The following is a 50,687-nucleotide window of genomic DNA, read 5'->3' on the forward strand; positions in this document are numbered from 1 at the left end:
CATTAACAATTCATTTAATAAGTGCATGAAAGAGCGAAGTCTTGACAGTTTCTATGCATAATTTTCACTTATGAACCTGTCTCTAGACTCTTTCTCATCCCCATTAAAGTCTTACCTGCCTTAAACATAATATCCCCTACCATAACCAGGAAGAATATATGGAGTTCATCTTTCATATCAGCAGATTTGAGCCACACACCTGACCCTGCAGGGCAGGAATGTACATTATATTCTGAATCTGCCTGATGCCATTATGATACTCTCACTGAGGTATTAATATATATAAACATTCCATTTGATGGACAAAATGCTAAACAGAAATAAGCAAATGAATGAGTTTAAAAATGGTATGAGTTAGAGAGTGAAAAAGAAAGAAGACTGGGAACAGAAAAAGAGAGTGAGAGAAAGAGCTTTTCCAAAAAAGAAATCATCAAGGCTTATGCCAGATATGTTGGGGATAATTACTTCAGCTATGTCCTTCTCTCAGCTTCTGAAGCCCTGCCATTGTCCACAATTTGTGACTTGGTCCTGTATTATTCTTGATCAACTTGTCAGTCTGTCGGTTAGAATTTGTCATCAAACTAAACTTTTACCAGCTGCTACCCTTATGCCCATTGGACTTAAACCAGCCACTCTTTCCCACATTTTATACTCTGAACTAAATTGTGTGTGAAAATTACCTTTTATTGACTTTAGTGAGAGCCTTATACAAACAACTGAGGGCAGATTTCAACTGCCCACTGCCAAAATAGCCCTCTGTCCCATCTGTTGGATGCACATATCATTAAGACTTTTATTAGCCTCGGAAATGGAGAACTCATTTTATGGTGTTAGTTAGCTAAAAATCTACAAAAGTCCTTGAAAAGCAGTTCTTACTGGTCCTGGTAACCACTGCATCTGAGCAAACGTTGTTAAAGAGCCAGACTGGGAACAGATATTGAAAGATAAGAATGCCTCTAAATGATAGCACCAAACTGTAATTTCATGTCTATAAATTCATACTTTACATTAAACTGCTCAGGGAAGATGTACCTATTGTCCTTCCAAAATGGAGACTTTTTAAAATTTAAGTTTTGAAAGAAAATAAGAAAAATTCCTCAGAAACATTTGGGAAAACATAATTTCTTAAAGAAACCACTGTGAAGGAAAGACACGGCATAAGAGTCACCATCAGAAGAAATCAAGAACTTTCTTGGAAAAGTTATAAAAGGCTTAATCATTAGGGGCCCAGGGAGAAGTAATGATCTTTTACCAGAAGAAGAGAATAAAATCATGGAAGCCTAATATGGCTTTTTACAGCTCTGCTTACAATTACACATTAAACAATTTACCCCTTGTGGATGAGTTCCTGAAGCCTGCTGAGATGTGGCACTCAGAGAAACGAGTACATGCTGCTTTTCTTCTGTTGAGGTTTATTTTTATTAAAACAAGAAACTTACAACAACTAAAAAAAATTCATTTTTGCTGAATTTTACTCTTCCTAAGAAGACCGACAGCATGGATGAATATTTATCCAATGTTTGTAGTAAGTCCAACAATAAAAGACAATGGCTTATACATTCATGCCCAGTCAATGTCCTATGGGCTGGAATTCATAAAATAAAGGCAGCAGATGGCATTCCTAAATTTAATTTGCTATTTGACTCATCCTTGTGTTCCCACTCTGAAATGCAGACACTGAATGTTTATCTAACACTGTTAGAAAACACAAGACCATGCTTTGAGCAAGTTTATCATGTAATCTGATGCTGGACCATCAATCCTGAGAATGAAAACAGTAGCCCATCCACAGAGGCACTCTCTTCAGATTAAGAGGGACCAATATTAAGAGTAATTAAGAGTATTATCAACAGCCAATACTCCATGTATCAGGGATGGCATTTCATACAGTTTGGAATCACTTCTCATGACAGTAAAGCAATACCAGAGACCATCAAAAAGAAGAATGTGCTTTGATTCTGTTGTTCTAATTTGAAATTAAAGAGGATATTTTTGTGTGTTTCGACCTTACCTCCCAGTGTTCCATTAATGTGATCGCTTTTCCTTATGGGTTCTTCTCTTGAATACTGTGCTACTGTCTTTGATTGTCCATTAGTATGTATACATCAGACCAATATTCTAGACCACCACACTCTAAAATGAATACTTTTTGAGACTTACATTACTGCTTCTGGCAGCTGTCAAAATAATTCCTGCTGACATCATGTTTAACAGACTTGCCTCCCAGTCAGATCAATGTTGGGAAGCAGCATGCAGTGCTACAAAATTAGGTCAATAATTGTGAAGCAAGCTCACCCCTGCTTGCATTTGGAGACCAAAAAACTCTGAAGTTAAAAAAAAAAAAACTGAACAATCAAAGATTCTGGAATCTTCTTTTAAATCTCAATAAAGGTGTCAATTTAGCTATTTAATTCTCAGAGTTCTTCAGAAGAATTTTATTATTTAAAAGTATGGTGATATAATACCTAGTCCTCCAAAGGGATCTGAAAACATTCCAACATTAAAACATACACCACTCCTAAAGGGTGAAAATCCAAGTGCTAACACCCATTGTACTGACCATCTTTCTGAGCACTCAAATGTTAACTTTTTCAAATGACTACAGAAGAATCTGTTGTTAACCTGTTACTCTCAAGTGTCAACCTGAGTGATCATCATAGTATTTGCCTATAAAATTACCTCATAATAATATAAAAGAAACACAAGAGTCTCAATGACTTAGAACCTGGGAAGAGAAAAAACCAATCTGGTAGTTAGAACCAGACTGCCAAATGACAGCACCAGCTGCATTATCTGTGTGCCTGGAGGCTTCCCTTCCAAACTAATTTTAAGAATAAATTGAAATTGAACTGGAGCCATGCAAAGTAGAACACAGACCTTTTTGAAGATTCGTATCAGGTAAAGAGTAAACAGGTTGTCAGAGAATATTGACATTTTCTTTTTAGAATTGATTTTATGCTTTTATTTTTCTACCCATATGGCATTTTATATTATTAACATTTATTTATTAAAACCCTGCCCTTTCCTCAAAAGGTTTTAAGGAGTTTGAATGTTCTGTTACAGCATTTTAAGATAAAAACAGCTCCCCATTATCTTACAAACTAGAATAAAACAAATATTTCTATCTGAATTAAAGGTGGAAATGTACACCTTCTTACAAGTTTGTTTCCAAAGCTGTTAAGATGGAAATACAAAAAAGGTCATTTATTAATTTAAAAATTCAAAATACCTGGAATCTTTCCCTAAAATCTATCATCTAATATGCAAATCAAAGATCAAAATATTAAGATGGTCTATAAGAATTAACAAAGATAAATCTTTTGTAGATCCAAAACCAGGTTGATTTATTTGGCATCATTCCAATTTACCTCCCCACTCTTCTGTCCTGATTAATTGCCCTCAGCAAGGAGCTGCAACCTAGTTATTCTGTTTTCTTAATTCCTATTGATGGGGTGTTGATAGAAGGATAAAACAAGAACCAACTGCCTTTTAACTAACCCATTCTTCATGAGTTAATCAATCATAACTTGTCCATTTTAATTATCTCCCAAATTCCTAATAGAGATATGCTTGCAGTTTCCAAATATTTGCATGATTAAAGATGTTTTCCTTGTTTCAATAAGGAACCTCAAATTGATGAGTCAGGTGGCAAGATTTATGGGGTGAAGTTGTCCTGTTTATCTCCCAGCTTTCAAAAATACTGGTCTGCAATTCAGTAACAAAACAACATTCCCACCAGAGATATGCAGACTATGCCGATTAATGATAATGTACATGTTTAAAAAAATATATGTACCAACAGCAGTAGATGCCAGAGAGAAAAGCCTCCAAGAAAATGTTTACTAGCCTCCCTCTTCAGATCCATAAAAAGGCAGTCTATTTGAATATTAAATATAATTACACAAAGCTAACAGGCCATTGGTACACCTGGATAACATTTTCAGGTCGTTTTTGCCCTCCTTGGAGCCATACCATAGATTGTGTCATCAATCAGTTATACCACTCAAATTACAGGGAAATTCTGGCTGCTTCACAAACTACTGGACAGTTCAGTTATGATAAAAACGTGAGCAGAATTTTCATTGCATTGACTGACAATCAGTTATTTTGATTGGATGCAAACAGAAACAGAAGCTAACTTTTTTCAAAAATAACTTCCCATTTAGGAACTACCCTCTTCTATCACTGAAAATCCTACCATGTTTTAAACATCAGAATTGAAGCAATAATGTTCCTCTCTCATAGTAAATGGTCTAGCAACTGATGATAGAATATGATGGTGATGACGACAACAATGATGATGATACCGGGTTTCTGAGAGAATAATTTTTATATAAAATTTTTCCTATTCAATATCCAATAGACACAAATATATGTACAAAGTAACTGAACTCCTCCAAGTCATTAGAACTGTTTTCTCTGATTTAACAGAAATTGCACATTCCCTGATTTATCTCTCTTCCCTTGAATCATCTGGTCCTTTAACAGTAAAGAAGAGCCTTCTATTTACTTCTCACCCATCAGTTCTAGGTAGCACTCAAGTTGAGAGAATGGTTTGCCCAGAATCATCAATTGACCCAATTGTTAAATCTACACGCTACAAAAAAGAAGAAAGATGTCAAGAAAACTACTTCCTTAAAATTTGTGTCTAACCACTAATATGCCTGGCACAGCAGGGCTTGAAGAGCAGAAATCAAGCCCTTTTCATCTCTGAATACTCAGAGTCACTTTGAGTCACTCCTCGCAGGAGGGGTGATCATTACTTGCCCCTCCTGAGAGGAGTGACTTATCTGCCTGGTGAAACTTGGGAGAGCCTGACATCCATGACAACATCATCCTGGAGGCAGGGTACTGTTTAGAAACATAGAGAGTGCAGGTCCATCTCTCCTTCTCTTGCACCTGTCTATCCTTCGGTGAAGCTTTTTTTATACAGCTCCAAAAGCAAGTTATACTCCAATATCATAAATCATATAATTAAATGTAATCAAATGTGACTATATATACATTTGTATATATTCACTGAACTTCCATCTAAACAGTATAACTTATAATCCAAGGTGGGTGTCCAAAACATGCCTGTAAACATTCTTCTGAATATATTCTTAGTATTTTACAATCACACCGATAGCACTTAGCCCACTGACCTTAACACTGAAGTCACAATAAACTTTTTGGCCTTGAACAAAACAGACCAAGAATCCACAAGTTAATGTGATTCCCTTTGTTAACTCAGTCTAGAGTTTCCCAAAATGTGTTCCCAAAATCACTGGTCCTAAGTGATGCTTTTGAGGAAAATGTTCCACAGCCAAACACAATGGTCTAGCAATAGTCCTAAACCTTCTAATTTAGCTGGACTTAACCAACCTGGCACTCTACTGTGAGATAAGTTTGGGAAATGCTGTATCAGAGTCCCTTTCTGATAATTTACAATACATATTAACAGCTCTAAAAAGCCCTACACTAAATGAGTTGGTTTATTTTAGTTTAAAGCAAACACATTTGACCTTAGAACCCTTTCCTATTTAACACCATGGAATATGCTTGGGGAAGTGCTCTTCCAGAAAGTTAGACATCACATAGGATGAATCATAACTCCATGGGGCAGTTTACAGCCTCTCCAAAATCTCATGCTGTTACATGAAACACAAACAGATACAAAGGTGCCTCTTGGCTTATTAATCACCAAAGCTGCGCATAAAAAAGAAGAATTTAAATATATAAACATGAGATGGGAAGCAGCAATTTTAATATCTATGAAAAATTATTGCAACTAACAAAAACAAACGTTAATTACTGAACATCCTAATTGCCTTCCACTTGGATTCACAAAGTACCAATTGAAATAAATTCTCTAGCATGTTTACCATCCCAAGTACAATACCACAAGTCATCCACAAATGATTATGTCATTCTTTTTTTTAGCCATCCAGATCCGAACCCCTACTCTAAGCTGTTACACATGACGGAGTTGCTCTAGACTCCCTTCTTTCAGGCGATGGTGGAGTTTATACAATAGCTAATATTTCCTGTTGTAACTGTACTGTTGTCTCAGTGGAACAGTCAATACTGAAATTTAAGAAGAAAGCTACCTGACTGTCTAAAGCAGACACTGATGTTTTATGGAATTTCTTCAGCCGGTTAGATCTGGTACCCTAGGGAGGCATGGCTGAGGTCAATACTACAGATTGGTTTCCTCATACTGTTGGGAGTCCTGTTGATATTAACCTTAATTAAATGCCATATTAGGCAAATTGAATGGATTTGGTCCCAGTCCCTGTCAGTCAGATTAGTAAGAGTGACCAACAGAGTAGCACACTCATGGAAAAATTCACCAGAAGTCAAGAGTGTATAGAAAGAGGTAGGAACTGTTGAGAGACAAGTCTTCATGGATCCCTTTGTTTCTGCATGTCTTGGGACAGCTTTTATTTTGGACTATCTTTTCAAAGATGTTTGTACAGCAAACAACTTGAAAGACAGAAATGACATCTCCCTCTAGGGCAAAGGAAAGTTCTGTTTGCCATTCAGGATATTAAAGCTAATGTCTCCTCTGGGGTAAAAGTTGGGCAGATTTGCTAGCAGCTCCCTTATAAGATTGAGAGGTTCCTAAACTTGGTATACCTCAACTGTGACACAAACCTTTGCACCCAGCATCTACCTGGGCCCACCTCCACATCATCCCCATAGGACTGGGGAGTAAAAGGACTGAAACAAACATAAAGCTTACGCTGTCTGCTGTGCTTGCATGATAAAGTCCTTGAATTTTGATCCAGGAGTTTTGTCTTCTGCCAGCATCTATGAAACTGTGGCTGGATAACCTTTTATCTTGTACGTAGGATAGTATCTCAGACCCTTCACACTTTTTGACAAAGACCCAGATTAATGTACAGAGATAACATGCTTATAAGTTGGAAGACTCAAAAGTATAACTATATCAATTCTCCCCAAATTGATCTATAAATCAGTGCAACACCAATCAAAATTCCAGCAGGATTTTTCTATTTTCATAGAAATTGACAAGTTGACACTGAAATATATATGAAAATGTAAAGTACTTAGAGTAGCCAAAGCAATCTTGGAAAAGAACTAAGCTGGAGGATTTATATACACTCTGACCTTAAGATTTACTATATAGTAATTAAGACATTGTGATCGTTGTATGAAATTAGAGAAATAGATCAATGGAACACAATATGAAATCCAGAAATTACCCCTCACATATACGGCCAAATGAATTTGACAGAGACACCGACTGTAATTCAATGGGGAAAGAAAAGCCTTCTCAACAAATAGTACTGGATCTACTGGATACCCATGTTTTTTTAAACGTGTTGATCCATAACTTACATTGTGCATAATGACCTAAACTACAAAGCTCCCATAAGAAAACATAGGCAAATATGTTTGAGGCCTTGGGATAGTCAAAGACTTCTTGGGAAAAAATGTAAAAGACCCAAATCATAAAAGAAAAACAATAATAAAAAGGCAAACAAGGGCTTCCCTGGTGGCGCAGTGGTTGAGAATCTGCCTGCCAATGCAGGGGACACGGGTTCGAGCCCTGGTCTGGGAAGATCCTACATGCCGCGGAGCAGCTAGGCCCGTGAGCCACAACTACTGAGCCTGCGCGTCTGGAGCCTGTGCTCCGCAACAAGAGAGGCCGCGATAGTGAGAGGCCCACGCACTGCGATGAAGAGTGGCCCCTGCTTGCCGCAACTGGAGAAAGCCCTCGCACAGAAACGAAGACCCAATACAGCCAAAAATAAATAATTAAATTAAAAAAGAAAAAAAAAAGGCAAACAATTAATTTCTTTTAAAAGGCAAAAGAGGGCTTCCCTGGTGGCGCAGCGGTTGAGAATCTGCCTGCCAATGCAGGGGACACGGGTTCGAGCCCTGGTCTGGGAAGATCCCACATGCCGTGGAGCAACTAGGCCTGTAAGCCACAACTACTGAGCCTGACCACCTGGAGCCTGTGCTCCGCAACAAGAGAGGCCGTGATAGTGAGAGGCCCACGCACCGCGATGAAGAGTGGCCCCCGCTCGCCGCAACTAGAGAAAGCCCTCGCACAGAAACGAAGACCCAACACAGCCAAAAATAAATAAATTAAAAAAAAAAAAATGTTAAAAAAAAAAAAAAAAGGCAAAAGACTTCAATAGATGCTTCACAAAAGAGGACTTACAAATGGCCAAAAAATTCATGACAAGATGTTCAATGTCATTGGCATCAGGGAAATATGAATTAAAACTACAATTAGATACCACTGCACACTCACTAAAATTACCAAAATTAAAGACTATAACACCAAAATGTTAGAGAGAATGCAGAGCAACTGGATACTGGGGGAAGCTTAAAATGATACAACCACTGTGGAAAAATGTTTGGCAGAATCTTAATAGTGTGAAGCCCTCCCTACATTATTATTTAGCAATTCCATTCTTATATTTACCTCCCTCCAAAAAGAAAACATACATCTACAAAAGGTCTTGTATACAAGGTTTATTGCAGCTTTATTCACGATAACACAAAATTGGAAACAATACAAATATCCACCAACAGGAAAATAAACTGTGGTATACAATAAAATACCACTCGTTAATAAAAAGGAACAAACCAATAATACAAACAAAACACTAATAAATCTCAAAAATGTTATCTCGAATGAAAGAAGCCAGGCACAAAGAAATATATACCATATGACCTCATTTATATAAAGTTTTAGCACAGACAAAATTAACACATGAAGCTAGAAATGGGAATAGTGGTTGCCTGAGGGGAGTACAGAAATAGACTGAAAAGATGCTCAAAGGAACTTCTTAGGCTGATGAAAATGTTCTACACCTTGACTGGGATGTCAAATTCTATAGAATCTGTTCTATATAATTCTCAAGTCAAAAAAATGTTAAAGGCTATAAAATAGATTTTATTTAAAACTCCTTTACCTCCAGACTATTCTAGGTCTGACATCCAAATCAGACAGGCTGAACTTCAGATTATTTGCTCTGTTTCCACAGGTGTTAAGAGAGATATACTCGCAGACCTTACACAGCTACCAGGGCAACAATGCCAGGAAAACCTTTAATCAAGATTTGATAGTGCCTATTTGCAATCAGGAGAAGAAAACAAAGAACACCCCGGATTATAAAAGCAGGTGAAACCCACCAAAAGACCTAATCAGGCACTATGCTGGCGTTCTTGATTCTCGTGACTGTGACCCTAGCATCTGCTCACCATTCTGGTGAGCACTTTGAAGGGTAAGTGACTGACACCTTAAATGAGCAAGCCCTTCCTTGTTAGCCAAAAAATTTGAACACATTACCCAATTGTAAATTTTCTCTCTTTCTTCTGTATCTCACCATTCAGTGAGAAGGTGTTCCGTGTCAGTGTTGAAGATGAAAATGACATCAACTTACTCCGTGAGTTGGCCAACATCAGTCAGGTAAATAACAATTCTATGCTATAGGGTTTCCTTCACACTTATTTTAAAATCTTAGATTATACTATGATTCCATCAAAGGAAGAATGACATGAAATATTAACTATAGCACTTTTGTAGCAAGAAATAAAAACTTGAAAAACATTTAGTGCCCCCATGCCTTCTTTTTCTGCCTAAATTAGATTGCCATAAGCCCTATAGTATTATAAATCCAGGGTAACTTTTTAAAGAGCTGCCAGAGCATGACAACTGAATGAGCTGAAACTGCTGCAAAGGTCATAGAACATCTAATGTACAGTAACTTCCCTTCTAAGGCAAAAGAGAAAAATGATCAGCTTGAATATTACAGAAAAACTGGGCTTTTGTCCAACTTGATATTCATTGCCACATCCCATGTATCATCTGTTCTCTTTGATTTTCTTTCATTCCAAATCAAACAGCTTGAGTTTTCATGACCTTGATTCAGGCCCTCTTAATGATATGGCATGAAGGGGGTAAAGAAGGTAAAAAGCCAGGAGTGATTTTCAAACTTTTACTTTCAAGAAACCAAAATCTCTAGGCTACTTTATTTTTAAAAATCCACTGTATATGGGATGAAAACTGACAGTTTTAATTATATATATATATATATATATATATATATATATATATATATATATATATATATATATATATATATATATATATATAGTGTGTCAGGAAGCTATTGCTGACCACAATAGTTGACTTGATCCAATGCTGTCTTTTCATGAATATAGAAACCAAAATATTCTACTAGCTCCTAAGTATCTATCTATCCATCCATCCATCTATCTTTCTATAGTTATCTTTTTAGCTTTTAAGGTGTGGAGGAAAAAAGAAGGTAAAGAGTGTCATAATCTGAAACAGATTCAGAAGGTTAGAATTGAAAGAGAAAATAAAGTCATCTATTGCAGCCTTCCACTCAAATTTGAACTTCCTCACTGGAAACAGCCTCCCTGGTTACTAGCCCTGATAAAAACTGTTTATTTCCAAGGATAGTAGGAATACTGCTTCTTCAAGGTAGCAAATTTGCCTTACAAATCATTTTAATCGTCATACTGAGCTGAAAGCTACCTTCTCTATCTTTGACCCACTGGACCTAGCTAAGTCAAATACTGTCTCACTTCTAAGATTTATCTTTTCCAGGCCTTTCATCATTTCTCTTAGCACTGGTTTACAGACACTTGATCATTCTGGTCACCTCTGAATAGAGCTCAATCTTTCTGTCTATGTTTCTTTTTTAAAATGTAGCTCTCAGAATTGACAATGGACTTCCAGGTGTGCTCTGATTAATACATACTGTAGAACCATTGCCTGCTTTCATTTGTAAAGCAGACACTTATTAATGGGGCCTAAGATTCTTTTTAGCATCTCGAACAGTTAGAATGCTCTTAGCTTATAGTAAACCTATTGCCAATCAAAACTATTAGGCTATTTTTTTCTCACATGAATCACCCTCAAGCAAGGTATTCTTCCTTCTGTACTTGCGTAATTAATTTTTTAACCTAAATGCAGGATTTTAGATTTACTCTGTTAAAAATTATCTTGATAGCATATTGAGACAGTTTTAAAAATTAATTCACTCATCCAAATAATTCTTCGCCCTAACTTTGTATCACCAGCAAGTTTGATAAACATGCCTTTTTGACTTTTATCTTTGTCACTGATAAAGAAAAAACATTAAGGAAGTCAGGGGTCAGCACAGAATTAGAGGCACCCTTCGTGGTTCATTCACTTAATACCTATTTATCATGAGGCTCCAATATGCCAGACACAGTGTTAAGTAAGCACTGAAAGTGGTTCATTAACCAACTCTCCTTGGATGAGTTTGCTCTACTACCCAAGTTACTGTGGTGTTACCTACAGCTAACACTGTGCTTTCCAGCTTGTAAAGAAGAATATAAATGCAGAGACTTGGTCAAACGCTTTGCTAAGATCCAGATTCAGCATTCTATCAGGCTAGTGGTCTCTTTCAGTAATAACGTGAAGTTAATTGGGCTTGACTTATTCTTTATTTTTTTGGCTTGACTTATTCTTGCTTTAAACCATGCTGGCTCCCAAGGATCAAGGCTTCCTTTTCTGAATATTCGTAGTCCATCTGCTTCCAGTTCACTTTGCCAGTATCCATGCCAGGCCCCTGGAGCTCCCACTTCTGGGATTCACGTGTCTTCCTGTTCACGAAATCCAAGACGTGCCCCCTCCACTCCTCAGTGATCCCTTCAAGCTCTGATTCCTCCAAGATTGCTGGGAAAGTTCTGCAATCACATCCTCAGTATTTTTTTAGTTACCTAAAATTCAGCATTTTCTGGTGGTCAAGAGCAGAGAATCTGGACTCAGACTTCCTGGGTTCGATTCCTGGCTCCACCACTTGCTAGCTGGACCTTGGATGCCTCTCTGGGTCTCAACTTTCTCATTTGTCAAATAAGGAGAATAAGAGCATTTACCTTACAGGATTGTTGTGAGATTTAAAAGAATTAATATAAGTAAAGCACTTAGAAAGAACTTATATAGTAAAAACTATGTAAGCATTTGTTATTATTACTGTCATTAGATCCAGGATTTTGAATGCAATGTGCATTACCAGACTAATCCCCTCTCTCCTTATCTATCCTGGGCCTCAATGTTCTCTTTCCAAAGAAGGTTTTTCTGCAAAAATCATAATATTTGAAAATTTCTTTACTTATGGTAATTTCATCTCTCAGTAGAAGTAGAATAAACAAGAGACAGTATAACTCCTTAGAAAAGACAAAAGCCAAACAAGAGTTCAATCTGGCTACTTCCTCTCTTCCAGCTGCAAACATTATACTTTAGCTCCAAGCAGTGAGACTGCGTGTTTCTTCTTTATTCATTTTATTTCCAACATGATTGAAAAAGAGATTTTTAATCAACAGATGAATGGATAAAGAAGGTGTGGCACATATATACAATGGAATATTACTCAGCCATAAAAAGAAACGAAATTGAGTTATTTGTAGTGAGGTGGATGGACCTAGAGTTTGTCATACAGAGTGAACTAAGTCAGAAAGAAACAAATACCATATGCTAACACATATATATGGAATCTAAAAAAAAAATAATGGTTGTGAAGAACCTAGGGGCGGGACAGGAATAAAGATGCAGAGGTAGAGAATGGACTTGAGGACATGGGGAGGGGGAAGGGTAAGTTGGGACGAAGTGAGAGAGTGGCATGGACTAATATATACTACCAAATGTAAAACAGATAGATAGTGGGAAGCAGCCGCATAGCACAGGGAGATCAGCTTGGTGCTTTGTGATCACCTAGAGGGCTGGGATAGGGAGGGTGGGAGGGAAATGCAAGAGGGAGGACATATGGGGATATATATATATGTATAGCTGATTCACTTTGTTATAAAGCAGAAACTAACACACCATTGTAAAGCAATTATACTCCAATAAAGATGTTAAAAAAAAAAGAGATTTTTACTCTCCTTAGCAATCTTGCAAGTGCAGCATATTCTGGACTGTAGCCTTCCTGATAAGATCATTACAAGGGCATCTAGTCTTTGTATTCATCCTTGGCCATGTGTCCTTCCTCCCTGCTTTTGAACATGTCCTTTTAAAAGTTGAATGTATTGGAGAGACCTGTGACCACAATGGACTCTAGCAGCCTCCCTCTTTCCATATGTAATTGTATAGTAAGGGTTTTATTTTATCTCCTTGCTCCTTTATTGGAGATATTCACCACAAAACCTATTCTTTTTTCTCAGTACTTTCTTGAACTCTGTTTCTGTAGTTTCAGGTGCATGCCCAAGATAACTTGGTTACAGTCTTCCAATGTTCCCATCACTTCCATTATGATTGTAAGCTTCTCCCTGCTGTCTGGAACTAGGCCTAGAGTAGAAGTCATTTCCTCTTCCAACAAGAAAGGAAAATTCCATCAAGATAAATGAAGAGTCTATAATATGCTCAACTCATAGTCAAACGTAACGTGAAGAAACAAATTTGTGTAAATATGTGAAGAACCAAAATTCCCCAACACAAATATTTATTCTTTTATGAATCCTTCTTATTCCCAAAAGAATTTAAGGTGAATACACTACTTGCTTTTGTGCTGGTTTTGTAATATATTTTAGGAAGGACTCTTTAAGTATTAGCCAGCTGGCTGATTAAGTTGACATTCCCACAGTGGTATCACTTAAAGATATTCCTTTATCTTCCAACAAATGGTTCTTTGTCACTCAGGTTCCTGGATTTATAATTTTATAACCTCAGTTTTATAACTCCTTTACATATAATAATTCAATTCCCCATATCTCATATCACATATTTTACTCCACTTCCATATTTTAAACATAGATCTCATTCACAAAGTGTTGGTAATTACCGAAATTTATATTTATCTCCCTGTACCAATATTTTAAGTTTATTATTTGTAACCATACTTAATGCATTGTAAACATCTATAAGCCTATAATGTTGCTCCTGATTTTTGGCTCCGTTTCTCCTAAGAACTGGGGACTAACTCCAGGTTACTAAGTCTGCATCATATTTGCAGGACTCCATAGTGTTGGATGTTGGTATGTTTGCTGACCAATTTTCTCCTTGTCAAACTGGAGTTTTTACAGGACCTCAGGTTAGGTCTGCAAGTCTTCTGTCAAACATGCTTATGAGATTTCTCTACCCCATTTAAAAATACATACATATTTTCTTAAATGGGGTTCAGAAATTTTATATATATATATATATATATATATATATTTCTCCCAATATTTGGCAGAGCTGGGACAAACGTTTGCACAAGAGGTTAGAAGATTAGGGAAGGCAACTTTCAACTTAATATCAGAAGGAAAACCATCCAAAAGGCAATTAGGCTGTTCTGAAGTAGTACTAGATATACTCAAGATTGTATTAGAACCAACACCAAGGATATTGTTCAGGTATTTGTTACTCTAAGTGGGAAGCTAGCATCTTAATGTAGGTTCTTCCAGAGCAGACCCTTAGACAAAGATTCAAGGGCAAAGATTTCATTTGGAAAGTATAGGGAGCCTGGGTAGACAAGTGAGGAGTGATACAGAGAAGGGAGGGCAGCAAACCAAAGGGGCACTATGAAGCCAGCTGCCACAGAGGATGACTAGAGCTTAATCCTACAGAGAAATTCCAGGAAAGGGTGCAAACCACATGCATCAAAATTATCCCACCTGAGAAATGACAGAATTGGAATATTTAGACATCAACTTGCTAGGGTCATTGGTTAAGCACTTCTCTGGAAAGAGTTATTTCTTTGGCACCTCCTGCCTGCTGCGAGCTGTTAGGCTTTTTCCAGTTTGGGGGAGTTTTCAAGCACAGAGATGCAGATCTTGCCAGTGGGGAGTCTCCAGAGCACGCTAAAAGGCCCCAGTGTTAGGTATGAGTGGGGCGCCGTCAAGTTGCCTACAGATGCTTGGAGGACTTTATGTGCTTTACCAATTCTAAACCTCTGTGTCTATAATAAAGATACACCTCCCTCTCCCATCCCACCATGGAATGACAGGCATTTATTAAGAACACAAATTCAGAGTTAACTTTTAAAAATATGCTTTCTCCTATAATGTGCTTGTCTTCATGGCCCTTCTCTTTACAATGCTGGCTAACTAGAATTCATCACCCGCCCTTGCTTTCTCTGTCTTTATCATGTTAAGCCTTTATACTTCCTCCACTACCTTTTTTTTTTTTTTTAATATTTATCTATTTATTTATTTGGCCGTGTTGCGTCTTAGTTGTGGCATGCAGGATCTTTGTTGCGCTCACGGGCTCTTTACTGCAGCGCGCGGGCTTCTCTCTAGCTGAGGCGTGCGGGCTTCTAGAGCACGCGGGCTTAGTTGCCCATTGGCATGTGGGATCTTAGTTCCCCGACCAGGGATCGAACCCGTGTGCCCTGCATTGGCAGGCGGATTCTTAACCACCGGACCACCAGGGAAGTCCCCCACCACTATCTTTTAACCTCTCACCTTTATCCTCTCATCTTTGACTCAATAGATCACATTCTGCAGCCAATCCTTGTCAAACTATCAGTACTCTCTCTTTTCAATACCTTAGTGACAACCAAGCTCACACTATTTCTTCTGGAATCCCGCCTCTGTGTAATCCTAATGTCCCTGCCTCCCATTCCCCTGACCTTCCCTATGACCCTGACTCATGATTCAGTACCCTCTAGACATCTACAGAGGTTTGAAGATTACCAGGACAGGATATAGGCACCTAGATTCTCCACAGGTATATCTAAAATTGAGTCATCTTATTATCTTACATCATCAGTTTCTATTTAACAACCTCTAAGTCTGCCCAAACTCCCTTCTAAGTTCCAAAGCAATGGTCCTAAATACCACCACCTGTCACATCTCCATCCTGAGACTAGCTCATAAATATCTAAACAGGTATTGAGTGAGACACAGGGCAGAGAAAGATCCAATGTCAGGGTCACCTCAGGTTTCTAGGCCTTTACTCAGCTCAAGCAAAGAACAGAAAAACAGAGACCTGTGAGAGGCAGAATGTCATTGGTTAATATTTTCCCAAGGAGAAAGGAGATCTGAAACCACACATCCACAAAGAAAAACATTAGAATTATCAAATATGTCATCCTACTTTTGTGCACAATTTCCTCTAAAATCTCCCCATGTTTGATTTGCTCACTAGTGTATTCCTGGTCTCAGGCACAGAGCCTAGCACATAGTAGGTCCTCAGTAATAGCTGATGAATAATTGAACAAATGAAAATGTCAGCACATCATTGGATCCTCAAGAATATTTTCTTTCTGGCCATGGTGCCAACATGACCACTGTGGAAAGATACATTTTTCCTCCCTGATGGATCCTCCACAGGTCAGGGATGTTCTTGGTTCCACACATTACTGTGACTTGTATAGCACTGAGTTCCAAGATAAACTCATAAAATGAGTCCATTAAAAAGTAAGAGAAAGCTCAATTTCTCACTTTTAAATGTTGTGGCTCCAGTTAATTCAGCATCATTCATTCAGCACATACATCCATTACCACAAACATTGCTATCACAATAAGCAACTGTTCTAGAAAATCAATAAATAGAAGAGAGCAGTTATAGAATACTGCAATTAACTAGCATTATGGGAGATAATTATATGCTCTTCATGCTTGCTCATAATCAATTAATGCTATGTATGTATGTGTAAACACTTTTAGTGACATCTAACTGCTTGGTCCCAACTCTTATTCATTCAAAGGAGAGATTTTTAAGAGATTTCATGGATAATTTGAGTCTGAAAATAACTCATTGGAGTACAGCAATAGTGTGCTTGCTGGTGATAATTCATCCACTGAATTACAGGTGTCCAGTACAATATACATCTTATTCCTTATTCAGATTGACTTCTGGAAACCAGATTCTGTCACACAAATCAAACCTCACAGTACAGTTGACTTCCGTGTTAAAGCAGAAGATATTTTCACTGTGGAAGACTTTCTGAAGCAGAATGAACTACAATATGAGTAAGTTTATGTTTTATAGTTATGAAAATTCTCTCTCATGTATGCTCTCATCCTGGTCTCCAAAAAAACCTGGGAAGATAAAAATAAGACCAAGACAATGGCTTCCCCAGGGCCCCACAAATAGGTCACGGCAGAGCTGGCCCTGAATTCCAAGTCTTAAGATGTCAAGTCTGGTAGATTTTGTGTTTAGTTATTGCTCTAATAAAAACAAGTTTGACTCTTGAATCCCAACTCTTTAGCCAGATATTTGAACTGCTACTGGTTTACAAGTGATATATAGACTAAAGGCCAAACCAGTGGATATTCTATTATCAGTCCGACACAGTTTTAGTCCCAAATCATATCAAGTCTTCTTGCCAGATAATCACCAGACCTATTGTGAGCCATGAGGGTTCTTCATGCTCCTTTAGATTAAGGACCAGACTAGAGTCAGACTGAGTGGTCCTTCTGTCCTTTTTCCTCCCAAAGTCCCCAACTATCTCTAATGATAGGAGAAGGCATGGAGAGAAGGACTGAAAGAAAGGAAAGTGGTTCCCCAAAGGCCTAGAGTAGAGTTGGCTAAGCTGATCACTCCATGAATCTTCCCCAAATACCACACTGATCCATCTAAGCCTTTTAAGATGAGAATGTCCTCCAAGTGGAGACAGCTGTCCATCTGTTGATCCAACAAATAGATAGTGAGCATCTACATATAACGAATGCTGAAAAAACAGATAGGGCCCATCCCCTTCAGAGGAAAATGAACAAAGAATTGCAATATGTGTAACAGATGTCAAGAAGAGTAAAGAGCTGGAATTGCAGGGGAATAGATCAAGTCTAGGGATCACGGAGGGCCACACTAGGAAAGGAGGCTTCAGCTGAGAACTAAAAGACGAGGAGTTAGCCAAACAAAGACAATGAAAAATCATACTCTAGGTAGAGAACAGACTATATGTTAAGGCTTAGAACTTCCCTCAATCTGCATTTGAGGGAAGGAGGAAATGAGGTCTTTAGTCTAAAGCAGAGTTTTTCCTCCAGAGAGTGGATCAGCAAGGAGCAAAGAGACAGTCTCACACTCCAGTCTTGAACATTCAAATGTTTATCCAACAGTCCTCTACCACAAGCTCAAGTCTCCATTATATTTTGAGAAACTGTGACCTACATAATTTTAACAGAAATTTTCTCTTATTTTTCACATCCTAAAACTATAGAATAGTATTTATGCTAGTAAAGATATCAGAATTTTCACCTATAAAATCTGCATCTCCATTAGGAGAAGTGGTACAGCATAATGCAACAAGCAAATGCCTTGGGAAAAAACAGACAAGGCTTAAATCCTGACTCTGCAACTTCCTGGCTGTCTGACCTTGGATAATTTGCTTAACCTTTCTGAGCTTCAGTTCCCTTGTCTTTATAAGGAAAGGATCCTTCTAACCGTATCTTCATAAAGTGAAGATATATATAATGCCACTCTCAAAGGGCTGTTGTGAAGATGAAATAAAACAATATGTAAATAAATTGCAACTGATAGTTTTATTGCTGTGAACGCTGCTATAGTTGACTCTTGCACAAAGAGGTAGATTATACATCTTTTAAAGGTCAACAGAAACTTGTTTAACCCCATTATCATGCTTCACACAGCTTAGCTATCTGCTTCTGCCTGAGGGAAGTGTCAAAATGTGACCTTAAGAATTGACTGTCTTTTTAAAACAAAGATATAATACAGTAAGTTTCAAAATGTGATTAAGATTCACGTCTGTGATATTTTGCTCTTTTTATTACACTAGGAAGGACTTCTAAAATCCTAGCCTATAGGAGCCCTTAATAATATTCAAAAAGATGAGTTTCCTTATAATTCTTTAAGAAAAACAGGAGGAAGATCAGTGACCATAAGCTAACCCTAGCCACCTGAATTGACATCCTAATTCTACTCAGATCACAAAGTAGTAAAACGGCTTCTAATCAGGTAACAATCTCCTTTTACCAGGAGGAAAATTCATGTCTCTTTTTAATGGGTAAACTTTTAGGGAACTGTGTATGAATGCTGTCTCACGTAGAATATAGGATGCTCCCTGAAGGCTAAGATCTTGTTAATTTTTGCTTAGCACATTTGTGGCATATACTTTTCTAAATATTAAGTAATACTAACTCCCTAGAAATCCTGGAGCAGCACACCAGCAATATCCTTGCCGGGGCTGCAAGCAGTCCCTGTGCATCCCATTATTACCTCATGTGGTAACTAATATGTATTTAGATGGTTTCCTGCTGGCAAGAATTTGCAGTTGTTTTTCTATGTAACAGGAACCATCTACTGTACAAGTTCTACCAAAATAGCTTTTCAGATTTTTCAGTGGTTCCAACCCTCTTCACTAAGACTTTCATCATTCGGTAGTTTTAATCAGATTCTGAATTACCATGGAAAAAAATTAAAAATGTGTGCAACAAGAAAAATAACTATTTTTTAGTAGATCTTTATTGGAGTGTAACTGCTTCACAATACTTTGTTAGTTTCTGTTGTACAACAAAGTGAATCAGCCAGATGCATAAATATATCTCCATATCCCCTCCCTCTTGAGCCTCCCTCCCACCCTCCCTATCCCACCCCTCTAGGTGGTCACAAAGCACCGAGCTGATCTCCCTGTGCTATGCAGCTGCTTCCCACTAGCTATCCATTTTACATTTGGTAGTGTATGTATGTCCATGCCACTCAAACTTCGCCCCAGCTTCCCCCGCCACCCCACGTCCACAAGTCCATTATCTAAGTCTATGTCTTTATTCTGCCCTGCCACTAGGTTCATCAGTACCTTTTTTTTTTTTTTTTTTAGATTCCATATACATGTGTTAGCATACGGTATTTGTTTTTCTCTTTCTGACTTACTTCACTCTGTATGACAGACTCTAGGTCTATCCACCTCACTACAAATAACTCAGTTTCATTTCTTTTTATGGCTGAGTAATATTCCATTGTATATATGTGCCACATCTTCTTTAACCATTCATCTGTCGATGGATACTTAGGTTGCTTCCATGCCCTGGCTATTGTAAAGAGTGCTGCAATGAACATTAGGGTCCATGTGTCTTTTTGAATTATGGTTTTCTCTGTGTATATGCCCAGTAGTGGGATTGCTGGGTCATATGGTAATTCTATTTTTAGTTTTTTAAGGAACCTCCATACGGTTCTCCATAGTGGCTGTATCAATTTACATTCCCACCAACAGTGCAAGAGGGTTCCCTTTTCACCACACCCTTTCCACCATTTATTGTTTCTAGATTTTTTTATAATGGCCATTCTGACTGGTGTGAGGTGATACCTCACTGTAGTTTTGATTTGCATTTCTCTAGTAATTAGTGATGTTGAGCATCTTTTCATGTGCTTCTTGGCCATCTGTATGTCTTCTTCGGTGAAATGTCTATTTAGGTCTTCCACCCATTTTTTAATTGGATTGTTTGTTTTTTTGATATTGAGCTCCATGAGCTGTTTGTATATTTTGGAGATTAATCCCTTGTCTGTTGTTTCATTTGCAAGTATTTTCTCCCGTTCTGAGGGTTGTCTTTTCATCTTGTTTATGGTTTCCTTTGCTGTGCAAAAGCTTTGAAGTTTCATTAGGTCCCATTTGTTTATTTTTGTTTTTATTTCCATTACTCTAGGAGGTGAGTCAAAAAAGATCTTGCTGTGGTTTATGTCAAAGAGTGTTCTACCTATGTTTTCCTCTAAGAGTTTTATAGTGTCTGGTCTTATATTTATGTCTTTAATCCGTTTTGAGTTTATTTTTGTGTATGGTGTTAGGGAGTGTTCTAATTTCATTCTTTTACATGTAGCTGTCCAGTTTTCTCAGCACCACTTATTAAAGAGGCTGTATTTTCTCCATTGTATATTCTTGCCTCCTTTGTCATAAATTAGGTGACCATACGTGCGTGGGTTTATCTCTGGGCTTTCTATCCTGTTCCATTACTCTATATTTCTGTTTTTGTGCCAGTACCATACTGTCTTGATTACTGTAGCTTTGTAGTATAGTTTGAAGTCGGGGAGACTGATTCCTCCAGCTCTGTTTTTATCCCTCAACACTGCTTTGGTTATTCGGGGTCATTTATGTTTCCATACAAATTGTAAAAATTTTTGTTCTAATTCTGTGAAGAATGCCTTTGGTAGTTTGATAGGGAATGCATTGAATCTGTAGATTTCTTTGGGTACTATAGTCATTTTCACAATGTTGATTCTTCCTATCCCAGAACATGGTATATTTCTCCATCTGTTTATGTCATCTTTAATTTCTTTCATCAGTGTTTTATAGTTTTCTGAGTAAAAGTCTTTCACCTCCTTAGGTAGGTTTATTCCTAGGTATTTTATTCTTTTTGTTGCAATGGTAAATGGGATTGTTTCCCTAATTTCTCTGATTTTTTTGTTGTTAGTGTATAGGAAGGCCAGAGATTTCTGTGCATTAATTTTGTATCTTGCAACCTTACCAAATTCACTGTTAGTTCTAGTAGCTTTCTGGTGTCATCTTTAGGATTTTCTATGTATAGTATCATGTCGTCTGCAAACAGTGACAGTTTTACTTCTTCCTTTCCAATTTGTATCCCTTTTATTTCTTCTTTCTTCTCTGATTGCCATGACTAGGACTTCCAAAACTATGTTAAATAAGAGCAAGAGTGAACAACCTGTCTTCTTCCTGATCTTAGTGGAAATGCTTTCAGTTTTTCACCACTGAGTATGATATTTGCTGTGGGTTTGTCATATATGGCCTTTATTATATTGAGGTAGGTTCCCTCTATGACCATTTTCTGAAGAGTTTTTAAGATAAATGGGTGTTGAATTTTGTCAAAAGCTTTTTCTGCATCTATTGAGATGATCATATGGTTTTTATCCTTCAATTTGTTAATATGGTATATCACATTGATTGATTTGCATATATTGAAGAATCCCTGCATCCCTGGGATAAATCCCACTTGATCGTGGTGTATGATCTTTTTAATGTGTTGTTGGATTCTGTTTGCTAGTATTTTGTTGAGGATTTTTGCATCTATGTTTATCAGTGATATTGTTCTATAGTTTTCTTTTTTTGTGATACCTTTCTGATTTTGGTATCAGGGTGATGGTGGCTTCATAGAATGAATTTGAGAGTGTTCCTCCTTCTACAATCTTTTTGGAAGAGTTTGAGAAGGATGGGTGTTAGCTCTTCTCTAAATGTTTGATAGAATTTGCTTGTGAAGCCATCTGGCCCTGGACTTTTGTTTGTTGGAAGATTTTTAATTACACTTTCAATTTCATTACTTGTGATAGGTGTGTTTATATTTTCTAGTTCTTCCTGGTTCAGTCTTGGAAAACTGTACCTTTCCAAGAATTTGTCCATTTCTTCGTGGTTGTCCATTTTATTGGCATATCGTTGTTTGTAGTAGTCTCTTATAATCCTTTGTATTTCTGTGGTGTCAGTTGTGATTTGTCCTTTCTCATTTCTAATTTTATTGATTTGCATCCTCTCCCTTTTTTTCTTGATGAGTCTGGCTAAGGGTTTATCAATTTTGTTTTTCTTCTCAAAGAACCAACTTTTAGTTTTATTGATCTTTGCTATTGTTTCCTTCATTTCTATTTCATTTATTTCTGCTCCGATCTTTATGATTTCTTTCCTTCTACTGACATTGGTTTTCTTTGTTCTTCTTTCTCTAGCTGCTTTAGGTGTAGGGTTAGATTGTTTATTTGAGATTTTTCTTGTTTCTTGAGGTGAGATTGAATTGCTATAAACTTCCCTCTTAGAACTGCTTTTGCTGCATCCCATAGGTTTTGGGTCATTGTGTTTTTGTCGTCATTTGTTTCTATGTATTTTTTTTTCTTCTTTGATTTCTTCAGTGATCTTTTGGTTATTTAGTAGTGCACTGTTCAGCCTCCATGTACTTGTGGTTTTTACAGGTTTTTTCCTGTAATTGATTTCCAGTCTCATAGCATTGTGGTCAGAAAAGATGCTTGATATGATTTCAATTTTCTTAAGTTTTCTGAGGCTTGATTTGTGACCTAAGATGCGATCTATCCTGGAGAATGTTCCGTGCGCACTTGAGAGGAAACTGGATTCTGCCACTTTCAGGTGGAATGTTCTATAAATATCCATTAAATCTATCTGGTCTACTGTGTCATTTAAAGCTTGTGTTTCCTTATTTATTTTCTATTTGGATGATCTGTCAATTGGTGTAAGTGGGGTGTTAAAGTCCCCTACTTTTATTGTGTTACTGTCGATTTCTCATTTCATGGTTGTTAGCATTTGCCTTATGTATTGAGATGTTCCTATGTTGGATGCATAAACATTTATAATTGTTATATCTTCTTCTTGGATTGAGCCCTTGATCATTATGTAGTGTCCTTCTTTGTCTCTTGTAATAGTCTTTATTTTAAAGTCTATTTTGTCTGATATGAGTATTGCTACTCCAGCTTTCTTTTGATTTCCATCTGCATGGAATATCTTTTTCCATCCCTTCACTTTCAGTCTGTATGTGTCCCTAGGTCTGAAGTGGGTCTCTTGTAGACAGCATATATATGGGTCTTGTTTCTGTATCATTCAGCCAGTCTGTGTCTTTTGGTTGGGGCATTTAATCCATTTACATTCAAGGTTATTATTATTACTTTGTTCTTTTCACACACACACACTGTACTTTATTTTTACAAGAGATAAACTGACACCAAGCATTGTAAATGGATGACCACAACAAAAGCAACAATGATTGCAATTACCAAACACGAAACACACTCATACTATGTCATAATATTGACATTCAGTCCAGTACTCCTCCACTGTAACAGCTCCTTTAGTTTGCAGTGAAAACTGATTTGTATATTTTTTTGCCTCTGAGTCCTTGTGGGATTTTTTTTTTTTTTTGTATTCAAACAGAAAGTCACAAAAATTATAATCATCCTCATCAGTTCACTGAGTCCCATGTAATTAATTCTTTTCTTATCTTGATCTTTTGTTAGCACTTTTATGAATTCATCAGTTTTCCATTAGAGTTCTGAAAATGCTTATTCATTCAGTTCAGCAGTATAGTCAGTTACCAGCGACCTGTACTTGTCAGAGTCTTTTCCTTGAATTCCTTGAAGATGAAACCCTTTTACAGGAACATTTTTGCAAAAGCATCAGAGTACACCCAGAACTGTCTGTAAATGACAAAAGACTTAAAAATGACCACGGTTAAAGATTTGATGAAAGTTCCTAATGATGCAATTGACAAGGAAATGTAGTTATTTCTGAGATATACATTTTAAAGTAATAACTAGAATTATGGCTTATAACATTATACCAGAACATATAAGATTTTTAGAAATTTCATGTAACGTCTGAAACATTTATATTAACATATTTCCATACAAATACCCCAAAGAAAGTTTAGTATTACTTGTTTTTTTGTTTGTTTGTTTATACTGCAGGTTCTTATTAGTCATCAATTTTATACACATCAGTGTATACATGTCAATCCCAATTGCCCAATTCAGCACACCACCATCCCCCCACCCCCGCGGCTTTCCCCCCTTGGTGTCCATACGTTTGTTCTCTACATCTGTGTCTCAACTTCTGCCCTGCAAACTGGTTCATCTGTATCGAGGTTATTATTGATATGTATGTTCCTATTACCATTTTCTTAATTGTTTTGGGTTTGTTTTTGTGGGTCTTTCCTTCTCTTGTGTTTCCCGCCTAGAGAAGTTTCTTTAGCATTTGTTGTAAAGCTGGTTTGGTGGTGCTGAATTCTCTTAGCTTTTGCTTGTCTGAAAAGCTTTTGATTTCTCTGGTGAATCTGAATGAGATCCTTGCCGAGTAGAGCAATCTTGGCTGTAGGTTCTTCTCTTTCATCACTTTAAGTATATCCTGCTACTCCCTTCTGGCCTGCAGAGTTTCTGCTGAAAAGTCAGCTGATAACCTTATGGGGAGTCCTTTGTATGTTATTTTTTGCTTTCCCTTGCTTCTTTTAATATTTTTTCTTTGAATTTAATTTTTGTTAGTTTGATTAATATGTGTCTTGGTGTGTTTCTCCTAGGGTTTATCCTGTATGGGACGCTCTGTGCTTCCTGGACTTGAGTGACTATTTCCTTTCCCATGTTAGGGAAGTTTTCCACTATAATCTCTTCTAACGTTCTCTCAGACCCTTTCTTTTTCTCTTCTTCTGGGACCCCTATAATTTGAATGTTGGTGAGTTTAGTGTTGTCCCAGAGGTCTCTGAGATTGTCTTCAACTCTTTTCATTCTTTTTTCTTTGTTCTGTTCCTCAGCAGTTATTTCCACCATTTTGTCTTCCCGCTCACTTATTCGTTCTTCTGCCTCAGTTATTCTGTTATTGATTCCTTCTAGTGTATTTTCCATTTCAGTTATTGTGTTTTTCATCTCTGTTTGTTTGTTCTTTAGTACTTCTAGATCTCTGTTAAACATTTCTTGTATTTTCTCAATCCATGCCTCTATTCTATTTCAGAGATTCTGGATCATCTTTACTATCATTACTCTGAATTCTTTTTCAGGTAGATTGCCTACTTCCTCTTCATTTATTTGGTCTTGTAGATTTTTACCTTGCTCCTTCATCTGTGACATTTTTATTTTGCCGTCTCATTTTTTTTTTTTCCTTTTTTTTTAATAAGTGGGATTGTGTTCCTGTCTTACTGGTTGTTTGACCTGAGGCTTCCAACACTGGAGTTTGTAGGCTGTTGGGTAGAGCTGGGTCTTGGTGCTGAGATGAGGACCTCCAGGAGACCTCACTCCAATGAATATTCCCTGGGGTCTGAGGCTCTGTTATTCCAGTGGTTCGGACTCAGAGCTCCCACCACAGGAGCTTCGGTCCAACCCCTGGCTCATGAACCAAGATCCCGCAAGTCGTGCGGGGTGGCAAAAAAAAAAAAAAAAGGAGAACAATAGCAAAGTAAAAAATAAAATTAGACTTAGAAAGTAACAGCTATGTTAAAAAACATATAAAATTAAAATTCTGATGAAACAACAACTGGAAGGTAAAACAGAACCACAATAGTAAAAAAAGAGGTGGAAAAAAAAATAGGTGGAAAAGGCCTTGGCTGTGGAGGGCGGGGCCTAAGCAGGGGTGAGGTTTGGGCAGTGGGCGGGGCCTATGCTTAGGACCCACAGGGCTGGAAAAGGCCGGGGGTGGGGGGGCCTTAGGCTCAACAGAAGGGACCCAGGCGTGACTCCCGCCTCTGGTCTCAGAGGGCAGGGGACCCCACCTGGGAGCCCAGCAGGCTTCCTCCACTCCTCTCCTGCTCCTCCTGGAGGTCCCCTCCCACCTGCCTCTCCTGATCTCCCTCCTATGCCCCCCCGGCCCACGTGGCCTGGAGGGGACTTTGGAGTGCAGGGGACTGGCCTGGGAGCTCAGCAGGCTCCCCCAGCCTGAGTGGGTGGGGCAAACGCCCTCTGCTCCTTTCCACTCCTCTGGTCCTGGAGGGCCCCTCCCACCTGCCTCTCCTGTTCTCTCCTGGGCTCCCTCCTATGCCCCCAGGACCAACCCAGCCTGGAGGGGACCTCTGAGGGTGTAGGACCTGGCCCAGAGAGCCGGGCAGACTTCCCTGGCCGATTGGGCAGGGGAAACGCCGGGCCCACTCCCCCCTGATCTGAGTCTCCAAGGGTCCCTCCAGGGTGGGAACCCCTCCCCCATCTCAGCCACCCCTCAGGGGCGCCGGTCCTGTCCGGCCTCTGTACTCCCACGTCCTACCAGTTCGTTTGGGGGTTCTTCCCGTCTCCTTGGGCATCGGTGTCCCCCACCAGCATCCGGCAGGCACCCTAGTTGTGGGGAGACACGAACTCTGCGTCTTCCCACACTGCCATCTTGACTTCACCCCCCAGTAACTGTATTTTTAAATGCTTATGTCACACCCTAGATACAGAAAGACTAGGAATTGGATGGTGTAAATCTCCCACTTACGGTTCTGAAGCCAAGTTGACAGAATCTTTCGGTGGGTGGGCCTTCGCAGAATTCCTTCTTACAAATTTCAGGAAGGTGGTCTATGCCCTATCCAATGCAGGAAGAGAGTGATTGTTGCTATCTGCCTATAACATTTTTCTGCATATTTCAGATTCGATCAGGAAGGTGTCCTTGGATAACAATGTGTACATAGTAATGTTCTTCAGTAGCAATGGGTGTGTAGTCTGGGGACTGACCTAATACTCCTTTTTCAGGAATCTGAAAGGGGGAGAAAACTAAGTCATGTCTCTCCTCCTCAGACATTGTGGTTCTTGCTTTGTTGGGAGTCCCGTTATCTAATTTGCCTGCATGCTAAAAAAAAAAAAAAAGACAAAGAAGTGGGATAGCACTATAAAAGGAACATATAAAAGTATAAAACAGTGTACATGCCTCTGTATTTTGGAACTGTAATGCAGTCCCTATTACCTTATGAGTCATTATTTTAATCTCCTAGAATAGGAGCTCATTATTTAGTAATAATATTTTGTTATGTAGCTAAAGTAGTACTTTGTCCTAAATCTAATAAAATCAAATTATCATAGGGCTGGAAAGGATCATTTAAGGTCATTTTCCCACCTTCAGGCAAAAGCATCACATTTCAACCTCATTCTGATACTCTTTTGCAAGTTACTAGAGGACACTTATACTCTTGGGTGTCATCTTAAATCTAACTGGTTTTATTATGCTTCTTTGTCCTGATTATTGATGAAAATGTTTAAATATTAACATAATAATAACTCTAACAGAATGTCTCTTCTTAGTACCAAACAAAACACTAACCTCCACATAGTCACTTATTCTCCCAAATAATCTGAATTTGAGGATTGTATGCAAAAGAAGGATATTGCAATATGCTGTGGAAGCCCTATTTCCCCCCTCTACTCAGAGCTGGTTCCTGGTAGGTCAGAGATCACTATGGTTATGGTCTTAGGGACAAATGTCTACTGAATGTCCTGAGGCTGTAGAATGCCTGGGAGCAATTAAGTGATGATTTCTTTTCTCTGGGCAGCCACTAAGAAGCCACGTGACCTAGATGATTATTTTACTTGCTGTCAATGGAAAATCTTGTTAAAGGGAAAGTAGATGTCATTTACCATTTCCTCTTGGATTTTTAGTTTTGCCATTCTGTCAGAGAAGTTCATCCTTGTTAGGCAGGGTTTGTTCTTTCAAACTGATAATCTTGGAATACAGTTGTTTTCTTAAAGGTTTCTGCCTGTTGGTTTTTAGCTTTCAAGGTTTTTGTTTTATTTGTTTGGTTTTGTTTTTAGTTTTTAGTTATATTTGAAAATCATTTACCTAAACTATCTTTATTCTAGATGTTTCCCTAGAGTTTATGAAGGTGGCAACTGGCAACTTTACTGTAGTTTAATTTTTTTTCTTCATAAACCTTGGAAGACATCTATGTAAATGACCAAGGCCTAGGGATTTGAGTCAAGTCATTGCATTTTAGAACTGAAAAGGACATTGAATACCAGCTAATAAATATCCCATTATACAAATTATGAAATTAAGGCCCAGAGATTAAATGACTTTGCTGAAACCAATTTACATGTTAGGCGAAACTATGACCCTGATCTTTTGATTTCTAATTCTAGATTCTTTCTAATTCCACCCTATTCCCTAACAATCCAATTTGGGTGTTGAATATAATTAATTATAGCACTTACTATAATCATTGTTCTTAACTGTAGCAGGCAGAATGACTGTCCCTCCAAAATGTCTACATCCCAACCCCTAGAATATCTGAATATATGCTAATGGCAAAGAGAAGTTAGGATTGTAGATGGAATTAAGGTTGCTAAGCAGCTGAACTTAAAATAGGTAGGTTATCCTAAATTGTCCAGAGAAGTCCAAAGTAACCACAGGGTTCTTACAAATGGAAGAGGGAGGCAGAAGAGGAAGTCAGAGTGATGAAACATGAGAAGGACTTGAGCTGCTATTGCTGGCTTTGAAGATGGAGAAGGGCAAAGAGCCAAGGAATGTGGGCAGCCTTTAAAGGGCAAGGAATCAGACTCTCCCCTAGAGCTTCCAGAAAGCACTTCACTGTTAACACGTTGATCTTAGCCCAGTGAGACCTGTGTTGGACTTCTAAGCTGTAAAATAATAAATTCGTGTTGTTTTAAGTCACTTAGTTTGTGGTAACTTATAGCAGACTTAGTTTGTGGTAACTTATAGCAGCCATAGAAATGAAAGCACTAACAAAGTACTGATGGCTGCTTAATGGGAAATTTTCTTTCCACAGAATAAATATTAAACTCTTCTCCTTTTCCTTTTTTTTTTTTTTTTTTAAATACTACCTTAAGATAGTTAAGCCCTTAAGACAGTATTTGCCTCTTGCTAGGAAACAAATATCATTTAGTATTAATTTATTGCATTTTCCATAAACAGACACAAGTTCATGCACAGTTAACCAAAAGGAGAGACCCGGAGGGAGGTTCAGAGGATGTCCCTGACATACTTCATCAGAATGCCCTTGGGGCAGCCGGAGGAGAAGTAGACTTTTGATATGCGGCTACAATTCTCTGTGTGTCAGATAAAAACATTTCAAGGCTTGACTGTGGATAATAGAAGTTTCTGTAAACTAACTACTGCCCATGATATTTACAGTCTATGATCAAGGACATTAGTGCTCATAAAATTTTGTCCCTTCAGAACACACTTTCCACTCAAAAGTAGCAAAGAGAAACAAAGTCATATATACCCATACCTTCACACCTGCCTCTTATAATAAGACCTTTCACCTGAATAATCATTTTTAGAAATAAGCAAGCCTCAAAGTTTCTGTCACCAAATTTTCATTACCTTGCTACAGAACCATTCTTACATTACTTTAAACCAGCCAAAAGAAAGGCAAGCAGAAACGAGTACTTTAAACTCAGTATTCTTTGGTCTAAAAAAATCTTTAGCTTGTCAATATTTCTGAATTTCCACCCATCAAGATATTTTTCTCAAAACCTAGAGAAAGGCCTCAGGTGACCGGCTGTCCCAATCTACCTGGGATTGAGTAGGTTCCTGGGACATGGGACTTTCAGTGCTAAAACGAGGAAAATCTTGAGGAAGAAAGACCATAGATAGGGCTGGAGGGCATGCTTCTGTGTTGCAGCCCAAGGCCCTGATGCAGAATGCCCCAGGTACCAGGGAAATCATTTTCCAAGTTTAAGGTCCAAGGACCCCCAAACAGGTGAAGTTTGGGCCAAAGAAGAGCCTGCCCTGCTCACAGTCTCCAGTATCCTTCTCAATGATTTACTTACTTTGTGTGATGAGCAGCTCAAGTTGAAAAGCATAATCAGAGGACAGATCTGATTTCATGGAGAATGTACTGTACCATTGGCTAAAGCATAAACTCCAGGTTTTTGCTGACTGGGAAACATGCTTATGTTCACAGGAGTACCCCCTTTGATTTATTACAGGGTATTAATAAGCAACCTCAGATCTGTGCTGGAGGCTCAGTTTGATAGCAGGGTCCGCGCAACTGGACACAGTTACGAGAAGTACAACAACTGGGAAACGGTATGACGTGCACCATGTGATTTAGACAGACATTGCTTTGGGAATTGAACCAAGAATGTCACACATTAATCCACAAATGGTTCCATTTGGTAGATAGAGGCTTGGACTCAACAAGTCGCCAGCGAAAATCCAGACCTCATCTCTCGCAGTGCCATCGGAACGACATTTTTAGGAAACACTATATACCTCCTCAAGGTAATCCTTTTTAACCATAACCTTCCCATGTCTGAGGGCTTTAAATCAATGACTTCTAACACATTAACATCTGTTTTACAGACATATTCATCCCAAACAATGTTATAACTCTTTCCCTGACTCAAACAGATTCCCCAGATTGTTTTATCATATGTGAATTTTTAAATCATTATTTTGATTTACTCAAAAGGAAAAATGCAATAAAATAAGAGCAGTCCTATAAATTTAACCACATCCCTGTAAGCAATGTAAATGATCACCTACCTTGATGCAACTGTCCTCTCCCAGATGTTGTTTGCAAATCCATTTGCTAAAGAGGTTCATAAACTTCATATCTATCAGACAACGGTACACAACGTATCAACAATTTGTTTCTGTCGTCCTCTAATGCCATTTTTGTCATGCAATTCTAATGAAGAAAATAAAAAGACGTGGAATAAATGGGAGAGAAGGAAAACTTCTTACAAGATTAGCAACAATCATGATTACTTCTAATTACTCATCCAGTTGTCTTGGTCACGTCCCCTAACAGTAGCAGCAGAAAATAACCTCCATGTGAGTACAATTAAGCAGGGTAATCAAGCATCTTCTGAAAAATATGAGCTTGTCAAGCTTAATAAAAATAATAAACAGCCATGTAAGCCTTCAGCTCAAATATTGTGAGTGTCTAGAGGCAAGAACATACCGTGCTAGTATTATGTTTTAATTTAATCGTGGAATGTACCTCTTGCTGCTGTCAGCTTTCACCTTTCGAGTCCAAAGCCCAGATGGGTAGTGAATGTTAACCCCTGAATATGATGAATCACAGTTTCCCTTTTCCTTTTGTTTGCAATAGGTTGGCAGACCTGGACCAAATAAGCCTGCCATTTTCATGGACTGCGGTTTCCATGCCAGAGAATGGATTTCCCCTGCATTTTGCCAGTGGTTTGTGAGAGAGGTCAGTATGTAGAATGATTACTGGCAGAGGAAAGTAGAAAGTATTTTTTTTTTTTTATTTCAATCAATCCCTTGTAAACTAGCTATAATAAAAAAGAATAATAGCATAGAAAAAATTCATAATTCCAAGATCCAAGCTACAAAGGTCACTAAGAGAACTTGATAAGGCAAAATTTTTAAACAGTTAAAAAATGGTATTTATTTGTATTTCACTCATCTTAACTTTCTTACCCACCTTTGGTAAAAAGGCTAACAGGTAGTAAATATCATGGATAGGGCATTTAAAAGTTAATGATTGTGGAAAAACCACTAACTTGATCATTATCTCCTAGATAATAATCAATGTATACTTCAGAATAAAAGAAAACAATGCATAGTAGTCCCTGTTCTAAATGATACTGTTTTCCACTCCTTTATAATTCTAATGGTAAGATATATGTAAAAACCCTTTTAAATATCCATGAGTCCATAATGATATAGATGATTCAATAAATTAAAAAAAGGGAGAGAAGGAACAACTCTTTCTTATAGAGGAATTACAACTAATAGATGTACAAATGAGCAAAATAGAAAGTTACCATTAGAACACCACAGTAATAACTACTTCATGAAAATCTACAGATGGATACAAAAATTAGTGGGTAAAAGTTTAAAGAGAAATAGGTTATTTGCAGCAGCAAAGTATCTCTTAAAAAATATGTATTATATTACAAAGGCAAAATTTACAGGGGAGAAGCCTAGCAGAAACTACCTTAACCAAGTGATCAAGGTTAACAACACCTGTGTCAAAGTCATAAAGGAAAGTCTGAGGAACTGTCACAGATAAGAGGAGACATGATGACCAAATACAATGCGGGGAAGCTGGGTAAAAGGTATATGAGAACTCCTTGTATCTGCAACTCTTCTATAAGTCTAAAATTATTTCAACAGTAAAAGTTTAAAATATTGAAATACTTTAAAAATATAAGACTATTATTATATACAACATAATTTCTTTTGGGTAAAGCACTTCTGAATCTATTCATTAGGCTCTTGGTTTCTAGACATGTTATGTGTCCAATTGGCACCATTTAATTTCAGTGAGTATCTCACTATCTGCCCTCTAGAAAGAAAGACTTTCATCATTACTTCGGTTACCTCTAATCACAGACCACTAACAGAACATGGTTCTATAGCTCTTCCAACATAAAAAGCACATGCTTTACCATGTGTTATTTTAATAAACATACATGTATAGAGCCATGAAGACTATATAAAAACTGTTACTACACAGAAGCCTTAAATATCTTAAAAATCTCTTCAAGCAAGCCTAGGGAAGAGTTGAATGTAAATTTAATATAATCCTGGGGCTGAAGAACTGGGACTAAGAGAACATAATAAATGGGTATGAGGTCCTTCATTCATAGATAGGTATCCACATCACTTAGCAGGGAGAGCTAGACCCTTAACAGAGTTCCCTTCTCAAGAAAGAGGAATACGAAGAAGACTTCCATCATTATGCAACTTGAGACTTGCTGAGAGCCTCTCCAAAATCCATCAGTGTGATCTCACTTCATAGTGGGAGGCTTTTTCATTCTTCTTCCTCTACTGAGACCATCTACAGGAGGTCTCACCAAAATTAAACAAATTTCTAGATGACAGTATTAGGAACATGCATAGCCATCCACAGACATTCCTTACTTACTTACTAGGAATACCCTCACAGCCTACTAACTTTGAAAAAAAGTTCTTACCCTCATATCCTACTAACTTTGAAAAAAAGTTATTACAATTACTATTTCAAAGGAAATGAGTATTCATGTTCCTTAAAAGTCTTTAATTTTATTGAATTTTTGTTCATCTTTAAAGTAAATAGTTAAAATAAAAAGTAATAATTATATGAGTTATATATGGATGAAATAGAGCAGGGGTCCCCAACGCCCGGGCTGTGGACTGGTACCTGTCCGCGGCCTGTCAGGAACCTGGCCGCACAGCAGGAGGTGAGCGGCGGGTGAGTGAGTGAAGCTTCATCTGCGGCTCCCCATCGCTCGCATTACCGCCTGAACCATCACTCGCGTTACCGCCCGAACACCCCCGCTCCCCCATCCGTGGAAAAATTGTCTTCCACGAAACCGGTCCCTGGTGCCAAAAACGTTGGGGACCACTGAAACAGAGTATCCTAGAAAAAGAGAAGAACTAGAAACTATTTTAAACAAAACTGGCAGTAATATTTTGCTATTTGCTTTTTAAATATTAATAATACCTACTTCAAAAGGGGATGCCACTTTTGTTACCAAAGTCAACATTCATCTAGTCTATGTAAATTTTAGCAGCATAATGCATTCCATTTTTCCGTGAAATTCCGCTTTGTAATTTATACACAGGCTGTTCGCACCTATGGACGTGAGATCCACATGACAGAATTTCTCGACAAGCTAGACTTTTATGTCTTGCCTGTGGTCAATATCGATGGCTACATCTATACCTGGACCAAGGTATATGAACCAATACTGAGAGGGGCTAATGAAATTAAAACCAACCACTTTCTACTATACTTGTCCTAACCATAAACTGCACTTTTCAGTACCGAATGTGGAGAAAGACCCGCTCCACCAACGCTGGATCCATCTGCATTGGCACAGACCCCAACAGAAATTTTGATGCTGGTTGGTGCAGTAAGTATCTGGCTGACCATTTTGCATGCGTCTTTTGAAAAGTATAGGAAGAAAGTAACAGGAAAACACAATAGTGTCTAAAATAAGAATAAAATATAAATTTTTATATTTTAGAGTTCTAACTTTCTGAAAGCACAAACAATAAACAGTTTGTTTATTCAGTCAATAAAAATGTATTGCTTATTCTATTATGTTCCCAGCTGTGCTAGACGCTGGAAACATAAGACTGAACAAACCAGACATAATCCTACTACTTGTGGAATGTAAAATCTAGAGGAGACCATCATTAATTATTTAAACAATTATTTAAATAAAATTGTGATATAATTATAATTTTGTGATTCAACTCTCAGTAAATGATTATACTAATATAGAAATTTCTCATGGATATTAGTTTGTCCCTACTTATTAATCTTCTTACACTATATTGATCTCATTGTTTAGCACTACACAGGGACATATTGGTGATTTCACATGCAACTTTTTAGCCTGTTAGCTTAAAAACACCCTACTCTTGTGACTAAATGTATGCATACTTTATAATGTACACATACATGAGGATGATTATAAAAACTCCTGTGAAAACAACTTATTTTTTAACTCTCTAACTCTCTAATTTGAAATTTTGAAACATGACCTGTGGGAACGTCAGTAGATGACCATTTGCCATTAACAACAATATGTTTTTCCAGGTGTCGGAGCCTCTAAAAACCCCTGTCATGAAACTTACTGTGGATCTGCTGCAGAGTCTGAAAAAGAGACCAAGGCCCTGGCTAATTTCATCCGCAACAACCTCTCTTCCATCAAAGCATATCTGACAATCCACTCATACTCCCAGATGATGCTCTACCCTTACTCCTATGATTACAAACTCCCAAAGAACAATGCTGAGTTGGTAAGTAGTCATGGTAGTAGATATAGCATTTCACTGTTGAGATTTTTGAATTCTATTCCTAGAAAAAAAAAAAATTATACAAACAATTTCTGGAAGTTCCATTCTTGATTTTCAGTAATAGAAGCAAAAAACTTACCACCACAGATTTACAAGGAATCTGAAATTGGCTAGATAAATTGGCTAAAAGAAATGTGATTTTGATGCAGGGAATGATCCCCAAAATGCGGTTAATTCATTAATCTTCAAAATGACAACAGTTCCACTTCCTCCTGCTTCACCACAATACTGACACACATGATGATTTCAGACGCATCTGGGGTAATCAACAAAGTTCCTTCACCTCATACATAATCTTAATCAGAAAGTCAATTTTATCAAGTTGCCTTGAGCTGGATTTGACATGCACAGGCAGAGTATGGCAGATGTCATTAGGAATTTGGCACATTTGGTTGATATCAGGTTAAGTGATAAGATCCTAATATTGCTTATTTCTAAATTGTTGGATTAGGTGAGACACAGATGTAAATCAATCAATGAACAAATGATGTGAATTGGTCCTTACTATATATGAGAAATAATGCAAAGAAAATGAACTATCCCTGCCTCAAAAAATTAGCAATCTTGTTGGAGAATCAAGATACAACCACATGAAAAGTTAAATAATATAAGAGTTTTATACTATTCAAATTAACAAATATGGTACATCAATGTATAATTTTTTTAAATAAGCAGGTTTGAATCCTTCAAACAACTTTTTTTTAAATTTATGAACATCTGGCTGCCAGAAGTTGGGACCAATGATCTGAAAGAACAAGTGTAAGATTTAAAGCACTTGAGTTATGCCAAAAAAAAACCACAGTATTCCACCTAGACAACGACATAGATATTTGGCTTACCTAAATGCATAAATTCAAAGACCCAATAACTTTATCAACTGGAAATTGTTTTGTACTTTCAGATTCAGTCTTTCAGAAACCAAATAAAACATGTAATGCTGTAAATATTTTGTGAACAGCAAAATGGAAAAATAACTCAGCTTCTTAGAAAACTGACAGCTAATAGTTAGCCAGGTCCTGTTCTTTAAAAAAAAAAAAAAAAAAAAAAATGCTATTTTTCATTTCATTTCATTTCAGGAAAATCTTCCCATCTTCCCTATCTGTAGCCAAAAAACAAAAGAGGACATCATTAGCTGGAACCATTAAATATTCCAGTTTTCCAATTAGGCTCAGTCTGTTAAGTGTTCCCAGCAGTGGGTGCTCACAGGCTTGCTGTCCCAGAGATGGGTGTGGCCAGCTCCTCATTTCAGTCCTAGATTTCCAGGGCCACCAGAGCAGAGGAGGTGGGGGTATGTTGTTTGCTTAATTCATGTGAATATGTTTAAGCTGTACCACATCAAGAGAAAAAGACAAAGCCATAAAAACTAAGCACGCATGAGTTAGTAAGTAAAATATTAAAACTAAAATTATAAACCATATTAAATGTAACAATAACCAATATATCCAATTTGCTTAATAACTAGTTTTAAACATAAACACTAAAAGACTAATGCTAACAGAAAAGCTTAAAGTGTTCTTTGGGATTGAGCTGCCTCACAAAGTTTCAATACTTTTTCTTACTTGGGGAATAAGTTTAAGCCCTTTTAGCGATGAAAACTTTGTTGCCCCACTGGCTCCATACAGTAACGTAGTATCTGACTGCTCTAAAAGTCTACAAACTTTCTTTTAAAAAAAAGAATCAAGTAAGTTCTACCTGTAGAATCTCATGAATAATTCTTGCTACTTCCCGTGGTTTCTTCAGGAAAAGACCCAAGACTCAAAGTGAGTTTAGTGGGCCAATTCAATATGTGCCCCAAATGGTGTGAAACCATTCCAGAGAATGTGATCCACTGATACTTTCCTCTAACAATCACTCCTTCACTTAAAATCAAGGAAAGCAAGGTAACAGTAAAATAAATAAATATATATATATATATATATATATATATATATATATTAGAAATTCCATCCTCCAAAATTGTTTTTAAATTCTAATTAACAAAGAAGTGAAACAGAACTATATCAAAGTAACATATTCATAATCAATTCTCAAACAAGCATAAACCACAAAATAATCTTACCTTGTTTATATTTATACCCACAAATCTAATAAATTCAAGGAAGAGGACATGTTACGTCTTATGTTTTCTAGAGCATGATAAGATAGGTGAATAAAATACAAAAATTCTTTGCACTTATATCACACACATTGATTTAAAAGTTACTTTAATTTCCAATAATTTTTTCTGTGATTAAGATTTTGCCTAGTATCTTAAAAGAGATATTTAAATGCCATCAGTAAAATCTAAGATGCATATTATTTGATTATTTGACTCATTTGAGATCTGAATTTAGTTTGGCACCCCAAAACAATTTAAATCATTTGAATAGTTAACTAGAAATCCTTTCAGTCTTTTTCTTATTTTGTATAAATCCAATTCACTTCCTTCCTAAGAACATTTTGCTAGAACAACTCATAACTATAGTGTTATCACAAATACATGTATAGCCAAAAGAGAATTTGAGTCTCCCAAGAAGAAAGATATTGGCTTTTCCATGGTTTTTATTTGTAATGAGGATATCACTTTAAAAAAGTAAAAGTCTTGACCTAGAAAGATGAATGTTCCACCCAAATCTAGTGCCTCCATATTAATTCTCAATTAGAAAAAATGTGACCCCACTGTAGAAAACAAAAGAGAGTAAAAGACTAATAAGATGAATTATTGGCACCATACCACATTATAGATAACTCAGAATTTTCTTAAAGGACTACAAAGCAGACTTTGTCTTATACAGATTTTAGTATATATACGTGTGTGTGTGTGTGTGTGTGTATATATATATATATATATATATACATAGATATGATTCATATTTTTCTTTGTACATATAAAACTTATAAGATCATATTTGTAGCTAAAAAAATGCTTCAGTGAAATAATCGCAAGGAAATTATTCTGTACAGAAACATTAGCACTCGAGAGTTCAAATTTAGAACATACCGTAAGCAGCAATCCTTTGACATTTGAGTCGTGATGAAAATGTATACGGCTTCATTTCTGAAAGATCTTACATGTAGATTACCTGACAATTACTTATATCATGAGACAACCTTCAGAGGGAAGAAAGGCAGAGATGGGAATGCAAAAGACCAATGAAGTAAAAGTACAGAAGTAATAGCATGGATTAAAAAGGCTACCAAAAAATACATCTTCAGCAGATGAGTAAGAAGTTTGAGGAAACATAAGAGTGTCTTACATGCATAATGCTTTCCTGACTGCAAACTGCTTTTACACATATATATTATTTAAAGAAAGAATACAAAATGCACTGTGAGTTTCCAATGACTTCATAAACGTCCAGTCCCTCAGTGTTGACTTCTTCAGTATAAAGCTATCACTACCTTCAGAGGAAGTTTTAAGATCCAGAAAAAGAATATCTTTACATCTCCAAAATTCTAAAGGGTAATGAAATATTGAGTTATATGACCTCTTTATCATCAGAGGAAATAAAAACTAGGAGACATAATTGAAAAGGCTCCCAAACCTATCCATATCTTTGCATTTATTGAGCATGGAAAAGCTCCCAATCTTTGGTCTACCTTCCCCCCAAAGAGGCGCACACGGCACTGTTAATAATAATTATTACTATAATACTACTTCTAAATTCAAAAGCAGAAACCCAGAATAATAACCAATCAACTAGGTACCTTCACCCATTTCCCAGACTGACCAAATGGAAAGCTGACGTATACTACACAAAGATGCCAATCCGGGGCATGCATCTATCATTACATTTCTACATTAGAAGCACAGAATTTCACAGGTGGAAATCTTGGAATTTCTCTGCTTCTGCTTTCTCATTTTCCAGCTTAGACAATGAAGGCTTGGCTAAGCCAACACCAGTAGTAGAGGCAGCCTTGGGCATGGAGCTATTGGATGCTGAAGAATTTCCTAAGCTGCCCCAACTTCCAAAGATGCACACACACATATTTGTGTGGCCGTGTTCTATGTTGGTGCTCCATGCAGCCGGTCTGCAAAAGACCATTCATTAAATAAAGTCTTTTACCCCACAAATATATCATTATTACCTCCGACCCCGGACCTTGCTAAGGATTGACACTGGTCAAGTAAGATCCCTGACTTCTCAGGGCCCAGTCTTCATGATTCTGGCTGGTACTTTCGTGGGTATATGTACATTAACCAGGAGAAATATGACAGTCTAAAAATTTCTGAAAAATTATTAAACTTGGCCGAAAGATAGAACTCCATTTCTAAAATCTAACGCCTTCTAGTCCAGAGACACCTCGCTACCTCTTAATTAAAGCTTTAGTTAATGAGCCACCGAGATAGAAACCCGCTGCTCCCCCCCAAGCACGTGAGCATAAGCCAAGACTATGATTAGAGATACACATGAAAATCAGGGGGAAGAAATATTGTGAGTAGGAGGTGGACAATTGCAGGGCCATGCGCACACTCAGTCGCAGCTGTCACCACGTCCTTGCCTAATAACAAGAGCAACAGGGCACAGTCCCTGTGTCAGGCAGGCTGCCGGCAGCTAAGGCAGACAGGACTGAGGCACAGAACATCTGCTTCAGGAATTTTTGTCAGGATTTCTAATCTCACTTATAAGACAAAAAAATTTTAAATGACGACTGCAGAATTTGTTTGATTAGAGAAACCAGTTGCTGATTTACCATTATACATTTTAAGTGGCTTCTTGGCCTGTTAAAATTCTCCTACAGGGCCTGGTCAGTACATGACTCATCAGGCAATTACCAGAAATTCCACTGAGCACCTATTAAGTGCTCGGCATAAACCATGGTTCCTGCCATGAGGAAGGGAGCAGAGGGAGTCAGCCTGTTGTGAGTGTTCTCTCGTAGGAAGAGTGAGAGTGAGGTAACCAGGTTACGGAGGGACCTGAATGTCAGGATGACTCCTGTGTCACAGCGGGCCCTGGAGCCAGTGACCTGGTAAACAGAATGGCCACGTCAAATACAGAACTCCCAGTTAGATCTGATTTCAGATAAACAACAAATAATTTTTAGTGTTTAAGTATGCTCCAAATATCGCATGGGACAGACTTATACTGGAAAAGCATTCATTGTTTATCTGAAATTTAAATTTAACTGGGTATCCTGTATTTTTGGCTAAATCTGGCAACCCTGCAGGTAAAGTGTGATTTTAGCCGGTGTGACCTAGCAGCGGCGCTTCGGAGACACTTGTACTACCGTCAGCAGAGGAAAACAAGGCATTCAGAGCACCTTTAAAACCAGCTGTCTTCTTTTTGTTTTTCTCTCTAAAATACTTTCTTCTTTCACATAATTACGTCTTTTATCTGACTTTCCTTTAAGCTAATTTTGCCTCCTTCCCTTCCCCCAGAGGACATCCTGGGGGGGGTGGGGGGTGGGGGGGCCTTTTTGATTGTTATCACTGTGGGAGTGCTCCGGGCATGATGTGGGTGGAGGCCAGGGGAGGCTGATAAACACGCTACAAAGCTCAGGACAAGCCTCCACAGCAAAGGATTATCCAGCCCACGTGCTACAAGTGCCAAGGCGGAGAAACCCTGCTTTAAGCAAAGGTAAGAAAAGTCTCATTCCTGGCCAAAGGTCCCTGGCTTTCACAGGATCCTACACCTCCTCACAAAGAGCTTACAATTTTCTGCAAATCTCAAGTGTGGCAGAGTACATTCCCATCATATGGCATTTATTTTTTAACATTTATTTGGAAGAAGCACCACCGCCACCGGGGGGGGAAAAAAAAAAAAAATTCTGGACTTTGTAACTTCAGCTGACTCATGCTTCACATTTTACCTGAATCTTAAAGAGCTTAAAAATATGTATTCAGATCAGCCAAAGAAAGAATTTGGTTTCCATCAGTGAAAGCACTGCCACGCTCCCCATGGAGTCTGCCAGGATAGACAGGCTCTGCTCTCTAAAGCAGGCCTTCCCACACGCCTTGCATTTTCTTCTTCTCAAGGCTTTGCAACCAGAGCCTGCACTTGTTTACCCTCCTCCTTTTTCTCAGAAACATATCTGTTTCAAAGGCTTTCTCCTCAGTCCCTGCCTCAGTAGGCCTTGGAGGCTTCTCCTTTTGCACCAAAATTATAAAAGTTCAGTTCCTCATTGGTCCCTTGGTGTAAGCTACCCATTATCACAGGACAGAAGGAAGGAAACTGCCCCTAAAGATCATTTTGATGCTTCCATTATCACATGTATTCACCCAGAGGGATGGTTAAACTCAGAACTTCAAGTTAGAAACAAAGTTCTGAAGAAAATTTCCTTTGAATTGGTATATACCCCACCGTCAGTTTGGGGCTTTGGTTTTCTTGTACGGTAATAATGGGCCAGTGGAAGATTAGAAGAGGCAAGACCCCACTGTCGTGACACTTGGCTGTGTACGTAGAGGTTGCAATGAGGACCATGAGCACAGTCACCAGACGGGGCTTCCTGATCACATGTTACCTAGGAATGCAGGTCAGTGGAAAAGGACACCCTCGCCTTATTCATCTCACCAGCCCCCTGGAGCTCAGAGCCTGGGGAAACGTTACACTAGTTGGTCCTTTGTCTCTTGGGCTTTGAGTTAGATGTGACATTTTAGACTCTCTCTGTCTTTTGCTCTATGACCAAGGCCTCTTTTTAAGAAAACAGGTGACAAAAGAGAACATGCATAAGACGTGGTAGGAAACTCATATCTAAGGATTAATAAAGGCTGGCCATGTTTGGCCTTGACTGAAAGCAAAGTTTTCTCTGAGGCTGATTTATATTTAGCTTCCTTCTGTTCTTTACAACTGGTAAAACCAGCTCTAGCAACACTTCTTTTGAAGTATTCCAAGGCCACAAGGAGAAGTGAAAAAGAGCACAGGATTTAAAGCAAGAAGAACCTAGCTCAAGTCAGCCACTTATGGGGCTGCATGCCCTTGGGCAAGTTCTTTTATCCTCTCTGAGTTTCAGTTCTTTTATCTGTAAAATGGGGATAAAAATACCTAGCTCTTATCAAGAGCTCTTTGTCAAAGTCTAAGGTTTTATGTAAATGTTAGTTCTTATTTTGAACCCACTGAGCAAGGATGTACAGGTTATATAGAAAGTGTCATTAATTAGAGTTTCAAGACATGGATCATGCTTTCTGATGTACTATTGTTTCTGCCAGTCTTTTGTCAGCTGTCTTAGTCCCTTTTTACAGAAACATACAAGGAAAAGGAGTTACCTCTCTAATACTTTAGCAAATTCAGGAATCACCCCTCTCTCTACCATTTCTGGCAGGGGTCAGTCACCCAGCTTGGCTGGAACATTCCCACCAAGCGTGCTGCCCCCATGGCATCCCATTCTGCTAGAAAATTCTGTGTTGATGAAATGTGGACAGATAATGTTAGGAAGATAAATGAGTAACATTTGTAAAAGTATTTGAACTCTTAAAAAAAAAGAAAAGACCCACACTGATTCCAGGGATTTTTGTTACAACACTTGGAACTTAAAATTTGATATTTTGGTTGATTAAAGTCTGCTCTGACTTTTTTGTCTCTTGGCCTCGGAGGGGCTGAGAGAAAGGGTCCACAGACTTCACTTTTTTTTTAATCAAAGGAAATAAGTTAAGTGCCCAGCAGAGGTCAGTGTCTAAATGCGGTAACCCATCAACCATCACTACATGGCACCACCACTCTCCCCACAAGCATCCTCAGTCTCCACTCAGGGGGGTCACACTCCAGCCTTTGTAGAGCTCAGCACTCTGCACCCCCATCCAAATCAGGCTCACCTGAAGCCCTAGGAAGAGACTAAATCAACCAACCAACAGTGTGCTAGGTGTTAATGCAATCTGCTGAGGATACTAAATGAATAGCCAAGAATCCTCCCCCTACAAAAAGCTCACCTAGGGGACAAACAGATGCAAAAACAAATGATTACAGCACAGAGTGATGGGAACTCTGATAGAGACATGTGAGCCCTCACAAAGAAGGGGTGCTCATTGCTCCCTAAGAGAGTTGGGGGCAGCTTTGCAAAGAAGGTGACATTTAGACTGAATTTGGAAGAACAATAGCAAGCCTCCTTGTGAACATAGAGGGAAAGAGAATTCCTACAAAGGGAGAAGGACACCCTACATCATGGAGGTAAGGAGAGGCGGGGAAGGGTATAGAAAGTAGTTCAGGGAAACCTGGCTCGGAAGGAACACGGGGATGCAGGGCAAGTGATGCAGCCTGAGAGCGAAGAGAGGGACAAACTCACAAAGACGCTTTACGTCAAGAGAGGAGGCCAGACTTCAATAGAAGGTGAGAGGGCCACTGAAGGATGTGATGATGAGGTGCCGGTCAGAGGATGAGTGGTGAGGTAGACATCAGGATGAGAGAGCAACTTAGGACAAGGAGAACCAAGGCTGAGACACAGACTAGATGTTCCTTCAGTGGGCACCCATGACAGGAACAAAAGAACAGCCATTTTAAGTTCACATCAATCTTGGATATTGCTTCAGCATCACAGGCAGAGCAACTGTTTCCAAAAGATGCCTCTGAAGGCTTAGAAAGCACTTGGTTATTGCTCTGAGGAAAGGCAAACTAAACATTTTTGTGTGGCCCTAAGGGTAGTTATGACTAAATGGATAAGTTGATAAATCAGAAGCAATAACAGATCACAAGTAAGCCCCTTCAGTTTTGCCAGATAACTCAAATCTTATGTTACACCAATAAAAATATTGAGAGACTTGAAGGCCATCTGACACACAGGAGGTCAAGAGATAAAGACAATGATCTTGTCTTAAATTGTCTATAGTCGTCACAACTTCGCACATTTGGAACTAATCCTGAAGAATTTCCTTTTTTTCCAGCTCTACTGGGATGTAATTGACATATAACACTGTGTAAATTTAAGGTGCACAATGTGATGACTTGATACACGTATATACTGTAAAATGTTTACCACATTAGTTTACACACCCTCTACCTCACATAGTTGTCATTTTGTTGTTACGGTGAGAACATTAAAGCTCTATTCTCATAGCCATCCTTAAGTATACGACGCAGTATTGTTAACTATAGTCACACTGCTGTACATCAGCAGTCCCCAGCCTTTTTGGCACCAGGGACCGGTTTCATGGAAGACAATTTTTCCACAGACGGGGCTGGGGGGTGGTGGTGCGGTGGTTCAGGGGGTAACGCGAGCGATGGGGAGTGGCAGAGGAAGCTTCGCTCACTCACCCGCCCTCACCTCCTGCTGTGCGGCCCGGGTCCTAACAGGCCGCCGACTAGTACTGGTCCAGGGGTTGGGGACCCCTGCTGTACATCACATGCCTGGAATTTATGAGAATCTTATTTCTACTAACTACAAGTAAGAATTCGAGGTTTAAGGGGGAAAAAAAGCAGAACAGAAGAAAAGCCTGAGGAAGGTAGCTAGGGAAGGAATAAGAGTTCTTTAGGATTCAAGGTTCTGCCTTACAGAAAAATAAGTAACTAGAAATTTCCTTGGATGAATCGCAAGTTAAAGAAATTGTAGAACAGTAGGAAACATGTTGTTTGCCTACCAAAAGAACAAGTACCTCACCGTGTTTCACATCTCTAAAAGATGGTTTTAAACGTATTCTGAGCATTGTGCAATGTTTACAGATTATTTCTCATTTCAACTGGCAACAGGCCCTATACTAAAGCATGGAGAGAAGACCTAACTCTAGTATGTTGGTTAGAATAAGATTAAACAACAGAAACAATACCTTTAGATCACAACAGTAAAGATTCCATACAGTATCAGAAAGCACATATTAGTTTACCAGTTTGGGAAAAGGGGAAATGAAACCCTAAAGTGTTCAAATTACTGTCCCAAGACTCTAAGAATAGTAAGTTAGTTCCAAGAAACTGACTGCATCATTTCAGACCAGAAAGTCATGATTTAAGTTTTATAATTCCTTTTAAATTTCCAAATTTACCACTTGTTTCAATGAAGCATTGATGCTTTGGGAGCTGAAATTCTTGACGTCTTACAGCCGTGCCCTCGTCAGTTTGACTTCAGACTTTACTAAACTGGTTTTAATATTAGAACAAGGACTAAGGGAAGCTGCTGTTTTGTAAAAACAGAATTATTCTGATGTCGTCGCCAACTTCAACAGTTTTCCAGGCATATGTACAAGACAATTATGATGCCAAAGTAAGAAATATAGCTAGTTTCTTAGCCAGAATGAGTTACAGCTAATTCTCCTGTAGTAACAATCAAATTCACAAATCTGTGTTCTCCAGACAGAAGAGTAAAGCTTGCTTTCAAAGTGATTCAGTTAAATAGACAATCTGTCAGCAGACACTGGAGAGTTTACTGTGCAGGGGGGAGCTGAGTGCACTGCCCTTCTCCCTGGGGGGCTGGGTGTAGGGGCGGGAGGGCAGCGGGTCTGATGAGAAGGTGAGGCTGCTTCTAATAAAACAAAACAACCCCATAAGTTACTACTTGCTACTTTTTTAAATTCTGGAATTCAAATGTTCTGCCTTTTGAAATAAAATAAATGGTCTCTGATTTTGCAGTCTGAAAAATCTTCCATGCTGGAACTACCACTCCTCCTTGGAACTGTCCACTCTTAAGCATTTTTACACTATCGCTGAAGGTTGCACCACTATCCAATCATTCTTCTGAGTGGTTTTTAACACTCCTACCCCAACTCACATAATCCTGTCATGACTTAATCTTCGCTTTATGACCGGCCCTATTTCCAGGTGGTTTTTGCATTGTTTTGTTTGGAATTATTTTGTACGTTTTTGATTTTTGTTTGTTTACCTCTAATAGGTAGACAATCTCTTTGCACAACCGTAAAGACCTCCTTGCCTCCTGCTTTTCTCTCACAAGCTCCAGAGACAAGATAGATTTGCCAAACTCATCCTTAGATATAACCTAATTCTTCATACACAGTGACGTTTTACTATGTCAATAAATGTGATATCTGGGACAGTTACAAATCACTATAGCCTCATTTCTCCAGCCTGAACTAAGGTTAAAGACAAAATGTTTAACAAACCTAAATAAGAATTCCAGGAGAAAAAAAGAGCAACTAAATTCTATGTAAATAAAAAAGAAAACAAAGTGAAAGAATAAACTCTGAATACAACAGAATTTACAGCTAGGACGCAGATTTTACTGCAACGGTCATTTAAAATAAATGTAAGGACCTAATTCTCAAATAATAGGGTAAGAAGAGTGCTAACCATCTCAGAGTTTCAACAAACACTTAACTGAGTAACCACTAAGTAACAAACCCTGGGCTAGGCCCTGGGGACACGGAGATAAAGGACAGAAAAAGTCACTGAGAACTCAGAGGGCAGCTAATGGTATTGACACAATATGACACAACTCTGTGCGTGACAAAGGGAAGCTCAGAGTGAGTGCCTGAGGAGGGCATTAGGGAAGACATCCTTCCACAAGAATCACTTGGATCATACGACAAAGTTCGCTGGAAAATGGGGATGCGCACTGAATAAGTTTAAAACACTAACCCGAACTGTGACTTACATGTCTTCAACGTCTTAAAAATAACGTACAGATGTTTGGTTTTTTTGTCAGTGTGTGCTTTTGTTTCTTCACTCACTTACTGCTGGCTCTTTTGCAGAACAGCATGGCTAAAGCTGCCGTGAAAGAACTTGCCACACTGCACGGCACCAAGTACACATATGGCCCAGGAGCTTCAACAATCTGTAAGTCTTGGCGTCAGAACTCTGCAAAGAATCCACGTGCTTATAAGGCAATAAATGGTTCCCGGCGTCTTTCCTTTCTATCATTTAAAGCATGTGACTTTTGCCTGACAGTGAATTGTTTTATAAAATATGTAATCAGTTTCCTGTTCAGAAAAAAGGGGGAGAAATATCCCTTTCAGCCCACGGAAACATTTGCTCTCCGTAAACATCTATTGAGCATCTACCACTTGCCAGGCCCTCAATAGATGCTAGGGGAGAAAGGAAAGAAGGATGGAGAGAAGGCAAGAGGGAAGGAGAAAGGAAGGAGGAGGATGGAGCAATCTTCAAAGAACCCACAGCAGGGAAGTGGGAAGAGTAAACATTAATTGTCATACAGGAGCTAAGTGCTTCGACAGAAGGATGTCTAAGAAAAGAGCACACCCAAAGACTAACCACCCCACCCTATAGTATCAGGAATGAGTTCCCAGGATGATGACACAGAAGCTTTATCTGGAAGGACAATTGCTGGAGGAAAGCAATAGAGGGAAGGTTTTCCTGGCTAAACAGATGGCAGTTTCGAAAGGCTACTTCAGGCTCAAGCTGTTTTCAAGGGATGCAAGCAAGTGGCAAAAGAGTTAGATAGGGGCTAGACCCCAGAGCCTTGGGGCTGCAGTTCGGATTTCACTGGGAAGGCACATTCTGCAGGCCCCATTTTCAATTTCTACATATATTTGCCTTTGCATGATTTCTTTCCGCCCCAGGTCTTAAAGGACCAGAAATACAAGGGAAAAAGGCCAGTCCCATCATCAGGGGGGTTTCAATGCAGTTGGAGAGGCTCCAATCCTGAGGGGTTTCTAAAAGCTTCATGTAGAATACAGTTTCCTGTATTCTTGTCCTTTATTAAACTTCTCTGTATCAGATGGGGTATACTATTTTCTTAAGGAGGTTCTATCAGAAATAACCCACAGTGACATTGCACCTATTCACAAATTGTGAACTTCTTGTAGGTTTTCTTCAGGCAAGTTCAATGAGGTTTCTCTTTCCATCACCGTGTAAGCCCCTGGAGGGCAGGGGCCATGTCTCTGCTTTGTCCTAGCATCTCCAGAGTGGAGCACATGGCCTGCTGCTCAGTGAGAGCTGTACGATTGTTGACTGAATGAATGAATGAATGAACAAATGAGTGGTTGAATAAATGAATGACATCATAACTGTCACCGAATGAATAACTGAAGGAATGCCTAATCTGTGCCAGGCCATATGCTAGACCCTGAAGAAACAAAAATGAAGGCACAGCCCTGCCCTCAAGCTGCTCCAGTTTCATCATTCAGCACAGTTTCAGCAGGGTTTGGAGTCCTCTCCTCTCACCAGTCATCATCATGCAGTTTTCCTTATTTTTCCAGGAGATACACATCCTTTTCCCAGAAACTGTATATATTTTGTAAACAGATTACACACTACATAGCACAGTTTACCTCAGCATACAAGCACTCTTGAGAAGTTTATATATTACAAATTACATACTTCCTGGGGTATTAAACACATCACTCCCACTAAGTAGACTTAGAGGTAAGATTGGACAAATTTTTAAAACAGCCCCATAGCTTTTGTGATCCAGTTTACTAGAAAATTCGCCTACCTATACTGTTTAGTGCAGTAAAACATTTGTAATTATAAAAGAAAGCTGGCGGGGTTTTTAAATCTCCTTCCTAGATTTAAAACTTTTCTTTCTTCTGTTTGCTCATTTCAGATCCCGCTGCTGGGGGCTCTGATGACTGGGCTTATGACCAAGGAATCAAATATTCCTTCACCTTTGAACTCCGGGATAAAGGCAGATATGGCTTTGCCCTCCCTGAATCCCAGATCCGGCCAACCTGTGAGGAGACCATGCTGGCGATCAAATACATTACCGGCTATGTCCTGGAGCATCTGTACTAGCCCAGAGCGCTAACAGCCTTATTTCTAAATGTTCACTCTTTGTTTCTTTTCTATCCTGAATGCTGACTTTTGTTTGCCTAGATGTTTTCCAGGTCCTCCTCTTTCTTTTAAGATTCTGGGTCTATTAAACTACCTGGGTCTTTAATATTGATCATAATAAAAATGAACCATTACAATTGAAAAACCTGACAGACTGTCTACTTCTTTGGGGGAAAAAAGATGTGAACGAATGACTAAGGCAAGCCGTGCACAACCGATGATGTAGGTCAGCCATACGGGAGGTTAAAGCCCTTGGAGTGTTGCCAACCCTGGCAGACTGCAGACGTGCACAGGTTATAGTGGGGTGCTGATGAGGAAGAAGACATACAAGGGGAAATCCAGGACTGTAAAATGTGGTATAGGTGAAACGATCCAATCGTGGTTTAGCTTTCATCTCAGCTCACTCAAGTTATTTTCTGAGCTGTTTACCACATGCCAAGCGCTTTGCTAAGCAATTGAGGACAGAGCAATGAAAAAGAAAGAAAACATTTCTGCCCTCAATGGTTGTATAAGCCACTTGAGAAGATGGACATGAAACAAATAATTATTTAACTAATTATGTAATAATTAGTGACTTAATTTATATTATCTATCTGATGTGGAGGAGAAAGCTCTCTCAGGAAGTGCTAAAGCCTGAAGAATGATTCACAGTTAGCTGGAAGAAGGGAGCACCCCTTCCAGGCCCTGTAACTACGCAGAAGCTGTAAGAAGAAAGCAAGAGAGGGTGGAACTCAGAGAACTGAGGGAAGAGGGGCATGTGAAAGGGCTGAGGAGGGAGTTGGGGATCATATCAGGCAGGGTTAGAGGTCATGTTAAGGATTTGGAACAATGATCTAAGAACAATGAGAAGCCTTAGGAGATGGATCCAAAAAAATACTGCTGCGATTTGTGTCAAAGAGTGTCCTGCCTATGGTTTCCTCTAGGAGTTTTATAGTATCCAGTCTTACATTTAGGTCTTTAATCCATTTCGAGTTTATTTTTGTATATGGTATTAGAGAATGTTCTAATTTCATTCTTTTACAAGTGGCTGCCCAGTTTTCCCAGCACCACTTACTGAAGAGACTGTCTTTTCTCCATTGTATATTCTTGCCTCCTTTGTCATAGATTAATAAGTAAAGGAAACCAAAGCAAAAATAAACAAATGGGACCTAATTAAATTTAAAAGCTTTTGCACAGCAAAGAAAACCATTGACAAAACAAAAAGGCAACCTACTGAATGGGAGAAGATATTTGCAAATGATTTGACTGATGAGGGGTTAATACCCGACTTATATAAACAGCTCATACAACTCAACATCAAAAAAATAAACAACCGGATTAAAAAATGGGCAGAAGAACTGAATAGACATTTTCCCAAAGGGAAAATGCAGATGGCCAACAGGCACATGAAAAGATGCTCTACATCACTAATCATCAGGGAAATGCAAGTCAAAACAACAACGAGATATCACCTCACACCTGTCAGAACGGCTATCATCAAAAAGAACACAAATAACAAATGTTGGTGAGCATGTGGAGAAAAGGGAACCCTCCTACACTATTGGTGGGAATGTAAATTGATGCAGCCACTGTGGAAAACAGTATGGAAGTTTCTCAAAAAACTAAAAGCGGAACTACCATATGACCCAGCAATTCCACTCCTGGGTATATATCCAAAAAAATATAAACACTAATTTGAAATGATACATGCACCCCAATGTTCACAGCAGCATTATTTACAATTGCCAATATATGGAAGCAACATAAGTGTCCATCAACAGATGAATGGATGAAGAAGATGTGGTACATATATACAATGGAATACTACTCATTCATAAAAAAGAATGAAATTTTGCCATTTGCAGCAACATGGATGGACTAGGAGGGCATTATGTTAAGTGAAATAAGTCAGAGGGAGAAAGACAAATACTGTACGATATCACTATATATGGAATCTAAAAAATACAACAAACTAGTGAATAAAAAAAAAAAATAGGCAGATTCACAGATATGGAGAACAAACTGGTGGTTACCAGTGGGGAGAGGGAATGTGGAAGGGGCAATA

General features: G+C 38.5%; 1 protein-coding gene across 1 annotated transcript; it reads left to right on the top strand.

Annotated features, from left to right (window-relative positions):
- Positions 1 to 9,174: 9,174 nt before the first annotated feature.
- CPB1 (carboxypeptidase B1) lies at positions 9,175 to 48,604 on the top strand. The gene is made up of 11 exons (XM_068547355.1): positions 9,175 to 9,245; positions 9,355 to 9,430; positions 16,784 to 16,908; positions 30,227 to 30,326; positions 30,420 to 30,521; positions 31,357 to 31,458; positions 33,821 to 33,931; positions 34,021 to 34,111; positions 34,804 to 35,006; positions 46,606 to 46,690; positions 48,417 to 48,604. The coding sequence occupies exons 1-11, from the start codon at positions 9,175 to 9,177 to the stop codon at positions 48,602 to 48,604; spliced, it is 1,254 nt and encodes a 417-aa protein (XP_068403456.1).
- Positions 48,605 to 50,687: the final 2,083 nt, after the last annotated feature.

The sequence above is a fragment of the Eschrichtius robustus genome, chromosome 6 (genome assembly GCF_028021215.1).
Source record: "Eschrichtius robustus isolate mEscRob2 chromosome 6, mEscRob2.pri, whole genome shotgun sequence".
Classification (NCBI taxonomy): domain Eukaryota; kingdom Metazoa; phylum Chordata; class Mammalia; order Artiodactyla; family Eschrichtiidae; genus Eschrichtius; species Eschrichtius robustus.

Excerpts from the sequence above, each read along its gene's own strand:
- CPB1 (XM_068547355.1), top strand. The coding sequence starts at position 9,175 with ATGCTGGCGTTCTTGATTCTCGTGACTGTGACCCTAGCATCTGCTCAC. Across the intron at positions 16,909-30,226 it reads CAGAATGAACTACAATATGA|GGTATTAATAAGCAACCTCA; the intron begins GTAAGTTTATGT and ends GATTTATTACAG. Across the intron at positions 33,932-34,020 it reads ACATCTATACCTGGACCAAG|TACCGAATGTGGAGAAAGAC; the intron begins GTATATGAACCA and ends TGCACTTTTCAG.